Genomic DNA, 72,089 nt, shown 5'->3' with positions numbered 1-72,089 from the left:
TGGTTTATCAAGTTTTCGACATTGGGTTGTAGCGACTCTTAGTTGTGGGTGAGATCAGCTAAGGGAATCAAGTGCGCAGAATCTGGCGTGGTTCTAGAGGCGTAAGGAACGCGACTGTACCTTGATCAGTGTGAGATTGGTTAGGGTTCAACTACATTCCAGTCCGAAGTTAACTTGGAGTAGGCTAGTGTCTGTAGCGGCTTAATACAGTGTGGTGTTCAAATCTGGACTAGGTCCTGAAGTTTTTCTGCATTTGCGGTTTCCTCGTTAACAAAACTTCTGGTGTTTGCGTTATTTCTTTTTCGTATTATATTTGTTTATATAATTGAAATATCACAGGTTGTGCGTAAGTTCAATCAATTGTGAATCCAACCTTTGGTTGTTGATTAAATTGATTGACACTTGGATATTGGTTCTTGATACCGTCCAAGTTGTTTCTTATATTCAATCGGGCTCGCAAATTCCTATTTGTTTGATTGTGAATTGAATTGATAAATAGAGATATAACTCTTTATATACTTTTCTTAAGATTGAGTCTGATTGTTCTACTTAATTCTCTTGAAAGTATATTGGAGTTAGTCCATACAGATTCCTAAGCGAAATATTGGGTGTGGTTGTTAGACCCCCGTTTTTTCAGTAACCGCACCTAAACGTGTATATTGAGTTGGCTCAATAACAGTAACTGAAGTTAGCCATATGAACATTTTTGTCTTAACCATATTCATCTAACACTTTTAGATCAAACATGATGATCAATCAATTATGAAAGATAATCAAATGTCTTTAATTGTGTTTCAAATAGAGTTGTTCAATTGTTCACTATCTCATAGAAATATATATGAACAAACTGAATCGAAATCTGTTTGATTCGTAATCGTACAAAGTACTTATACAAGAATCAATTCATAAACATTAAGCCACGGTTTGCAAAGACTGCATTCCTTAAATCATAAATGTTTTAGTTCATGAGTATGAGAATCATAGATAACCTATTTTAGAACTTCAACACTGTGTTCGCCAACCAGGTACGCGAACAACAGCTCTGGACCTTGGCCTAGTCAAGCAGTTCGCAAACCCGGTTCGCGAACAACCGTTCCTGACCCAACTCAGGTAAACCCGTTCGCATACTAGGTACCCAAATAAGAGTTCCGGACCTTCTCAGGTAAATCCGTTCGCATACTAGGTCGCAAACAAAAGTTCCGGGCCCGAATCATCACAATACAGTTCGCATACTAGGTATGCATACCGTGTTGTATCCAGACATGGGTAATTGTACTAAACTCTCATTTCAATCATTGAAACATCCTTGGAAGACGACAATGGTAATGTCACATATATCATTAGCTTCAAGTAAACTTTAAGTGATCGAATGACCAATACGAAACTTCCCGAGCTGACATCAAATGATTGTCTCACACAAATCATATAAGATGTTCAAGGTAATTTTCACATGATCATCTTTTGACTTAATATTTAGTTTCTAACAAATAAATTGTTTCCAACTAAACTCGTCAAGAATATGATGAACATAGCTAAAGCAAAAATCTTCTAACACAAATTTCGATAAATAGATAAGAGAGATAAACTCGGCTCGAAATATCAAATGTGTAAAATTCTATATATCTATACAACTTATTCTCATTAGAATATAGAATAGAATAGACTTCTGAGTGATAGATAAGTTTTAGTCTCCACATACCTTTTGTTGATGAAGTTCCTCCAAGCTCCTCGGTAGATCTTCGTCTTCAATTGGTGAGCGCCTTGAAGTCTAAAGCTCAACTACACATTCTATCCTAATCCGAGACATAGCTATAAGTAGATTAGAAATCAAGTATATAGTTTTGATCAACTAAATTTGACAAACAAGCTTGAGATAACAATGCTTGCGAGTTCTACCGAGCAGTGCTCTAACAAAGTTTCATACTTGGTAGAACTCTGATTCAATTATTTGGATACAACTAGATTGATCTTGGATATTGATTTTTGAGATCGTCCAAGTACTCTTCTTAAAACTCAGGTTCACGGTCTCTTGAGTCTAGACTTTCTGATTGAGAACAAATAGAGATATAAACTCCACATACATATTCTCAAGGATCATTAAGTTGGTCTACTTGCAATTTATTAAGTGTTCATACAGGTTACCGAACGAAAAAGTTGGTGGTGTAGTTGGTACCTTCTTCTTTTCAATTGGTATCAGAGAAGGAAAATACTTTTAGACATAATAAATATGTGTTTGTCGCGATCTGAATCTATAGAAAAGAGTGTAATCTCTATTAACGTACCACGAGCCTTCGATGGAACAAATTACTTATGGTGGAAAATTGTTATGCGCTCCTTTTTATAACCTCGTAATTTCAAAATGCTCAAATATTTGCATGAGGGCGCAATAATTGTTCCGAAAGACATAACCGAATATAGCAAAGACGAAATCAATAATGCTAAACACAACTCTGATGGATTGAATGATATCGTTCATGCCATAAGCCAAGACCTTCATCATCATGTGTCTACGTGCACTGTGTCGGAGTAAGCTGGGGATATCTTAGAAACCGTATTTTACAGGAACATTGCAGAAAATGAATCAAGGTTTCAAAACCTAACTTCTGACTAGGAAAACCTTCATATGACTGACGAATATTCGTTTGAGAAATTTAACCACAAATAGTAAATGCTTGTCATGCGCTATGAAGGACTATTCCCGAAAGGGATATTGTTATAAAAATTCTGAGATAAATACCAACTCGATATGAAATTAAGAAATATATCATTACTTAAGGAAATAATATTACTACACTTTTTAAAAGCGGTCTCATTGGAAAGTTAAAGATATTTGATCACGAGCAACTTACGGCTAAGGATAAGGCTTCCTCCTTTGAAGCTGTGGCTAAATCAAGATCGTATCCTCCAAAGGTTGGATTAATTTGGGCTGATAAGTGTTGTGAAGATCACGATGAATTACATACACCACCATGTCTATGATCACGTAGCATGTCAGAGATCTACTCAAGAAACGGAGAGAAAGACGATCTGGAAAACGACTCTATAGATCCAACTATCAAGACAGATCTTCTCCACATGAAAATTCTCTTTAGTGCTTTAAATATCGTGGCTTTGGACATATGCAAAGGAATTCCCAAGTAAGGAATACTATCAAGGAAATAATGCTCTCATAGTTTCTCTTGATAATATGCCGGATAAGCATTTTTTCCTGAAGATTGTACAGAAAATTCAACTCTTTCAACAGAAATATTTGTATATCCCAACTCTGATTCAGATGACGAGTCAGGTAAGGAGATTCTCGAATTCTTGAGTAAAAGTGAAGAAATTCATCGGCGACAACTCAGTTACATTTTTTCCAAAGTTTTTCGAGAGAAGCAATCCATCTTCCATTACTTCAGGTGATTCAAATTCAATTTTAATGATTGGTGTTACAAATAATGGTATAGTTAATCATTAGATAGTAGTTATTTCACCTGAAACAACCAAATCTTCATTAGAAAATGGATTTATAATTAGGTCCAAAAATAAAAATTCAAATTCAATTTTTTTGAAGAATTCATCTGATTTTTCGACAATGAACTCGAATTCGAAGGATGATTCATTATCTGTGTTCATTCCTGATGATGTCATAGAAGACTGTTTGAATGAATGGAGATATAGTTTGATTGGAAGATTGGATTTAGTCAAATTAAAAATGGAAACAGTTGAAGCTTCATTGAGAAAACAGTGGATTATCAAAGGTAAGCTCCAATTAATTCCATTAGGCAAAGGTTTCTTTGTCATTAAATTAGATAATGAAGATGATAGAAGCTTTTTATGGAGAGGACTTTGGATGGTTGAATCCCAATCTCTGAAATTAATAGCTTGGGAACCAAATTTTAACCCAGAAAATCAAAAAACTACCTTTGATTTTGTATGGGTTATGTTTCCTGGTTTAAGCATTGAGTACTGGAAGGAGAATATTATACTTCAAATGGGTAACAAAGTGGGCAGAGCAATCAAGGTAGATGATACTACATTGATGAGAGAAAGTGGATATTATGCAAGTGTTTTAGTAGAAGTGGATATGTCAAAATCAATTCCTAGCAAAATCAGTGTTGAATCTAAATATAGGAAGTTTGATCAATCTGTCCAGATTCCTAAATTGCCTAAGTTCTGTAATCATTAATTATCAAGTGATTGGACATTTAGTTGCTGAATGCAGAATTAAGAGACAAACACAGCATCCAGAACCAGCTAAGGAGGTACAGCCTAAAAAAGTTTGGAAACATAAAGTAAAGGAAGTTCAAATTCCTCCTAAAGTGGGCTTTGATATTTGTTTTCCATCCTCAGAGAAAGGTACTGAAACACCAACATCTGTATGCCAGGTAGAGGAAATATTTATTGAGAAAGTATACAATGAGATTATTATTCATCCTACAATTCAAAGTGGAGAAGCTTCTACTTCAGGAAGATTTCAAATACTTCAAGACAAATCTGAAGAAATGCAAGAACTATTATAAGCTCAGGATTCAATTCTACCAGTACAACAAATTCTAGAAGTAAGTTTTAATACTCCTTCTATTAACAGTGAAGTACTGATTTTTTTATCCAGCTAATGAAACTTCAAAGAATGATACCTCTTCTCAAGGTTCAAAAGTGGAAGTTTTGAAAGAAAGCTCTAAAAACAAAGCAAAGGTTACTAAGCCAGTGAGAAATGTGACAACTAGAACTCAGGCAGCTCAGAAAAATAGTAGTTCTAAGAATAGCTCAAAATTTACAGGAATGAGGGGTCCTCTTTCTCCTCAACACTCTTCTAAATGAGAATTATGTACTGGAATATCAGAGGCTTGAGAAGATTTCAAGCCAAAGATAAATTGAGGAGTTTAGTTAACAATTTTTGTCCCACTTTAATTTGGATTTCAGAACCAAAAATAAGAGTTAAAGTAGATTCATGTACAAAGCTTAGACTTCCAGGTATGAATAAAAAGGTAATTCACAATTCTTCAGAATCAAATAAAGGAAACATTTGGCTACTTTTGAGTGCATCAATAAAAGAACCAGTGGTAGTATCTTGTACAAAACAGGCAATAACAATGGATGTTGGAGGGAAAATAATAACTGGAATTCATGCTGATACTTTAACAATAAATAGAAGAAGCTTATGGGAGGAATTAACATTTATTTCATCTTTAAACAAGCCTTGGATGATAATTGGGGACTTCAATACAGTATTATCAATGGAAGAAAAGAAAGGAGGAAGAAATCCATTAACTTCAGCATTGCTAGATTTCAACAACTGCATCCAAAATTGTGAATTGATTCAAGCTCTAAAAACAGGACTAGAGTTTACTTGGTGCAATAATAGAGCATGAAAGAAAAGAATAGTGTGTAATCTGGATAGAGGTTTTTATAATGTACAAAGGCTTGAAGCATATCCAAGTTGGGGGTATAAAGTTGGAACAATAGGTACATCTGATCATAGTCCTCTGTGTGGTGCAAATGTTACTCTTCCAAAACCTGCAAATGTTCCTTTCAGAGATCTAAAGGTGTGGATGTCTCATGAAGGCTTTAAAAAGGTTATTGAAGAAGCATGGAAAATAACAGTGAGTGGTAATCCAGGTTTCATTTTTCTATCAAAGCTTAAACAACTCAAGATAATATTAAAAAAATGGAACTGGAATTTCTTTGGAGATGTGAAGAAAAAAATTCTGCAAGCAGATGAGGAAGTAATGAAGCTCACCCTTATTTCAGATCAATCTCCTAGTAACATTGATTTACTAAATCAACTTGTAACAGCTAGAGGTGTTCAAGAAGTCTTAACTCAACAGAATCAAGAAATAGAAAAACAAAAGGCAAGAGTTAAATGGCTTAAATTTGGTGCTGCCAATACAAAGTTCTTCCATGTTAACATGAAGATTAGGCAAATGCATAATGCCATAGTGGAATTAGAAAATGGAGAGGGTGACTGATTGTGACACAACAGGGGATAGTTGACATTTTAGTATCTCATTTTGAAAAAAAATTCAAACATAAAGAAGTTCAAATATCTGAGGAGATTTTTGGTGTTGTTCCTAAAGTAATCTTTGGTGCAGATAATGAAATTTTGGAGGTTACTCCTACAACAAAAGAATTAAAGAAAGAAGTATTTAATCTTGATCCAGATAGCTCACCTGGATCAGATGGCTTTGGAGGATGGTTCTATAAGATGGCTTGGGATATAATTAGTGAAAACTTTGTTAAAGCTATTCAATATTGTTGGGAAAAGGAATTCATCCCAGTAGGTATGAATGCAAACTTCTTAACGCTTCTTCTAGATTTAAAAATGCAAGAAAAGCAAATCAATTTAGACCAATTGGTCTAATGAATTTCTTTTTCAAGGTTTTTACCAAAATAATAACTTCAAGATTAAGTTCAATAGTTCAAAAGCTAATATCTCCTCAACAAGGAGATTAGATCAAGGGGAGAAATATTCAGGATCAAATAGTGCTAGCATCAGAAATGATCAATGAACTGGACATAAAGATAAGAGGAGGTAATGTGGGATTAAAATTAGATTTCTCTCAGGCTTATGACTCTCTAAGCTGGGAATTTCTTTTTCAAGCTTTAAATAAGTTTGGTTTTTCTGATAAATTCATAAGATGGATTCATATACTTCTAAAATCAGTTAAAATCTCAGTTCTTGTAAATGGAGGACCAGTAGGCTTTTTTAATGTGAGCAGAGGTTTAAGGCAGGGAGACCCATTATCTCCACTGCTATTTGTCATAGTTGAAGATGTATTGAGAAGAAAATTGACTTCTATGGTGCAGAATGGAGAATTACTTCCAATGGTCCACAGGAATGGAGTTCATCCAACTCATATTATGTTTGCAGATGATATCTTTCTTTTTTGCAATGGAGATAGAAGAAACTTGAGAAGATTATTGAAGATTCTAGAAACTTATCAAAAAGCTTCAGGGAAAGAAATAAATCTTTCAAAGAGTAAATGATTTGTGGGAGGTACAAGTAATGCAAGAAAAATCCAACTAGCTGAAGATTTTGGAATGATCTTATCTGCTTTTCCTGATAAATATCTTGGAGTTATGCTTAATCCAGGAATGATTAGAGCTAAACATGTATGGGTGTGTGTGGAAATGTTGCAAGAGAATTTACTAGGTTGGAAGGGTAAATTGTTATCATTCCAAGAAAGATTGATCATAGTGAAATTAGTATTGTGCAGCATTCCAATCTATAACATGTCTGTTTACAAGTGGCCCAAAAAGGTTTTTAAGGAAAGTGAAAAGATCATAAGAAACTTTTTGTGGTCTGGAGATCCATCAGTTAAAAAGACAATAACTTTAAAATGGGAGAAAACTTGTTCTCCTTTAGCTGAAAGAGGTTTGGGCATTAGACAACTAGAAGAAATAAACAAGTCAATGCTAATGAAGCTGTGTTGGAGAATTCAAAATGGAAATGATGAATGGGCTAAATTCTTTCAAGGAAAATTTCAAGACAAAAATGGTAACTGGATTGAATATTACACAAAGTCCTCAATTTGGCCAGTAATCAAGTGGGTGGTTGATGATGTTCTTGAACATACTAGATGGCTAGTAGGAGATGGGGGAAATGTCTCTTTCTGGAAGGATACTTGGTTAAAAGACAGGCCTTTAAAATATATCTTCCCTGAAAATGCTTTGATGTTACAAAATCCTACAATGAAAGTGGCAAGATTGATAAGAGATGGATAATGGCATATCCCAACAAACTTTCTTGATTTCTTTGCAATTTCAGAGTTGCCAGTGCTAGATAACAAAGGAGATAGGAGAATTTGGAGTGCCACAACTTCAGGTAAATTCACTGTAACTTCTTATTTTGATTGCATTAGAAAAACTTATCATTCAGTCAACTGGGCAAACACAGTATGGCACAAGAGTATTCATCCAAATGTGTCCAGTAATGTGTGGAAGATAGTTAGAGGAGTTGTACCTTCATATGAAAAGATGAAGAAGAAAAAATTTCAATTAGCATCAAGATGCTCATTCTGCAAAAAGGAGGAAGAAAATTTGGAGCACATCCTTTGGTTCTGTGATATCAGTGAAACAATTTGAAGATGGCTTGGTGGAATATTTCGGTTAACAAATCCTGCATCAATTGAAGATATTCTCAAGTTTGCAAAGCATAAGAGTCCAGCAATAAAAGAACCATGGAAAGTGGCAGCCCTTGTTACACTAAAAGAGATTTGGTTCTTGAGTAACAAAATGGTTTATGAAGAATAAAAATTAAACACTGATGCTCTAAAGCAAAGAATTCTGCATTTTACAAAAGAAAGTGAAGTGAATAATAACAGGAAATATGTGGAATTCTACTTATGATCTGCAACTATTGAAGTTTTTTGGATTGAATTGTAGAAGAGTGAAGTTAACAAAGATAACATAGATTTATTTCCATTTACCTAACGCTCCAATTATTTTGATATGCTGTGACGGAGCCTCAAGGGGAAATCCTGGTGAAGCAGGATATGGGTTTATTTACAGACAGAGCACTGGTGAATACTTTTTTGCAATGTCTGGAGAATTGGGTCTGGCTACAAACTTTATGGCATAAATATATGCAATATTATGTGCAGGTGAATGGGCTATTAGTAACAACTTCCTTAGAGTTTGTTTCCAAACTGATTCCAAGGCATCAATGACAGCTTTAGAAACAGGGGCAGTACCTTGGTGGGCAATCACAAGATGGAACAAGATCAAAAAATCTCTACAGGAATGGTTTTTCTCTCACAACTTTAGGGAGATTAACTTCTCAGCTGATTTAATGCCAAAACAGGGTGCAAGTCTAGCCAAAGGTGTTAGAAGAAGCTACAACTTAAGACCATCTTTTTCTCATAACAATGGAAATCCCCTGTAAAACATACTACAGATTTAGTTAAAAAACTTATCCTTAAAATGGGCCTGTCCTATCTTTTTGTATTTGTTTAGTTTTCTTACAACGCCCAATTTGTAATGGGTTTGTTTTATTTTGTAAGTTTGTGACAATATTTTTGGTTTAGTAAAATTAGATATTACCAAGCAAAAAAAAAACAACGAAACATCTCTTCGTGTAAAAAGTATAGGGTTAGATAAACTCAATGAGATTTTCACAAAAATATTATCTCAAAAAGGAAATAGATTGATACACTTAAGTGTGATTTACAAAGGCTCTCTAGAAATTCTAATAATATCTCAACTATGTTGTTTGGTCAAAAGTCTTTTGGTAACACTAGTGGTATAAGGTTTAAGAGTAGTATCACTTTCACCAAAAATAATACCTTCATTCTTGAAGGATCTAATAAGGATGATGTGAAAAATTATGGTGAAAACAAAGGATCCGGACCTCAAGGAGACGTTCTCTCTAAATACTGCTCTTTTTGTGGAAGTAATGGACACAATAAAAAAATGTCAAAAATCTAAGAAGAATGACATGCAAAGGATGAGTCAAGCTTTGAAGAACTTCACAAGTTTTTCTGAGCCACATCGAGAGAAAAGAAGAATGAAGGCCCAAAAAGGTAAGAATTTACCTGATCATCCTAAATATACAGATGACCTTGTTGTGTCTACCTGTGATGCAAGTGGTGAGTTTATACTCGCCCCATCTGTTAGAGCATAGCTCGGTTGAACCCACCAAGCGTTGGTATGTCAAGTTTGGTTGTCATATTTAGTGAATCAAAACTCATTTAAAGAGTCGCTTGATTATGTACTAGAGTCAACTTCGTATATGTTAGCTTGAAAGTATTAGGATATGAGACATTACAAGTATTGCGAAGACTTGAAGAAGTGAAGAAGTAAGAAGCTACAACGACAACATCATCCTTCCACTTGAGGTTAGTGATATTTGACTTGAACTGTTTCATTCCCTAACGTATCTTTCAAGTCGTGTATATTGAAAACAAAACTGCGTAACATGAACACTCTGGATATACATAGTATTAAGGAATACAATACGAGGTTTATTGCTTAACCATTAAACTTTGTAGATAAGACATCGACATAATCATTTAAATGCTATTGTGATTATGTATGGGTATGAGGTGAGGATTTCATCCTAGGAAACAATGTTTTACATGTGTTTTAAGGAAGTAAATTCATGAACTTGTTTTGTGAATCGAAAAGGAAATCGCCAGGCGTTATTGGTATTGTTATTCATTGCATATCTTGTGAACAACCAATATGTGTGACTAGTATAACCGCTCATGACTTGTTGTGTTATTGGTAAAACTATTTACAAAGGCCCGACTCTTGTATTGGTATGACTTTTATTAGTAAAACTTGAAAAGCGGCGGTCTAACAACACCACCCAATATTTCGCTTAGCAATCTGTATGGACAAACTCGAATATACTTTTAAGAAAATCCACAAGACTCAATCAATTAAAAGTATATCAACGAGTTTATATCTCTCTCTTGATTTGATTTACTGAAACAGAAACTGCGAGTACTAATCAAATACAAGGAATAACTTGGATGGTACCAAAGACCAATATCCAAGTGTCAATCAATTTCAATCAACAACCGTTAGGTCGGATTCTCCAATTGATTGATCTAACGCACAACCTGTATTATTTCAATTATAAAGATAAAACAATATAATGCGGAAATTGAAATAACACAGACACCAGAAATTTTGTTAACGAGGAAACTGCAAATGCAGAAAAACCCCGGGACCTAGTAAAGATTTAACACACACTGTATTAAGCCGCTACAGACACTAGCCTACTCCAAGCTAACTTCAGACAAGACTGTAGTTAAACCCCAATCAGTCTCCCACTGATCCAAGGTACAGTTGTACTCCCTACGCCTCTGATCCCAGCAGGATACTGCGCACTTGATTCCCTTAGATGATCTCACCAACAACTAAGAGTTGCTACGGCCCAAAATCGCAGGCTTTGACAATAAACAAATTTGTCTCACAAAGACAAGTCTATCAAAGGATCAATCTGTCTCCCACAGAAAAAACCCTAAAGTTTTTGTTCCGTCTTTTGATAATAATCAAGGTGAACAGGAACCAATTGATAATCCGGTCTTATATTCCCGAAGAACAGCCTAGATTAATTAATCACCTCGCAACAATCTTAATCGTATGGTAGCGAAACAAGATGTTTTGGAATCAAAAACAATGAGACGAAGATGTTTGTGATTACTTTTTATATCTTGCCTATCGGAGATATCAAATCTCAAGCCAATCAAACTGATTGTACTCGTACGATAGAAGATGCAAGATCAGATTACACAACTACGATAAAAGTAGTATCGGTCTGGCTTCACAATCCCAATGAAGTCTTTAAGTCGTTAACCTGGTTTTAGAAGAAGAAAACCAAAGGTTAAAGGAGAACCGACTCTAATACGCAAACTAGTATCACACGTAAGGTGTGGGGATTAGTTTTGCACAATACTAGATGTCTCCTTTATATAGTCTTTCAAATCAGGGTTTTGCCTTGGTAACAAAGCAATCAATATTCACAGTTAGATGAAAACCTGATTTAGATTCAAGCTAATATTTCTCAACCGTTAGATCGAAAACTTAGCTTGTTATACACAAATGAACTGCACGCTTCTAGGTTTGTTAACCGTACCCAAACGTGTACATTGTTGGTTCAACAATAGTTAACCAAAAGGTTAGCCATATGAGCATTTCATATCAACCATGTTCTGCTTCACCATAACTAGTTCAAATGACTCAAATGAACTAGTTAGAGAGTTTTTCAGTTGCAAGGAAATCTTATGTAACTACATAAGACACAATTGAAGCAAAGATGATTTGATTCACTTGAATCGGTTCATGAACTTTTATAGCCATGGTTTGCAAACTGCATTCCTTAGTCTTTTTAAAGTTTAAGTTCAGAAATCATCTTCAGATATATAACCTTCTTAAGTTCGCACACTAGGTTCGCGGACTTAAGCAACCGGACAGAGTTTACAAACTCCAGCAGAAATTCTCGGGATGAGAACTTCGCCGTTTCGCGGACTGGGTTCACAAACTTAGCTCACGCAAGTAGTTTGTCAACTCCAGCAGAAATTCTCGGGTTTGAGAACTTCGGCAATTTGCGGACTGAGTTCGCGGACTTGGCACTTGCCATTCTTCCGGTTCTCTTGATCAACAAAGTTCGAAAACTTTGGTTCAAGGAATAGGACTTATACATAAATGTGTTTCCACAACAATGATTATGTCCATTATTTGTTATGTAATCTAAACTCTCATTTCAATCATTGAAACATTCTTAGAGGACGTTATATAGTTGTTACACCATTTCTCGTCAAAACATTTTTCAAGATGATTGAAACATATCATGACTTTCTTCACTAGTTAAAGATAAACTTGGTCGAAGCGAAAAGCTTACCAACACATATTTCGAGATATATATAGGCGAGGTATACTCGGCTCGAAATACCAAATGTGTATAATCTAAGTCTATATATATAACATATGACTTTTTGTCTCAAGAAGTAGGAGATAGAGTAGATAGACTTTTGAGTGATAGATAAGTTCAAGTCTTCACATACCTTTTTGTCGAGAAGTTCCATCGGTTCCTTGAGTAGTTCTTCTACTTGTATGATGAATCTCCATGAAGTCCTTGAGCTCAACTACACTTTCTATCCTAGTCCGATACTTAGCTATAATAGACTAGAAATCAAGACTTATAGTTTTGATCACTAACATTGACAAACATGCTTGAGATAGCAATGCATGCGAGTTCGACCGAGCAATGCTCTAACAAAACAGATCTTAAGTAATCACCTGAGATGGTATGATCGAGTTTGTGATTTTGTGTAAGACCGACTCTGGGTAAAGGGGAACCGATCCTAGTAAGAGGTGAAACACATCACCAAGGGGAATCGATCCTTGTATGAGGTGCAAGATGTTTTAGCAGAAAGGGGAACCGATCCTATGGACATGTGCAACACGTTTTTAGGAAAAGAGGAACCGATCCTATGGACATGTGCAACACATTCAAGTTAGATACCATATATATATGGGGAACCGATCCTAGTACCTAGCCAACCGAATTTTGGAAAGCTAATGTGACTATGCACAATACTTACATGGAGGTAGAACCGAAACTTGTTTTGGTAGAACCGTTAAACCCATGAATGGTGATTGAGTTTTCTTGATCAATCACATAGTTCTTGAAAGTCAGATGAACCAATTCTAAACTTGTTTGGAAGTGTGGAAAATCGGTTTCAAGATTGTAAGTATGAAAGAGGACTTAGAGAGTAAGGATGTCGACATACTCTGAACATGTGCAGTAACGCTAATCTTTAATTGTTCAAAGTTATTCCTTAATAGCTAAAGGAAGAGAATCCCAGTATCGAAACATAAATAAGCTAAAAATCTTTTATTTAAGGTTTTCAATTTTATTTTAGGAAAATGAGAATTAGTAACGTGCATTTACTAGTTGAATATTTTCCAAAGAGATTTTCGGTCATTATTTTGGACAGAGCATTTCCATGAATTATGGAAACCGAATTTGGAATATATTGCATATCTTGAGACTATTTTCGTTTTTGGAAATTCCTTGGTGTCCAAAATTTCTTGTCTATAAATACTTGAAATTTGAATTTCTAGCAAACTAATCCTTCGTGACAGCAAACTTCCTCGGTTGTGTTGTTACTGGTGAAGCCGTCTATTCGGACATGAGAGTAACCTAATTAGGCGAAATCTCTTACGGCCGCTCAGTTTAAGGTCTTCTTTGGGATTGAGAAGCTCTATTAGTTCCGTTGGTGGGAAACTAGATAATTTCGGTTTATCTTGTGTTTTCGATTGATTTGATTGACTAACGGTGGTTGAACTTTGATTGCACCTAGTTTGTTTATGCTTGAGAATCTTCTCTTCTGATATAAGATTCACTCAAACTAGATCGAATTTTCGACATGGATCTTTAGACTGTTTGTAGATCTAAAGACGTCTTATGATAATCCATTGTTAACAGACTCCGTTTTGTGCGTGATTGATCACAAGAGATTCAAGTTGTTGTGTGCAGGCGTTTATTGAAGATCTAAGAAGATTTGAAGACAAAGAAAATATTGAAGATTTCTGATTTGGGGTTCATAATCTTTGGTGGGCACAATACTTGTTTCGGTATAGAGGATCCAACTATAATCGTTTTATCCTTGTGGTAGATTAGATTGATTAGTTGTGTAGATTGGCATCAATACAATTCTTTGTGATTAAAAGTATTGATTGCAAAATCTTAACAATTACCTTTGGTAGTTGAGAATAAGATAGATCTAAGAACCTGACGAAGGAGTTTATTGAGATAAACAGAAGAGCCTTTGTCGAACTCACATCACTTGGTTGAAGAGAGTTGCTTCCAAACAGATTTGTTGTTCCTTTACTGTTTGGAACACGACCCAAAGGAATTGTTCCAAGTACGTGACTTATTCATAAGTTGGAGGCGTGGGAATACACACGGAACTAGGTGAAATATAGGTTTAGTTGCTTGGTATCAACTATACGAAGTTGGTTTGATTTTGTATAGCGTCTTAATCCTAAGAGTATTCAATTCTGGACAAGGTCCCGGGGTTTTTCTGCATTTGCGGTTTCCTTGTTAACAAAATCTTGCCGTGTCATTAACTTTTATTTTCCGCAATTATAATTATTTGTTATTATAATTTAAAGTAAATTACACAAACGTTAATTCCTATTTTACTTGATATTAATTCTATTGTGTTTGGTTAAATCCGAACCTCTTATCAAGTAAACATATTTCTTTGTTGTATTGTCTCGATCTCGTATCCATAGTCGATCACACGAAGTGTGAACCGATTAGTTGTATTGTCTCGACTCAGTCCATAGATAATCACTTTCAGAGAAACTTATAGGTAGGAAAAGTTTTAGCTTGAGGTATATTTGGGTACCCTCGCCTTTTCAATTGGTATCAGAGCAGGTAAACACGAGATCTAACAATTTGTGTTTGGTGCGATCCAACCTATAAGAATTGAATCTATGTCTGATTCAGTTAACATTATGCAAGAGTATGAATACTCAAAAGTTAAAGATGTTACCACTTCGTTGACTCGTGATCCAGGAGTTGCGAAAACATATGTGTCCATCTCTGATGGAAAAGAAGATGTTGATAAAGAGTTCGTAAAACTCCTAAACCCTATAAAGTCTCTGTCTTCTAAAGTGTTGATGTTAAAGACGGAGACAAATCTTCTTAAACAGGAGAACAGAGATAAAGACATTCAACTGAATATTCTAGATATAGATAATATGGATCTTACTATCAAATCAGAAGCTCTTGGTAAAACTCTTTCTCAAGAAAAAGAGACACGTCTGATGACTCTGACTAATGATGTTGTTGTGATTTCTTCTGATGTTGAGGAAACTAAAAGTCCTTGCTCTACTTTTACAGATTGTGATAAAACCGGTTTAGTCACATCTGAAACAGATCAAGATGATGGTAGTTTGCCTAACTACATCAAGTCAGAAGAGGATAAAAAACCATCTTCTATATCTACTGATGATCAAACGAAATCTTGTCCAAAGGAAACTTTGAACTGATTCCGTGAAAGTGATCTTAAGGAATACAATTTTCAGTCACTTGACAGGAAACTTATACTTCTTCAACGTACGGTGGTAAAAATATTGAAGGAAGTTTCTTGTCTTAAAAAACTGAAAGACCATTCCTCAATAGAAAGACAGATCATACCACTAGCCGATAAGATCAACTCAAAAGAATCAGAGGAAAGAGTTGATAATCGCTTCTGGAAAAAGATTCCTCCTCATCCATATCGAAACAATCTTTGTTTTGATGAAGAACGACTCCATAAGAAAGGGAAAGAGAGAATCTCTGCCAAAAGAAACAATCAGGAATCTCCAATAATTGTTTCAGATAATCACACTGATGTGAATCATAAGGAAGTCCTTAGAATGAGAAAATATTATGAAAATCTCAATGAAAGAATTAAGAGAGATTTATCTATCTCTAAAAATTCTCACGTCAGTAAAGTTTCTCCACATGATCATATCTCTAGAATTAGAAAATATCATTGTTTTGGGAGAAAATATTTTGGGCAGAAATTCCCAAAGAGAAACATGAACTATGTTTCTGATATTCACTGTAAGCTAGAAAAAGCTTACTCCGATGCAACTTAGTTGCATCAAAATTGTGCACTCTCATCCTTTTTCGTGCTCTTATTTATTGATGGGAAAGGCACAATAAAACTGGAGCACATTTGTTTGTGTAGTTGTTTATCAGAAAAGTTGTGACACTTTATGGATAGCTGCGAATCCATGGTTGTCTAGAAATGTTCATGTTTATCATGATCTTCCAAAAATAGGTTTTATGTAGAATTTTCAAATTTTAATAAACCTTCCAGCTTGAGAAGTTCAGACAAAGGAAACGAAATATATTCTTTAATATTTTCGGTTTCCCCTGATATCTTTCGATCCGAAAGTTGTCTCTTTTTAAAAGGAAAACTATATCTTGCATGTATTCTGATACCCTGGTCAATCCTTTTATTTATATACAAAACCGATCATGCCTCCAACAACTCACAGTATCTCAAAGGCTAATAAGGAGGAAGCTCAAGAGGTTAAAGATTGTCAAGGAATCAATACAGAGAGGAAGAAGAGAAACATATCATATATCATGTCTGATTATGATTCTGATAGTTCAGTTGGATCACAAGATGAGTCATGTCTGTTGGCTTACAACCTACAAGATCCAACCAAAACCAAGTGGATTCGTTCTGATAGTATGATTGACTATATCCAAGGCTTTGAGGAACTAAGAACCAATCTCATAATAACGGTTCGAAATCAAGATTAGCTCAAAGGTAATATTGAGGAAACAAAAGTTGATATTGCTGATATGAAGGTTCAAGTTGAAAAGATTGAGAAACAAGAAGTGGTTGCTGACAAGTCCCTTGAGGCATGCTTTAAAAGTTTGAACACTGAAGAAACCTTAGTGAACAACAAGAGCACCACTAGAGATTAATTTATATGCTGTAATACTTAATCCAGGAAAATAGACATCAATTTTTGATTTCTTTCAATGATTGTATTAAGTCTATTATGAATAAAATTATTTCATTTATAATTTTTCTTGTGATAGTTTTTGATTTACATAGCTTGTGCTTGAATGCTTTATTATTGCTATGTATGTTTATGGGATGTTTGATTTCTGTTTTATTACCTTGATATTCGATCTCATAATGTTGTGAACCCTTATGGTTTGGGTGACTTTTTGATTTAGCAGTATTAAGTTCTAGCCCATGTTGGTAGGCTTTATCAAAGGATCATGAGGGGTTCTGATAGAAACATTATGTGAAAAAGTCACAATATGTTGAATCGGTTTTGGTTTAGCATAAAAGCATATGTGTTTCAGGGGTTTTCAACTTTTGCTTGCAATAGTTAAAAACCGGTTTTCAACCTTTCTCTGGTAAAGGTTGGTTGTTGTTATTATTTTGTTTTGCATAAGGATGACAACATAATGATATTTCGATATCAATTCTCCCTGGAAGAATATGCAAACATATTGGAGAAAATGATGTGAAATTTGAGGTAACAATCTTGTTAGTTGAGTGTTTTCCTGTTTAAGAAAAGCCTGATGTTATTTCATATATTTATTGCTTTTGCTTAACAAAATTTCGGTACAATTGATGTTTTATTCCATTATGTGTGTATGGTTGTGTGTGTGATTCAATTGCTTCCGGTTAAGAAAAACTATTGTTATCTTTCTTTATTGTGTGGTATCATTTGTTTAGGCTTACAAAATTTTGGTGCAATTGCAATGCTTTAATGTCTATGTTGTTTCAATTGCTTCCGGTTGAGGTGAATAATTATGCAAGTTGATTTATTTTGGTTTGTATGAACTGTTTATGGCTTAACGAAAGAAAAGGTTAACGGGATGAATTGTTTAGTCCAACTCGATTCTGGATAAGAGAAACTAAGTTAATTCTGATCTTAGTTAGACTTATCAAAGTGGAGGTTTCGATTATTCAAGTCTAATCGAATGCCTAAACAAGAAATGCTAGTTAACTAACCTAATACTTGTCTTTTTTAAAACTGAAAGGTCTATGTTATATGGATAATTAGAACCTGATGACAAAAATAGAGTTATCTTTATTTTGGTCTTATCGAACAAGCGATTGTATTTGTACAATCGGTTTAGCAAAGGAACTAAGGTACTTAGTTGATTTTTGGTTTGCTAAACTATTAGGGAAATTGCTTCGGGCAATTGTTTCCTTGATAACATATCAAAACAAAATTACTTTGTAGTTTCGGTTTTGATATTGGTTATAAAAATGGTGTGTGGAACCCTCGTGCTTAACTCTATAAGTTGCAAGTCTAGTTTGAGAATTATAAGATTCTTTTCGGTTTGTCCTTTATTTTTCGTTTCTTTGTCATTTTGTGACAAAAAGAGGGAGAAATATATGGAGTAAACAAGTGATATTGGCATTGATTTTATATTGATTGGTATCACTAAGGGAAAGGACAATTGTGCTTAAACGTTTATTTAAAGAAAGAGTGAAAGCATAGAATAAGGGGGAGTAACATATCATTACAAAGGAATAACAAAGACGTGCGGATTGATAAAATCTACCTATCTTACCATTAGGGGGAATAATATTCCTTGTTATCATGATGTCAACAAGGGCATTTAAGGATTGAATGTATACAGGTTATTGTGTTGTTGAATTCGGGAATCAAGCATATGTGTAATGAATTCTTGTAATTTTTTTATCCATATGATTGTAAGAGTTTTATCACTAAAATTGACAAAGGGGGAGATTGTTAGAGCATAACTCGGTTGAACACACCAAGCGTTGGTATGTCAAGTTTGGATGTCATATTTTAGTGAATCAAAACTCATTTAAAGAGTCGCTTAATTATGTACTAGAGTCAACTTCGTATAGGTTAGCTTGAAAGTATTAGGATATGAGACATTACAAGTATTGCGAAGACTTGAAGAAGTAAGAAACTACAACGACAACATCATCCTTCCACTTGAGGTTAGTGATATTTGACTTGAACCGTTTCATTCCCTAACGTATCTTTCAAGTCGTGTATATTGAAAACAAAACTGTGAAGCATGAACACTCTAGATAGACATAGTATTAAGGAATATAATACGAGGTTTATTGCTTAACCATTAAAATTTGTAGATAAGACATCTACATAATCGTTTAAATGCTATTGTGATTATGTATGGGTATGAGGTGAGGATTTCATCCTATGAAACAATGTTTTACATGTGTTTTAAGGAAGTAAATTCATGAACTTGTTTTGTGAATCGAAAAGGAAATCGCCAGGCGTTATTGGTATTGTTATTCATCGGATATCTTGTGAACAACCAATATGTGTGACTAGTATAACCGCTCATGACTTGTTTGTGTTCTTGGTAAAACTATTCACAAAGGCCTGACTTTTGTATTGGTATGACTTTTATTAGTGAAACCGATCTTAAGTAATCACCTGAGATGGTATGATCGAGTTTGTGACTTTGTGTAAGACCGACTCTGGCTAAAAGAGAAACGATCCTAGTAAGAGGTGCAACACATCACAAAGGGAAATCGATCCTTGTATGAGGTGCAACATGTTTTGGCAGAAAGGGGAACCGATCCTATGGACATGTGCAACACATTCAATTTAGATACCATATATATGTGGGGAACCGATCCTAGTACCTAGTCAACCGAATTTTTGAAAGCTAGTGTGACTATGCACAATACTCACATGGAGGTAGAACCGAAACTTATTTTGGTAGAACCGTTAAACCCATGAATGGTGATTGAGTGTTCTTGATCAATCACATAGTTCTTGAAAGTCAGATGAACCAATTCTAAACTTGTTTGGAAGTGTGGCAAATCGGTTTCAAGATTGTAAGTATGAAAGAGGATTTACAGAGTAAGGATGTCGAGATACTTTGAACATGTGCAGTAACGCAAATCTTTAATTGTTCAAAGTTATTCCGTAATAGCTAAAGGAAGAAAATCCCAGGATCGAAACATAAATAAGTTAAGAATCTTTTATTTAAGGTTTTTAATTTTATTTTAGGAAAATGAGAATTAGTAATGTGCATTTACTAGTTGAAGATTTTCCAAAGAGATTTTCGGTCATTATTTTGGATAGAGCATTTCCAGGAATTATAGACACCGAATTTGGAATATATTGCATATCTTGAGAATATTTTCAGTTTTGGAAATTCCTTGGTATCCAAACTTTCTTGTCTATAAATACTTGAAGTTTGCATTTCTAGCAAACTAATCCTTCGTGACAGCAAAATTCCTCGGTTGTGTTGTTACTGGTGAAGCCGCCTATTTGGAGAGAAGAGTAATGGTGGGCCCGGAAAAGCGTATAAAATTGAAGTGAAATGAAACGGGCCTACAGTAATACCGCAAGTGCACGGTCGTCAGTTGTAGCTCGTGCAAGTACGGGTCGATCCACAGAGACTGGGTGTGTTTGGAGTTCTCTAGCTATTTTGGGCTCTAATTTGTTGTTGGTTAACTATGAAGCCTTTTGGGCTTTGGGCTTAGGGTACCTTTGGATTATAGGCTTGTTTGATAATGAAGTGAACTGAGCTTGGGCTCAGTTGGTCTTGAAGTGCACTAGGCTTGGCCCTTGAAGTGCACTGGGCTTTTAATTGAGTTTAGGTTTTGACCTTATTCCCTAAGAATGAACTGGGCTTTTAGCCTTTCACCTGGGCTTTGGTTAAGTCCACAGTAGACTGGGCTTAGGGTATGGTTTGAACCTGGGCTGTATTGAACTGGGTTTGGAGCAGTAGCAGCAAACAAGGCTGGGCCTGGCAGGAGCACAGCAAGGCTGGAGAAGTGAAGGCAACAGGAGCTGGGAGCAGCAACAGGAGAAGAAGTAGCAGCAACAGTAGCAAGAGGAAGGAAAGCAGCAGCAGCAGCAGGGTTGCAGGGCAGTGGCCAAGGCAGCTGAGTAGCAAGGCAAGGAGAAAAGAAGAGATGGCAGTGAAGTAATGGTGGCACTAAGCCAAGAACAGTGAAAATTGATATAGGAAAAATGGACAGTGGAAAATGAAGAAAAACAGTGGCCAATGGCCAAAGGCAGTGATGGTGTGGCAGTGACAGTGACAAAAGAAAGGCAATGGCCAAGGGCCAAAGGCAAAGGAAGAACAGGGCACAAAACAGTTATGAAAGGCCAAGAGTGAAGAAAGAACAAGATACAAAAAATGAAAGGCAAAGTTGGAAGCCTAGGCATACAACTAGAGTGGGGAGAGAACCAGTTTGCTCACAGTCACTAGTGAGCACTAGTTTCTCCCCACTGCTCAATCAATCCAATGCTTCAAAGGCTTTAGCCTAACATTCACACAAAACAGTAAACATCACAACTAGGTTATGAATCCACCTTGTGACCTAGCCAGATGGTGTAATTCTATGTTAAATCCCTGTCCCTAATGGAGCTAGGTGAAGGTTCAAGCCTGCCTATGTTCCAGGGCATACATAAATGGAATGGAAGGAGAAGAAGCTTGCTAATGAGCACTAAATTCCTCGATTTCTCAATTAGCTCAATTTACAAGAATTATAACCTAACATTCCACCTCTAACAGTGACTTAAGGCATCATCTCAGCCTAGCTATACAAATACACATGAGAGCTCACATAACAGCAACAACAACAAAACAATTACTAAACAGAGCATTGAACTGAACATAAACAAACACAGAAGACATAAAACAAAAACATGAACTGAATTGAAACACAAAAACAGCAACTGAATTGAAACTGAATAAGAGTAATGGAATAAACATAAAGATAGTTGCAAATTAAACACTAACCCTTGAGACACTGGCTATTCCAGTTCTCTTGGGTGACACACTGGCTAATCCAGGCATACCCCTCCATACACACACCTCACTCTCTATTTATACCCACAGACCCAATTTGGGTTTTCCCCCAAATTACAAAATTAGGGTTTGGTGAAAATCAAAATTAAATCAAAATAATCCTACCTAATGTCACTGAATCTACTCAATAACACTCACCCATGCCTCTATTTCTAGTTGTAATCATCAATTCCTAAGAATCCCCAATTTGTAAAATTAGGGTTTCCTGTTGAGAAATAGGAATCGAAATTACTCACCTAACAGCTCTGATTTCTTCCCAATAGTCTCGACCCATGCTTCCTCAACGTCCTCTGCTCCTTCCCATGCTTCAATTACATCCATCTCATCAACTTATTTCACCAACTCCACAGCTAGGGATTAGAGGTGTGAAAATGGGTGAAATTAGTCGCTGAGAGGGATATAGGACGTGATATAGGGGATGGGTTTAGTTGGTAGGAGCCATGATGGCTTTGGTGGTGGATGTGGTGGTGGCAGAAGGAGCAGGTGGTGGTGATGGCGTACGAGTTCTGCAGACGGAGAGGGGAAGAAGATGGATTCGATGGTTTTGGGAGAAGGGTGTGTTTGGCGTTGGGTATAAGTGTTCGATACTTGGGTGTTAGGCGGGTTCAGCGAGGTTTGATGATCTGTGACAAGGAGCGATGGATGGGAAGATGGTAGGTGGATCCAACGGCGATACGGAGGTAAGCGTCGAGCGACCGTCGGATGAAGGGATGTAGCAAAACGGACGACCCAAGATGGAGATGGGAGTTGCTATGTAAAGCGGAGTCTTCGGAGTTTGATGTGCGATGATGGAGCGACCGTAGGATGCTGAAATGCTTCGATCTGACGGCTGAAATCCGAGACGGGCTTGGATAGTGGAAATGTGTTTGAGTAAGGGTTTTGGGCCTTGGGTATGCCAAGCCCATATCTTCTTTAAGAACAATTCTTCCTCTCCAAGCCCACTTCTAGCCTTTTGGTCTTGTGCACGACATTCTTCGCGGCTTCCTTGTGTAATTCCTCCCGACTTTTCATTACTTTTCTTCTCTTTTCGCTCCGCAATTCATCCAAACTTTATTTACAACCTAAAAATGCAAAATTAATTAATAAAAATATTTATTCTTGAAAACAAAGAAAATACAGAATATGGGATAAAATGTAGAATTAATGCACAAAAGATGAGTTAAATGCCAAGAAAAATATATAGAAATATCACTTTTTAGCACTCATCAAATACCCCCAAACCTGAATTTTACTTGTCCTCAAGTAAAACAAAACTAAGGAAATCCTAACTATACCACTGTCGCTGGTCTCTCGAATGCGATTTAGCGTATGCACTAAGCCTTTTAAACCACTAAGTGTCCCTAGTGGACGAGTTGAAGTCTCGTGAAGGTTTGCTTAGAACGTACCTACAAAGTTCTAGGTCAAAATATAAGCTCAGATTCCATCAAATGTGACATGTGCAAGACAGTTTAAGCTCACAGCAAAATGGAGATGTCAATCTAGCTATCCAAGGCACAATCCTAGCACTGATAACAAATAAAGACATGTGATAAGAGTGTAAAGTGTATCTACACATGTGTAAAGAAAGATCGGATGTTATGACTACTAATCACCAAGAGATAGTTTCTCAGGCTAAGAACCAAGGTCGAAATCTAGCTAGCTGTCCGGACTTTACGAGAATTGTGAATGAGTTGGAGGTATTTCACAATTACTCGCGTTGTACATCAATGGCATACACCCTCCTTGCTTATTACAATGAAACAACAAAATGACTATTTACATGACTCTTATTTACATTGACTACTCTCTTTTATTTTTGGAACAAGAGAGGATGGAATTGATAAATACTTGATTGATTTTATTTATTTTTTTCATTCTTCTTTTTTTTTTTTTTTTTAATTTTTTTTTTCATTCTTTTTTTTTTTTTTTTTTTTGATTTTTTTTTTTCTGAAAAGGAGACACTTTTGATACATAAACAAAAGGAAACAAAAGATTACATGACACTTTGCAAGAGGTAGCCCTTTTTGATGCACCCAGTTAAATTCGATGGTTGTTTTTCTTAATGTAACCTCCACCTTCTATCCCAACCAACCAAAGAACAAGCTAGTCAAGTTTCGTTCAGTATTCTAAAGTGATTGGCAATCGTGACTTCCTATCAAACACCTTGAAGATCGAGGCTATACATGTATTAGTAGATCGTGCGCGTGCAAATTTCTTATCACTATGTGAATTGTGCTAGAATCAGGGTGCCTAAATATCTAGACTAAGACTCCTAAAAATTACATATTTGCACAAGAGTCAACATTTCAAGGTAAATGAGCTCCATTTTTATGTTTTTTTTTTTTTTTTTTTTTTAAATTGAAACTGGAACTAAATTGAATTAAAATTAAAATATGAAAACTGAAATTTAACCCTAATTGGTTACTTGGTTAATCCAAGAACAGTTTTCTACAACACCCCAGCTCTCAATTTATAGTTCTATACATTTTCCCCAAATTCCCCCCCCCCCCCCCCCAAAACAGTTGAGGCTAGGGTTAGGGATTACTCACCCAATTTGACACAACCACTCCAGTTTGATGTCGACCCATGCTTCTATTTGTCCTCATCTACCTCTCCATGCCTTCAATTTCTCTCTAGCACACGTTAATCCATCAACCCATAACCTAGGGTTTAGGTTAGGTAATAAGTTGATGGGATAAAGGGCTAGAAGGATGGGGGAAGCTATCAATCGCGTGTAGGATGATAGGGTGGCAGTGTGTGAGCTCGAGGTGGTTGTGGCAGGGCGTTTGGTGGCGCGGCAGGGAGAAGGTGGTGTTGCAGGTCTGGTTTGGTCGGGGGAGAGGAAGAAGAAGGTGGAGGTCGATATGGGTTAGGGTAGGGAGCTGTTTGGCTAGGTCATAGGGTTCGAGTATTAGTGTGTTAGGTGGGTGTATCAAGATGGGTGTACCGCGAGCTGAAGCCGCTGGATATGGAGATGGTAGGTGGATCGGACGGCTAAGAAAGAAGCAGCTTGTAGCGACCGTAGGATGTAAAATACAACGAAGTCTACGGTGCGAGTTTAGGTTAGGTGTTGTAGTGCTGAGCGGAATCATCGGGATTTGATGCACAGGCATAGGAGCGATCGTTGGATTCAACTACAATCTAATCTGAAGGCTTGGAATTTAAGCGCTGTGGTGTTTTGCAGAGACTTCAGATTTTGATGCTCTACGAAGGAGCGACCGTAGGATTTCGATGTAGTCCCATCTAACGGCTGAGAATGGAGGCGGTTATGGATATAGAAAATGGGTTTGGGTAAAGGTTTTGGGCCTTGGGTATGCCAAGCCCATATCTTCTTTAAGAACAATTCTTCCTTCTTGAGCCCATTCCTAGCTTTTTGGACGTGCGCTCCATTCTTTGCGGCTTCCTTGCGTAATTTCTTCCGGCTTTTCACCACTCTTCAGCTCTTCTCCGCTCCGCAAGTCATCCAGACTTTATTTATTACCTAAAAATGCAAAATTAAGTAAGAAAAATATTTATTCTTGAAAACAATGAAAATACAGAATATGGGATAAAATGTAGAATTACTGCACAAAAGATGAGTTAAATGCCAACAAAAAGGGATAAATATATACAATATTTGGCACTCATCAAATACCCCCAAACCTAAACTAAACATTGTCCTCAATGTTTAAAAATATGGAAAGAATTAGAATGCAACATATGGAAAGGGACATGCTGAGTAGAGTAAAAGGAGAGAGAATACCCGATTTCGGCGAAAGCAGAATTAAAACTCCGTTATCCAAGGCAAAACTCCAACATATTCGGAGTCACAATGGATGAGCACAAAATATATACAAAAGGAATTTTAACTAACACATTATCTACAAGAAAATTTGGTTTTTAATGAGATTGGACTTTTTGGGAAAAATTTGGTTTTGTCGGGAGACATTTGGCTTTGATGGGAAAAAGAAAAATTTTGGTTTTTTAGGGAAACATTTGGAAAACTTTGGTTTTTATGGGAGAAATTTTTGGTTTTTGAAATTGGGAGCAAGCCCACTGTTGGTCCTCTAATGGAATGGGAGGAAGACTGCGGCCCACGAAACACTAAGTTCTAATTTTGAAAGTTTAATTTGGCCCAGTTGGTTAAGGCCCGACGTTTGTTTTAAAACTTTGGTTTCGAGGTCCACTCTTGATTGGAAACAAACCCACAATCGGTTACAAGCTCAGCTGGGTTTAAACCCAGAGTCCAAAATACAAGTCCAATGAAAGAATTTAAACAAGCCCACAAATTAAACAAACAAGCCCACAAAAATTAATTACAAACCCAACAGAAAATAAAAAGCCCAAAAATTGGCTTTAATATTACAAGCCCACAATTAAAAATTGGAAGCCCACAATTCGGGTTCTCTTAAATGGGTTACCTTTTTAGCACAGCCCAGCTGCTCTGATATTGTTGCAAAAACCCAGTTGGGATTTGGTTCTTTTCCTTGGTGGCGTCCCAGCAGAGGAAAAACAGGTTCAGAACAGCAGGTCCAACAGCAAATGAAGTGAAGCAGATGCAGATGCAAATGCTATGCAGTGAAATGCAAAAATAGCTAATAAAACTACTAGAGAAAACAAAGCACCAGTCCCCGGCAGCGGCGCCAAAAACTTGGTGGCTCTCTAAAAGAGTCACAGAAATGATACCTGCAAGTGCACGGTCGTCAGTTGTAGCTCGTGCAAGTACGAGTCGATCCACAGAGACTGGGTGTGTTTGGAGTTCTCTAGCTATTTTGGGCTCTAATTTGTTGTTGGTTAACTATGAAGCCTTTTGGGCTTTGGGCTTAGGGTACCTTTGGATTATAGGCTTGTTTGATAATGAAGTGAACTGAGCTTGGGCTCAGTTGGTCTTGAAGTGCACTAGGCTTGGCCCTTGAAGTGCACTGGGCTTTTAATTGAGTTTGGGTTTTGACATTATTCCCTAAGAATGAACTGGGCTTTTAGCCTTTCACCTGGGCTTTGGTTAAGTCCACAGTAGACTGGGCTTAGGGTATGGTTTGAACCTGGGCTGTATTGAACTGGGTTTGGAGCAGTAGCAGCAAACAAGGCTGGGCCTGGCAGGAGCACAGCAAGGCTGGAGAAGTGAAGGCAACAGGAGCTGGGAGCCAACAGGAGAAGTAGCAGCAACAGTAGCAAGAGGAAGGAAAGCAGCAGCAGCAGCAGGGTTGCAGGGCAGTGGCCAAGGCAGCTGAGTAGCAAGGCAAGGAGAAAAAAGAGATGGCAGTGAAGTAATGGTGGCACTAAGCCAAGAACAGTGAAAATTGATATAGGAAAATGGACAGTGGAAAATGAAGAAAAACAGTGGCCAATGGCCAAAGGCAGTGATGGTGTGGCAGTGACAGTGACAAAAGAAAGGCAATGGCCAAGGGCCAAAGGCAAAGGAAGAACAGGGCACAAAACAGTTATGAAAGGCCAAGAGTGAAGAAAGAACAAGATCAAAAAATGAAAGGCAAAGTTGGAAGCCTAGGCATACAACTAGAGTGGGGAGAGAACCAGTTTGCTCACAGTCACTAGTGAGCACTAGTTTCTCCCCACTGCTCAATCAATCCAATGCTTCAAAGGCTTTAGCCTAACATTCACACAAAACAGTAAACATCACAACTAGGTTATGAATCCACCTTGTGACCTAGCCAGATGGTGTAATTCTATGTTAAATCCCTGTCCCTAATGGAGCTAGGTGAAGGTTCAAGCCTGCCTATGTTCCAGGGCATACATAAATGGAATGGAAGGAGAAGAAGCTTGCTAATGAGCACTAAATTCCTCGATTTCTCAATTAGCTCAATTTACAAGAATTATAACCTAACATTCCACCTCTAACAGTGACTTAAGGCATCATCTCAGCCTAGCTATACAAATACACATGAGAGCTCACATAACAGCAACAACAACAAAACAATTACTAAACAGAGCATTGAACTGAACATAAACAAACACAGAAGACATAAAAAAAAACATGAACTGAATTGAAACACAAAAACAGCAACTGAATTGAAACTGAATAAGAGTAATGGAATAAACATAAAGATAGTTGCAAATTAAACACTAACCCTTGAGACACTGGCTATTCCAGTTCTCTTGGGTGACACACTGGCTAATCCAGGCATACCCCTCCATACACACACCTCACTCTCTATTTATACCCAGACCCAATTTGGGTTTTCCCCCAAATTACAAAATTAGGGTTTGGTGAAAATCAAAATTAAATCAAAATAATCCTACCTAATGTCACTGAATCTACTCAATAACACTCACCCATGCCTCTATTTCTAGTTGTAATCATCAATTCCTAAGAATCCCCAATTTGTAAAATTAGGGTTTCCTGTTGAGAAATAGGAATCGAAATTACTCACCTAACAGCTCTGATTTCTTCCCAATAGTCTCGACCCATGCTTCCTCAACGTCCTCTGCTCCTTCCCATGCTTCAATTACATCCATCTCATCAACTTATTTCACCAACTCCACAGCTAGGGATTAGAGGTGTGAAAATGGGTGAAATTAGTCGCTGAGAGGGATATAGGACGTGATATAGGGGATGGGTTTAGTTGGTAGGAGCCATGATGGCTTTGGTGGTGGATGTGGTGGTGGCAGAAGGAGCAGGTGGTGGTGATGGCGTACGAGTTCTGCAGACGGAGAGGGGAAGAAGATGGATTCGATGGTTTTAGGAGAAGGGTGTGTTTGGCGATGGGTATAGGTGTTCGATACTTGGGTGTTAGGCGGGTTCAGCGAGGTTTGATGATCTGTGACAAGGAGCGATGGATGGGAAGATGGTAGGTGGATCCAACGGCGATATGGAGGTAAGCGTGGAGCGACCGTCGGATGAAGGGATGTAGCAAAACGGACGACCCAAGATGGAGATGGGAGTTGCTATGTAAAGCGGGGTCTTCGGAGTTTGATGTGCGATGATGGAGCGACCGTAGGATGCTGAAATGCTTCGATCTGACGGCTGAAATCCGAGACGGGCTTGGATAGTGGAAATGTGTTTGAGTAAGGGTTTTGGGCCTTGGGTATGCCAAGCCCATATCTTCTTTAAGAACAATTCTTCCTCTTCAAGCCCACTTCTAGTCTTTTGGTCTTGTGCACGACATTCTTCGCGGCTTCCTTGTGTAATTCCTCCCGACTTTTCATTACTTTTCTTCTCTTTTCGCTCCGCAATTCATCCAAACTTTATTTACAACCTAAAAATGCAAAATTAATTAATAAAAATATTTATTCTTGAAAACAAAGAAAATACAGAATATGGGATAAAATGTAGAATTAATGCACAAAAGATGAGTTAAATGCCAAGAAAAATATATAGAAATATGCACTTTTTAGCACTCATCAAGTAACCTAATTAGGATAAATCTCTTACGGCCGCTCAGTTTAAGGTCTTCTTTGGGATTGAGAAGCTCTATTAGTACCGTTGGTGGGAAAATAGATAATTGCGGTTTATCTTGTGTTTTTGATTGATTTAATTGACTAACGGTCGTTGAAATTTGATTGCACCTAGTTTGTTTATGCTTGAGAATCTTTTCTTCTGATATAAGATTCACTCAAACTAGATCGAAGTTTCGACAGGGATCTTTAGACTGTTTGTAGATCTAAAGACGTCTTGTGATAATCCATTGTTAACAGACTCCGTTCTATGGGTGATTGACCACAAGAGATTCAAGTTGTTGTGTGCAGACGTTTATTGAAGATCTAAGAAGATTTGAAGAAAAAGAAGACATTGAAGATTTCTGATTTGGGGTTCATAATCTTTGGTGTGCACAACACTTGTTTCAGTATAGAGGATCCAACTATAATCGGTTTATCCTTGTGGTAGATTAGATTGATTAGTTGTGTAGATCGACACTAATACAATTCTTTGCGATTAAAAGTATTGATTGCAAAATCTTAACAATTACCTTTGGTAGTTGAGAATAAGATAGATCTAAGAACCTGACGAAGGAGTTTATTGAGATAAACAGAAGAGCCTTTGTCGAACTCACATCACTTGGTTGAAGAGAGTTGCTACCAAACAGATTTTTTGTTCCTTTACTGTTTGGAACACGAACCAAAGGAGTTGTTCCAAGTATGTGACTTATTCATAAGTTGGAGGCGTGGGATACAGACGGAACTAGGTGAACTATAGGTTTAGTTTCTTGGTTTCAACTATTTGATTTTTTATAGCGGCTTAATCCTGAGAGTATTCAACTCTGGACAAGGTCCCGCGGTTTTTCTGTATTTGCGGTTTCCTCGTTAACAAAATCTTGCTATGTCATTTACTTTTATTTTTCCCAATTATAATTATTTGTTATTATAATTTAAATTAAATTACACAAACGTTAATTCCTATTTTACTTGATAGTAATCCTATTGTGTTTGGATAAGTCCGAACCTCTTATCGTTGTTGTATTGTCTCGATCTCGTATCCATAGACGATCACACAAAGTGTGAACCCATTAGTTGTATTGTCTCGACTCAGTCCATAGACAATCACTTTCGGAGAAAGGACTGATAGGTAGGAAAAGTTTTAGCTTGAGGTATATTTGGGTACCCTCGCCTTTTCACCATCACTACTTCAATATAGTAATGTGTGCAACCTCAAAAATATTAACTCGGGAATATGAGGATTGCACAAAACTTCATCATGAAAACTACGTTTTTTTATAACAAGGTTGCTCAAGTGTTTTTACTGCTTTATTCTTATGTGCAATTTTTTTTTCCTGATTGTTGTATGGAATCTATTTATGAAACTCTCTATATATAAAGGATGGTAGCTAAAGGTTTAGTTCTTTTGTTGAGATATCTCTCCAAGAAATTAAACTACAAGTCTTAACAAACCATGTGCATGATAATTATTTCAACCTTCACTATCCTCTTCGCACCATATATTAGTCTACCTGTCTAGGTGCTATCACATCTCCTAATATATAGTCCAAATGTAATGACTTGATGTGGGTATGAACAACTCTTGTGCTCTTAATTTTGAAATCTCCTTGCCTATCTGACTCCTAAGGAAGAGATGAGAACAAGATATAAGGGAATTGTTAGTTAATTAGCTATGCGCTAAGATCAATCATCTTAACATAACGTTGATATTTATACTCAGTATAAGTTATCTGAGAAAGTTTCTCTTTTTATGGATAGACACATTTAACAATCAGTACGATCCAATATCAAGGTAAGACTGTCAGCATTTGTACTAGTCTTGATGTCAAAGTATCACTAATGGTTTGGTTCTCCAACCCATGTCGTAGTGGTTCACGAACTCCTATATGGAATGTTTACAAAGACCAGTTTTTTTATTTTCATGAAATACTCATCTTGAGGACTCTCCCCTGTATATATATATATATATATATATATATATATCATACAATCTCTTTGTAAGAAGGTTTAGAATTACGGCTCCAATAGAAACTATCAATGGTTTTTTTTGTGAAAGTATCAAGTCATCAAGATCGAGTCAAGAAGGAGAAATCATCAGAAGATGCCTAAGCCCCTACATCTCCATGTTTATTATCAACCTTTCATCGCGACAATGATTTTCGAGCTACAGTGGAGGACTTCGTACCAGGAGGAATTATATGAATATCAATATCAACCACTCTCTAAAGGAGGTAAATTACTATGAACAAAAGCTTAATATGTGGAAAAACACCTTGAGAGATCTTAAGGAAAAACTTAGTGAGTTAACTGACATCTTTGAGGACCTTGAAGAACTGAATGGTCCAATCATCAATGAGTTATTTAATAATGAGAGGTAATTCTCCACTCAATCTCTCGTGAGTGATTTGATGAGTTATTAAGTAACTTCTTGTAAGGATTTATTCTTATTGTTTAAGGAGGATAACTAGAGTCCGAGGTAGCATATTATGTGATTACACTAGCTGTTTCGAACAATATCATCTTGTATAGGTGTAAAGTTTATTTTATTTTATTTTATTTTGGAAGATAACTGGCAATACCTAGGCATGTCAATGGATATGTGTTATCCGTTAGCCGAATCCGATTACCCGGTTTCCGTTAGGTTTAGTTCTGTTATATCCGTTAGCCGTAACCGATAATGTAGCGGTTAATTTTATCCTACCATAACGGTACTGGTTGGGCTATTTCTGTTAGCCTTATTTCCGTTATCCTCTAACGTGTGACTAACACGTGTAAATTCCTATACCTAGGTTAATATCCTTCGAGTTCGAGAGAGAATCACTTCTTCTGTTCTTCAGCTTCAGTCGACACAAACGAGAGAAAACTCAACCGTCGTCTCCTTCAGAGTCCTTCCTTCCAATTCGAGCAAAATCATCATCTTCTCTATACAAATCATCATCTTCTCTATATAAATACTAGGGTTATCTTCTTCAATCCTAAAAACTAAATTTTCAATTTAGGGTTTCTGAAATCAGGGTTTTCACTTTTCAGAACAGATTGAGATTCGTGAAATTAATCATGTCCCAAAGCGAAAGAGGAGCATCCAATTATGTTGGTTCATCAAGCAGAAGCAATCCCTCACTTTCAGTTGCATCTCAATTACCTTCTGTATCAAACCAAGTTCAAGGTTCAGGAATTCATTCAACACCTTCTGTTGTTGCGCCTCAAACAGAAGAAGCAGTAGCAGAAATAGAAGTAGAAGAAGATCCAATTATAGCTGAAGAAAAGAAGAAACTACGTGCAGTAAGGTCTGATGCATGGAATGATTTGAAAGGTTAATTGAAAAGAAGATCGTAAAAGGTAAGGAGATTGGGATACTTATAGCTGAATGCAAACATTGTCATAGGAGATTGACTGCACCCAGTAACCAAGGAACCAACAAATTGCTTTACCATGCTAAAACCTGCAAAGAAAAGCCTGCGAACAAGAAAGGACAAAGAAAGATTACTACAATCAAAACAGGTAATGCACAAACTAAGTTTACTAGGATACTTGTTGTCAAGATGATTGTTAATCATGGTTATCCAATCACTATAGTTGAGCATCCATATTTTGTTGAGTTTGTGAAGTCTTTAAATCTTGCTGCTAAGCTTTACACTAGGAATACAGTTAGGGAAGATATCATGAAACTAAAAACTGAGTTCAAACTGCAATTACAAGAACAATTTGAGACAATTACATCTAAGTGTAGTTTAACAATAGATATGTGGTCATGTAAGCATACAAAGGATGGTTATTGTTGTGTGACAATGCATTACATAGATGATGAGTGGAAACTGATTAAGAAAACACTAGTATATACTTTAGTGCCATCACCACATTCTGGAGAAGTTCTAGCATCTGTAGTGCAATCAGTATGTCTAGATTGGAACATAGACACTAAGCTTTTTGCTGTAGCTGCTGAAAATGCTAGCTCCAACAATGTTATGATGGAAAATCTGAAGAAATGGCTTGATAGCAAAGATTGTTTAGTTCTTAATGGGGATATGTTCCAAATGAGGTGTAGTAATCATGTATTGCACTTGATTGTAGGGTGTGGAATGAGAGTGGCTGCTCCATTTATAGATGCAGTTAGAGAGTGTGTAAAATATGTCAAAGCAAGTCAGGCTAGAAAAGAGAGATTTGAATGTGCTATTGCCCAAGTTAAGCTTCCTGCTTCAAGGTATGTGGGTTTAGATGTGGATACCAGGTGGAAATCCACCTTTAATATGCTAAAGGATGCAATTTTTCTGAGACAAGCTTTTGTTAGGCTAGCTGATTTGGATAATGACTTCAAGATACTACCAACTGCTAAGGAGTGGCAACAACGAGTACACATATGTGAATGTTTGGAATTGTTTGATGTCATTTCATAATCCCAGCAAATTTGTATTATAATGGGGTGCAAGAAGTTAATAGATGCATTAAGATCTGGGAATCAAGTGAGCATGAGTATATCAGAGACATGGCCAAGAATATGAGGATGAAACTTAATGCCTATTGGAAAGAAAGTAACACTTTGATGGGCATTGGGGTTGTTTTAGATCCTAGGTACAAGGCTAAATGGGTGGAGTTTGTTATGAAGAGAGTATATGGTGTGGAAAACTATAAAACTCACTATAACAAATTTGAGCTTGAACTCAATGCTCTTTTCTGTGCTTATGAAACCAACACTACAGCTCCAGATTATTTTGATACTGGAATGCATTTAGCTGGATTTGAGATCTCTGCAGGTACAACAACATCATACGAATTTGGTTACGATGATTTTATTATGGAAAACAATATGTTTGAGATTGAGAAGTCAGAATTAGAGACATACTTAGCAGAACCAGTTCTTCCTAAAGGCACAACCACTGAAGAAATGAGGTCTGATATCTTAAGTTGGTGGAAGAATCATCCTCCTGAGTACCCACCTCTCAAGGATTGCAAGAGATGTATTGGAAGTTCCAGTGACAAGTGTAGCATCAGAATCTATGTTTAGTATTGGTGGCAGGGTTCTCACATCTCACAGGAGTTCATTAGCTTCAGATCTTGTTAAAGCTTTGCTTTGTTTGGGTGATTGGCTGCCAGATCTCACTCTCAATGACAGTGATAGTTGTGTTACTGGTAAGTTTCCTTACATCTTAATCTTTTACTTGCTTTTATATTTATTGGATTATTGCACTGACATTGAAGCTTAAGTTTCTTCACTGTCTAACACTTTTGATTTTCCTTTCAAAATGCAGAAGTTGAGGACTAAGGAGTAAGGAGGAATGCATTTGCAGATGCAGTTGGCAGTGGAGAATCTGGAGATGGAGGAATGCATTTGCAGTTGCTGCAACAAATGGAGATGGAGTTCCTTTAATCCTTTGTCTTTTCTTTTGCAAAAACATGGTTTTTTCTTTTGCTAGAACATCTGAAGATTCTGAACATGTAATTTGGTTTTGAACATGAACATCGTATGTTTTTTTTTTGTGGCATGGATTTAGAACTTGTTTTCTTGGATTTAGAAGTTGTTCTTTATAATTGTTATGTGTTTTAACCTGTTTTGTGTTTATCCTGTGACATATCGGATGGTACCGGAAAATTATTCGTTATCCGATAAGTCCAACGTAACGGTAATGGTTTTGAATTTCATAATTCCGTCGGCACTTAACGGATATCGGTTAACCGCTAATTTTAATGGCAACGGTAGCGGTAGAGCCATTATTTGTTACGTTAAGTGTCGGTTGACATCCCTAGCAATACCTAATATTTATGGATTATATTGCTTATTTTGTAAAAAAAAATTCTTTGTTATCAAATTTCTGGTAATATGTTCTCATAAGTTAATCTCTTAATTCTTTGTGTTCGTCACCGACTAAAAGAGGAGTAAACTATTTTGAGAATTATAGTATTGATCTCTCATGATTACACTTTTTCTTAAGACTGCGTAAGATGGTATCTAGTAATCGGCTTTCCACCTTGATTGCCTAACGACCAGGGCATAAGTTCAAGAATTGACTCTCGACGTTCGTACATGGATACAGAAGATATAAATCTTATGTTGAGTCATATCATATAAATTTCCTCTTTGTTTGTAAGTGACCTAGAGAATAATTTTTGTAGATGATTATTTTCTCATCAAAATATTGTGTCTTAGTGTCTCTAATATTAATATCGTTATTTTCACCTTCTTTGTACGTAAATAGCGAAAAGAGAGAAAATTATTGGCGATTCAAATCTATTTTGTTCGTTTTTTTTGTTTTTTGCTTAACAAATAATTAAATTGATATAAAAAATTGTTACAAAAGTTATTACACAAAGGAACTGAAATGGAAATTACAAAAAGAAATAGTATATATATAAAATATGCCAGAACAGGTTGGCTTTCAGCAAAATCTGTAATAGGATATGTTTGGTAACTCCAGTGTAGTTAGAAATTCAGGTCTTGTCTCAAAGACTCTTCTTTCACCTCTTGATAGATTAGTTCCTTTATTTGCTAGTCCATCTGCAGAAAAGTTAACCTCCCTGTAACTATGAATGAAGCACCAAGATGTAAGGTTAGCACATATCTTCTCCCATCTTTTAGAAGCAAACCAAGGGATTTTGTTGCTTTAAAAATCTAAGATTGCAGCTGATGAATCTGTTCTGAAAAGAACTTCTTTGTGCTTTTTACTAACACCCCATTCTCCTGCATTTAAGAGTGCTAGTATTTCAGCATAAAAATTAGTTGAAATGCCCAAACCACCTGAAACTGCAACTAAAAACTCTCAAGTGCTTGATCTACCAATGAAACCATAACCTGGAATTCCAGGGTTGCCTTTTGAAGCACCATCACAACACAGTAGTATCTTGTTTGCAGGAGGAAGATGGAAAAAAACTTCTTTGACACTCATACTTTTAACTTTTCTGCATTTCAGTCCAAGATTTTTTAGCACTTGCAAGTCATAAGATGCATTCCACATTGGTGCTTTCATCCTAACTTCATATTCCAATGTAAATTTCTTCTTTATAATCTCCAAGGAAATTCTTTCTTCTTCATATATGCATTTATTTCTAGCAATAATTCTCTCATTGTAATGAAAGATGAGACCCTCCAAACTTCCTTGATGGTTGGGCTTCTGTTCTTTGCCATCTTCAGCATATCATCAAATGATCTTGGATTGATGAAATTAAACATATTTCCTAACCATTTCCAGATTATCTCACTGAAATTACAGAACCAAAGGATATGTTCTTTATTTTCTTCATTCTTTTTACAGAAACAACATCTTGAAGCAAGTTGAACCTTTCTTTTTTTGAGGTTTTCATCAGTAACACATATATTTCTGGCTAACTTTCATATATTACTTGAGACATTTGGATGAACAGATGGATGCCATACCTAAGAAGTCCATTGCAGCTTTGGAAATTTCTCCCTTATTTCTTCTACAGCAGATGCTACAGTAAAGACACCTGAGATTGTGTGTGACCAAATTCTTCTGTCTTCATCTCCAGTAATAACAGGCAGTTCACTTATTTCAATCATCCCCAACATCTCACTTGGAACTACCCATTCACCCTCAAGAATAAGATCTGCAACCTTCATGTTTGGATATTGGTGGATAAAAGAATGGTTCTGAAAACTTTCTCCCAATGTTTGATCTTGAATCCACTTATCTTTCCACACAGATATTGTTTCGCCATTTCCAACAAGACATCTAGTACCTTCATGTACTTCTGTTATTACCCCTTTTATTCCTTACCATATAGTTGATTTCTTGAAGTATTTAATCCATTCCCCCTCTTTATTCTGGAATTTAGCTTGAAAAAATTTAGTCATTTCCTCTATTCCATGTTGAATATTCCAAAATAGCTTCATTAAAAGAGCTTTATTGACCACTTCCAATCTTCTAATTCCAAGTCCACCTTCACTCAAGGGTGAGCAAACTTTATCCCATTTTAAAGTAACTTGTTTTCTATGAGAGGGATCACCAGTCCATAAGAAATTCCTAATGATCCTCTCATATTCTTTTATTACTCTTTTTGGCCATCTATAAACAGACATACTGTATATTGGTAAACTGCTGAAGAAAAACTTCACCAGAATTAGCCTTTCCTGAAAAGAAAGTAGTTTCCCCTTCCATCTTGCTAGCCTATCCTGCATCATCTCAACACCATTCCACACATGATGTGATTTAACACTTCCTGAAAATAATTGAACTCCCAAATATTTATCTGGGAACTCTGCCAAAGGGATCCCACAATCTTCTGAAATTTGGTTTTTTCTTATATCACTTGTACCACCAATAAAACACTTACTTTTTTCCATGCTTATCATTTGAACTGAAGTACATTGATAGTCTTTAAGAATTCCCATTAACTTTTTAACATTCCTCGTATCCCCATTACATAACAAAAACACATCATCCGCAAAAAGAATGTGAGATGGTTTAATACCTTTCCTATTTACCATTTCTTTCAGAGCTCCTTCTTGGATTTTCTTTGTGATGTTTCTACTGAGAGCATCTTCAGCCAAAACAAATAGTAGAGGAGATAATGGATCACCCTGTCTCAATCCTCTTTTCACTTGAAAGTATCCTTCTGGCCCACCATTTATCAATACAGATATTCTTGCCGAGTTAAGCATATTTGAAGCCAATGGATGACTGAGTCAGACATACCAAATTTGCTCATAACTTGGAAGAGAAAGTCCCATCTCAGTGAGTCATAAGCTTGAGTAATATCTATCTTTAAACCAAAATTACCTCCTCTTCTTTTAATATCCAACTCATTAACCATTTCAGAAGCTAATGCAATTTGTTCTTGTATTGTTCTGCCTTTTAAGAAAGCTCCTTATTGAGGTGAAATCATCTTATGAATTATACCTCCCAATCTTGTAGACCAAATTTTTGTAAATATTTTGAAGCTAAAGTTCATTAAGCCAATTGGCCTAAATTGTTTTGCTCCCTTAGCATTATTAACTTTAGGTATCAGCTTGAGGAAATTAACATTAAGCCCATCTGGAATGAAACCTCTTCTCCAACAGTATTGTATTGCATTGAATTGCATTTATGAGATCATTTCCAATAATTTCCCAAGCAAACCTACAAAGCCACCCAGCAAAACCATCTGGTCCTGGTGCACTTTCTGGGTTGAGATCAAAAACAGCTTTTTTAATTTCTTCTTCTGATGGAATTTCTTCCAGCATTTTATTATCTTCAACCTCTACCACCTTTGGAATGGCATCCAAAAATTGATGGTTTATATCCACAGCTTGAAATTTAAATTTATCTTCAAAATATTTCACAAGATTAGCAACTATATCTCTTTGAGAAGTAATAATATTTCATTCATCATCTTCTAATTCCACAATCATATTCTGAGCTTGTCTTATTTTCATATTAACATGGAAGAACTTAGTATTAGATGCTCCATCTTTTAGCCACATAACTCTAGATTTTTGCTGAATAATTTCCTTTTGTTGTTTTACTAAAACTTCCAACTTGCCTCTTGCTGTCACAAGCTTGTTTAAGAGAAAAATATTATCTGGTTCTTGATCAGAAGCAATAGAAGTATTCATTACCTCCTTTTCTGCTAAACTTAGCTTTTTATTCACATCCCCAAAAGTTGACCAATTCCATTCTTTTATATCAATTTTAAATCTCTTAACTTTGCACATAAAAATATAGATAGGATTACCTTTTACTGTCTTACTCCAAGATTCTTTAATAAGTGGTAAAAAGCCAGAATGATCTTTCCACACCTTGAGAGCTCTGAATGGTACATTAGTTGGTTTAGGAATGGAAGAATTTCCTCCATACAAGGTACTATGATCAGATACCCCTCTTGCTCCTACTTTGTAATACCAACTAGGATATAAATCAAGCCATTTATCATTATAAACAGCTCTGTCTAAGTTGCATACTATCCTTTTTTTTCCAGCTCTATTGTTGCACCAAGAAAACTCCAAACCAGAATGAGGAGCATGTATTAATCCACAACTATGTAAACAATTACTAAACTCCATCATTGATATTCTCAATGGTCTTAAACCTCTTTTTTTTTCTTCCTCTCTAAGGACAGAATTAAAATCTCCAATTGCAAGCCATGGTTTATTAAAAGAGTTGATATCTTCCATCTCACACCATAATTCTCTTCTATTAGATGTTAATGAATTTGCATGAATTCCAGTAATAAGTGCACCACCAACCTCAACAGTTATTGACTGATCTGTAATGGAAAAAATGGAGGGCCTCTGAATAGAAGAACTCCATAATATCCAAATATTACCCTTTCTTGATTCAGTTGAATTATGGATAGCTTCATAGTGCATTCCATTGAGTCTTAATTTCTTGCAAAAATCCTCAGAATATTGAACTTTTGGTTCAGCTATGATCACTAAAGAAGGAAAAAAATTATTAACTAAACTTCTAAGTTTCTCTTTGGCCTTTGTTCTCCTAAGGCCTCTGAGATTCCAGAAAATAATCTTCATTGATTTGATTGATGTTGAGAAGAATTACTCCCTCTCAGTTTCCCAATTTGCAACTCCTTATTCACTAAACCTGACAATTGATTTCTTGTTTTAATGATGTTGATGTGTTTAGTAGCTTTCTGTTTTATCTTTGGAACTTCAACATGAACAACTTCTTTTTCTACTGATGGAACAATGTGAATCACTTCATTTATTGAAGGTGCCCCTGAAGCTGACTTAAGTGTTTGTTCCACATTTAATACTGGGAAATCAACATGTGAATTGAAAATATCTTCAGTCATATCTTGCAATAACTGAAATTTACCTGAATTTATTGTAGATGTACTTGTAGATGCTTCATTTGATGAAACAGGAGGTATTATTGCATCAACTTCCTCATCACTATCTAATAAGTGTTCATTTATTTGTTCCATCACACTAAACTTTGAAGGAGTACTGAAACAAATATCAAAACCAGATTTAAATGGAGTTTGCTTTTTCTTTGATTCAACCTTCTTCCGAATCTGCTTGGATTTCTTTGGTTCAATAACTTCTACAAATTGCATCTATTCCTTTCTCCTATTTCTACATTCTGCAACATAATGACCTATTGTTTGGCAATGGTTACAAAATTTAGGTAAATTAGGAATTTGGATTGCTTGATAAAACCCACCATATTTAGATTCAAACCAAATTTTACTTGGAATCGCCTTAGTTAGATCAATCTCAACAAAAACACTTGCATAGAAACCCGCTTCCTTCTTCAGTGTTGTTTCATCAACCTTAATTGGTTTACCCATAGCCTTACCCATTTGCATAATTATCTTCTCCTTCCAGTACTCAATACTAAGACCAGGAAAATTTACCCAAACATATGCTGAAGTAGATTTCTGTGCTGCAGGATTAAAATTTGGCTCCCAATTCTTAAAAGAGAGATTTTGTTCTTCTACAATCCAATTTCCAGCCAGAATATACATTTTATCCTCTTCAATATCTAATTTGATGATGAAATATCCTTTACCCAGAGGAATAAGCTGGACATAACCCTTTAATTTCCACTGCCTTTTAAGAGTTGATTCTGCAATCTTAAATTTTAATGTTACAAGATCCAATCTACCAATTAAACTAAATTTCCATTCATCAATCGAATCATCCATTATATCATCAGGAATAAAAAGCGAAGGAGAAGTTCCATGTGTACCACACTCAGGAAGATCATAAAAAATCTTTGGAGATTCACTAAAATTATTTGCAGAAATATTTTCTTTCGAACCAGAACAAGATTTAGATTCCATCATCTTATTCAATTAAAGACTACTAATCATAATTTTCATTATCACCAATCATTGAAAACACCTGAAAATTCATCTGAAAACACCAGAATTTATTAAACTCTTACCAGAACCGATGAAGATTGAGAAATTAATGAACGAGTTGAAAGCCGATTTGAAACCGAGTTGATCGCCTTTAAACAGATTCACAGACTCTCTCTCTCTCATAGCACTTTGTACTACTTTGTTCGTAAATGGCAAGAATTTTTTTAATGTTGTTCTCTCGGGAATGACATCAAATGGTGGAGAGTTCAATTTAAACTTGTGTGTAATTGTTATATCTTTGTGGGGAGTGCGGCTGTGAAATTTTAGGAGATGCTTATACTTATATATCTCCTTGACGAAGACGCTAATTTTACTTGGTGAAATCATCTTAATAAAATCTGATATGTGTTCTATAGTCTTGATAACTCTTTTGCTTAATTCATTATGATCCATGTTTTTCGCTACAACATATGGCTTTTCGGAGCATTATGTAAGAGGGGGTGGATTATGAACTACAGGTTGTACCTATTATGCAAAAGAAGTAAGTATTGACGAAAGGGGAGAACATATCACCGTAGTGTTGCTTCAAAGTTGTAGCGCAATTTATCTTTGAGGAAGGTAACAATACTATGTAGAGTGATTTTTCATTCTAATAAAGCTCTAATTGAGTATTCTCATAATTTGTTATTGCTACGTGATAGGATTTAGGAAAACCTTATATATATAAACCGCAATAGCACAGTGTCTAACTAGTAGACAAATGCAAGTACAGGTCGTTCCCACGAGGAGCGGTGGAAAATACGTAACCAATATCTCTAACCGACTAACCAACAATGATGTTTTTGGGATTTTTATAATTGATAATGAAATAATAAAATAAACTAAACTAAAATGGAAATTATAAGAGAGAGTGTCAGTAACCAGGGTCAATGGATTCCACTACTATTTCTATTTGAGTACCGCAAAGAATTCGAATTCCAAATATGTGTCTATATGTTTGTTCAATTTCAACACCTATTATTAGCATAACTTTCGATAATAAACCCGCATCTCCTAAGTATAACCCATCAAAATCACCCAAGCATGGCCTATCAAATTATAATGGCAAGCAAGTTATCGAGATTATGTATTTATATATTTGCGATTATTATTTGCATCGTCTAAGTATAACCCATCAAATGATTTAACCTAAGCATGGATTATCAAATACTATTACAAATAAGATTACAAAACCCGTTAAATTCAAAATGGATTTCGAAATTCAATCCACATAGCCTAATACCAAAATATCGATTTAAATGGTCTTAATGCTAGAAGTAGTTTTCTCCATAAAACCCGAGTTACAAAAGGATTAGAACATAGCGACGGGTTTCTTAAAACCCATAAAAAAAATTACAAGAAAATTAGAGGAAAGAGTAAACCTTTGTCACCGAATCGTCTCCTTTCCCTTCAATCTCTTGTTCTTCCGTTCTCGCTTCACGACTGCTCCTTTTCTGTTCCCAGTAGCCGCCTCCAAATCTCCAACCGAACCCCCAAAACCGGCCTCCCTTTACTTTCTCTTCGTTTCTCTTCATCAGGTGTTGCTTTCAGTCTAACATAGAATGATTTTTTGGGCACTACTCCATTTTGGAGGGGGACTACTATTTATTTTTTGGGTGGATATTTGGAAGTAAAGTGAAACACCCCTTATACATATATTTATTTTAGTTCCAAAATTGCCCTTTTTAATTAATTTAGTGTGAACTCTCAGACCGGTCCATAATAGTCCAAGCTCATTCCTTAGTAGACAGGCGATTAGTTAACATAAGTCAAGGGAAGTCAACTCAGATCTCCGCTCACCATTAATGAATCTCTGAATCATGCAATAAGTTTTTCTGTTTATTCAATATTTTCTCTGTCACCCAGCATTTAATTTTCACCTTTTTCTTCTGTTTATTGTCTGATCTCGGGTTTAGTTTCTTAAATGTATTAAAGGTTCTTCAGTTTTCAAGATTGCATGTCATTTTCTTAACCTACTTTTGATCTTGCTGTTTCATTTTTACCCTCCTGGTTTTGGTTGAATGGCTTGCAGGTGTTAAGGTTATACCTGGTCTTTGTTGCCTTGTATTGGTACAAAGTTGTCATTGCAAAGGTTGTCCCCCCAAAGGTTGTCTTCTTCAAAGTTCTTGGGCTGTTTTTAAAGTAAATGGCGGAGAATACTAAATCTGAAGCTATTCCTCAATTCAATGGTGAACCTCAGTCCCCTGCATTTTTTTCTTGTTGGAGGACTAGTGTCAAAAAAGCTATGACAAATCGAACACGTCTCAGTTCCAAACCATGCAAACCCCCTTTAAATTGGAAATTCTCAAAGTTGAATTTACTCATCCTAATCATCATTCTCCCAAATCTCCTAAATCCAAAATCAAAACTTCCTTCAAATTTCATTACCATGGACCTAAACTTGGGAGATATGAATTACTTAGAAGAGCAACTCATGTCAACAAACCTCAACAGTTCTGAGTCTGATGAGATTAGACAAACTTTTGTCTATTCTAGTGTTAATCTTGACAGAGGAATTTTGACGTGGGCCACTAGTGTGGTTGGGAAACTTCTTGCTGCTGATCCTATGAAGCCATAAACACTGGAATTTCATCTCAAAAATATTTGGCTGAAAAAAATAAAGAAAATTCAAATTAGAAACCCATCCCCAAACCATTTTATTGTTAGATTCATAAACTGGGATCAAGTCAATTGGGTCCTTGAGAATGCTCCTTGGTCTGTAAGTGGAAACCTCTTTATGGTCAAACCCTACAATTCATTTGTGCAGATTCAAAAAATGGATTTCAGCACTCAAGAATTCTGGGTTGATTTCAAGGATTTACCCCCAGAACTGTTTGATGAGGAAACAATGAAGAAGTTTGCAAAAATAATGGGAGAAATCATAGCTTTGGATCCGGAAGATGGTAACCCTATAGACTCAAATGCTGCCAGTGCTAACATCAAAATCAATGTGAAGACCCCTCTAATTAGAGGCCTTTTAACTGAAAATGGAGTTGGGTACACTCAATGGATCCCTTTCTACTATCAAAAACAACTAGGAAATCTTTGTCCAGCTTGTTTTGTCTTAGATCATAATGAAGATGAGTGTGAAAGGAAGGCTAACTTTGTTAGAGCCCTGGCTAACAAAGCTCTCTTCAAATTTGGACAAACCAACTTATCACTCCAAGATGTTATGACAATGAAACCAAAATATGGAGATGGTTCTCCAATAACCATCAACAGAAAAGTGTCCAAGAAGAAAGCTGCAGCTGCAAACAAAGTGGTTTTTCAAAATCCATCTGATGGGTATCATGTTACTGCTGTCTTCTCTGAAGAAATTGGAAGTCACCATGTAACAGGGGAATGCTCTAGTCAGAGGAAAGGAAAGAGAGTCAGAGAAAATGTTGCAAGGAACCTGAATTTTGACAACCCCATTTTCATGGATGCTGACAGTCAAGCTGAAAACAATGTGTACCAGTATGGACCTGAAATTCAAGATTTGGACCAAGGACAAGGGGGGATTGGGACCAGCATTGCAATGCTATGACACAGTACCACCAAAAAGCAGGGCAAGAAGACCAAGTATTTAATATTGTTAACACTATCCCCCTCTTTTTGCAAGTTCATTTATTTTACAAGTTTTCTGGTTTTTATCAATATAGCATTTACTTTCATATTTACAAGCATATCATTCACTTTCATAGTTTTAGTCTTTTTAAGAGTTCAACTGAAAATCCTAGAAAAATGAAAATTTTGGCTTGGAATTGCCAGGGCATTAGTCAGAAAGATTCTACGGATCATTTGAAACATTGCATTCATAGTAATGACCCTGACATAGTATTCATTTCAGAAACCAAAACCAACCATAAAAAAACCAACTCATTTATTAGACATTTTGGTTTTCCCAATTATTGGTCTCAATCTTCTTTTGGCCTCTCTGGAGGAATTGCTCTTCTTTGGAAGGATGGTATGAGCATACAAATAACAAACGAACAAAGAAACCTAATAGAAGTCATGGTCATGGCTGGTCCTAGAAATTTACAATGGCTTCTAACCTGTCTTTATGGAAGTACAAAGTACAAAGAAAAGAAGGAACACTGGGAAGATATCACCACTAGAAGTCAGAACATACAAATTTCATGGATGATAATTGAAGACCTAAACATCACCATCAGCAGTCAAGAGAAGATCTCCAAGGCAGAAAAATCACAATCCAGCATCAACAAATGCATAAAGGAATGGCTTCTTCAAATTGACCTAGTGGAAGTCAAATTCTCAGGCTACCCCTACACATGGAGCAATCACAAAAAAATGACCAACTAGTGGAGTTAAAAATAGACAGGGCCATAGCAAACACACAATGGCATGACAACTTTAAAGCAACAACAACATACAGCCTCACAGCTTTTGGTTCAGAACACTCACCAATATTACTACATACAAATCCAGCTGAGAAAGATAACAAGAAGCCATTCAGACTTTATGAGAACTGGATACAGCAAGACTCTTGCAAAGAAGTAATTGTCAAAGCTTGGAAATAACACCAACAAAAATCTGCATCTTTTCAAACTGTATCAAGACTAAAACAAACAAAAAATAAATTCAGAAATGGAACTATGAAGTCTTTGGTAATGTGAATCAACACATCAAGGAAGTGGAGAAAAAGATACAAGATGCTCAAGCAAATCAGAGACACAACAATGGAAATGAATTAAGTAATCTTCATCAAGAACTGAGATTCTGGTACAAAATGGACTCTGGTATGAAATATCAAAACTCTAGAGAGAACATTTTGAAGAAGGAGAGCATAAATACCAAATTTTTCCATTCAAAAGCCAACTTCAGAAGAAGAAGAAATCACATTGATTCTCTCAAGGATGATCTAGGAATATGACACTCAGAAAGAAAGGATATTGAACTACTTCTCAACAAGCACTTCAGTTCCATCACCACTACTTCAAATCCACAGAAAAATGAGGAAATCTTAAGTCTGATCAGTCCTTGCATAACAGCAGAAGACAATGCTAGTTTAACAAGAGTACCTGACTCAGAAGAAATCAAAGACACAGTTTTTCAAATAAAACCTTGGGCAGCACTAGGACCAGATGGTTTTAAAGCAGGCTTCTACCAACAATGCTGGGGAATTGTCAGTGAAGACATCACTCAAATGGTTCAACAATTCTTCAGAAATGGATTCCTTCTAAAGGAGCTTAACTACACTTTTCAAACCCCGATCCCAAAAATTGAGTGTCCTCAAAACCCATCAGATTACAGACCTATAAGCCTGTGAAACATAAACTACAAAATCATCTCCAAGATCCTTGCCAACAGATTAAAACCAATATTACAAAAAATAGTGTCACCCTTTCAAGCAGATTATGTCCCAAACAGAATATCTCAGATAATACTATAATAGCTCATGAAATTGTTGATCACATGAAAAGAAGTATAAGTAAATTTGGTGAGGTGGGTATCAAGCTAGACATGTCAAAAGATTTTGACATGATTGAGTGGAAGTTCTTAGTGGATATTATGAAACATCTTGGCTTCTGCAACAAATGGTGCCAAATGATCAGTTAATGCATTGGAACTACCTCAACTTTTGTTCTTCTTAATGGTTCTTCTTGTCAACCTTTCAATCCCACAAGAGGCTTAAGGCAAGGTGATCCAATATCACCATACTTATTCATTCTTTGCATGGAAGGATTCTCAAGAATGATGTGCAGGGCTGAGAGTTTAAGGAAATACAAGGAATAAAACCAAGTCAACATAGTCCCAGCATCAATCACTTGATGTTTGCTGATGACTGTCTCCTTTTAAGGAAAAGAGCAAGACATTAAGAATCTCCTAGACATCATCATTAAATTCAGTAATGCTTCTGGACAAGTAGTGAACTTCAACAAATCCAGTGTGTTCTTCAACAAGCATATGCAACCACATAGATGCAATCACATCACTAGTATTCTTCAAATGAAGACTATGGGTTTAATGAAAAGTACCTTGGTCTACCCCTGTTCTTAGGCAAGAATAAGAGATAAAGCTTTAAACCAATAGAAGAAAAGGTTCAAAACAGGCTAAGCACTTGGCAAGGAAAAATAGTTGATCAGGCTGGCAGATCTACTCAAGTTCAATCAGTTCTAAGTACAATGGAAAATTATCAAATGGGATGCTTCAAAATGCCAAAGTATGTCACTGATCCAATTGATAGAGTCCAAAGAAGATACTGGTGGAGGAAAGAAAATAAAGAAGGAATGAACCAAATTTCTTGGGGTGCAGTTTGTGAACCCAAAAGAATGGGTGGAATGGGATTCAAAAACACCAAAAAATTCAATGATGCTCTGCTAGCAAAATTGGCCTGGAAAATGATTACAGACCAGAACTCTCTTTGTGCAAGAATTTTGAGAGCCAAGTACTTCTACAACAAAGATCCTTTAAGTGATAATATTACTTCTAATGGCTCCTGGATATGGAAAAACATATATAGAGGATTACAGATTGTAAAGAAGTATTACATTTGGAATATGGGGGATGGTTCTAGAGTCAAAATATGGAGACACAATTGGATTGTAGATGTTCATCACTCTCAGCTCTCAAATGCAACACAATTCTCTGACAGTAATGATACAGTTCAGAGCCTTATCCAGCAAGAGACTCTACAATGGAATCGGCAAAAACTGGATCAAGTTTTCAGCAACACAGAGAAGAAGAAAATTGAAGAAATCAGAATCTCAGGAAATGCCAGAGATACTATCAACTGGAGTCTTACAAGAAATGGAACTTTCACAGTTCAGTCCACCTACAAAGCACTAATTCAAGAAGCAAATGGAGACTGCATCAACAAAGAAGAACAAAAATTTTGGCTGAAAATCTGGCACTTAAAGCTTCCTTACAAGCTTAAATTATTCCTCTGGAGATGTTTAAAAGACATTCTGCAAACAAGAACCAAATTGGGAAGATACATTCAAGTGGAGGACTATAGCTGCCCTTTCTGCAAACAACACCTAGAGACTGACATGCACATTCTTATGCAGTGTGATCTGGCAAAAGCCATTTGGTTTACGCTACTACCAGAATCAATGCACTCCCAGCAACACTTCAACTCTTTGCAAGACTGGATAAAATCCTGGAACCAAGCTCAGAGCATCATCTCATTCAAAAATGAGAAAAGTATCCTTTTAGCCACAGTCATAATGTGGCAAATTTGGAAATCCAGATGCATAACAGTATTTGAAGAAAAAGTCTCACATCCTAATAGCATCATTATAAGCATTAAGCAATTCTGCATGAAATATAACATATTAGGTAGTGAGACTAACTCTATAAGCATAAATAATAGAAGCAGGTCTAAGGAAAAATGGAAGAAACCACCTGAAAATTGGTGGAAATTAAATTTTGATGCTGCTTTTGATAAGGATACAAATACTTGTGGTATTGGACTAATTTTAAGAGACTGTGCAGGGAGATTCGTGGAGGCTATGGTGAAAGCTACAAAAACTAGAGATGCAGAGCAGGGAGAAGGCTTAGCTCTGCTAGAAGCTGTAGAATGGGTCAAAAGCAGAAATTGGAGGAATATTATCATTGAAGGAGATTGTAAGACTGTTATTGAAGCTGTGACTTCAAATTTTGGCAATTCCTCTTGGCAGGATCATAATCTTCTTTCGGATATTAGTAGGTTGATAGAATCTAGTAGCAATATTAGTTGTACTTTCTTTCCTAGAACTGGTAATGAAGCGGCAGATGGATTAGCCAAATATGCCAAAAGATATGAATGTAACCAAGTGTGGTCTGAAAACCCCCCAAGATGTATCCACTCAATTCTTGAGTTGGACAACTCTATGTAACTGTTTCCTTTAAGTAATGAATTTGCTTTTAAGATTAAAAGAAAATTAAGTTAGTGTAATGATTAATGAGTTAATTAATGATTAGTGAGATTAAATTAGTAAGTTGATTTTTTTCAAAAGAAGAATTATTGAGAGGGAGAAGAAGAAGATGAAGATGAGGGTTTTGGAAGAAAAAGTTAGATCTTTTTCTTTGAGCCACAACAAGAGTATGATGTTTTGGGTACTCACGGATACTTCAAATTTAGTTACTGGTGCTTGAATTGGCCAAAACATTCCTAAAAATGAACAATTTACAAATTGATTTCGGTTTGGTTAAAAAAGTTCGGCTATGGCATCTGAAGAACAGGTAGCCGAACTCATCTGCAAGTGTAGTTCGGCTAATGTTTCTGAAAACACAAGTAGTTGAACTCAGATTTAATGGAGTTTTTTCTTTCAGAGAAAAAGTTCGGTTAGGAGAAAAAAATTGCGACGTAACCGAACTCAATATATAGGTTTTTCAGAGAAAAGTTCGGTTAGGAGAAAAAAATTGCAACGTAACCGAACTTTTTGTGACGTAACCGAATTTTTTACGACGTAACCGAACCTTTTGTGACGTAACCGAAGTTGTTGTGACGGAACCGAATTTTTTACGACGTATCCGAACTTTTTGTGACGTAACCGAACTAAAAGTTCGGCTGAGACATTTTTTTTACGACGTAAACGAACTTTTCTCTGAAAAATAAAAAAACCTCCATTAAAGTTGAGTTCGGCTAGTTCGACAAAAATTTTCACATAATTCCTAGTCGAACTTCTCTCTGCAACTTCCATTTTCAGCTCATTTTGATGATTACTTCTCATTTTTTCAACCAAAAACGAATGACAAGTAATGGATTTGTGAGAATATTTTTGTTAATGATTTAAAGTAAGCTATATATAGAGGTGGTGGTGGTGGTGGTGGTGGTTGGTGGTGGTGGTTGGCGGAGGTGGTAGGTGATGGTCGATGGTGGTGGGTGGCGGTGGTCGGAGGAGGTGGTGGTGGTTATATATATATATATATATGTATATAGGTGGTTATTAGGTTGGTTTTAAATTAAATTAGGTTCAGAGTAGGTTAATCATTTCCACACTTTAGGACACCCCTTATAATTATAGGGTAAATATTCTTATCACATAATAGCCCCCACCAAAATGGAGTAGTGCCCAAAAAATCGTTCCTAACATGGCTAGTAACATTTGCCAAGGCCCAGTCCAGCAGCAGTTCTAACCTCGAGATTCAAACCCAAGTCAGCCAACGTACTTCTATGTTCTGTCCAGCCGGCTATAGTCAGGCAGCAACGTCTCAGCTAACACAGAACCAACTCCCCGGGGGCTAACTTCTAAATCCAACTTCTTTATGTTGCTGTGCCAATCTCCGTCACCAACAAACCTAATTTCCATCCACAGCACCTTCCTCCATTCCCTGAACTTCTTACTCGAGTCTCCTTGTCTAACTCAAACTCACACTCCATGTACTAGGTGCTGCGCCCATGCATTGCACGGGCTCAAATTTATTGTCTCAGATGGCATGAGAATTGCAATCATAACCAAAATCCAACTTGCCAAATGAAAGTAGTATGATTTTAAAAAATGTAAGTCAGAAGTTACCATTCATAACAAATCTGAAGTCTAACACTAAAATAAGGGAGAAGCAGATAGTGTCATTATCACTTTCAAAAGGGCCAATTGAGATGCAACACTATATGAGAAGAATAACATAATACAAAAGCTATAATAAACCGGAAAGAAAGAACCACAATATTGTCCAAATCAGTAAGGTTCTCGGGCTATATTTTTTCAATTTCTTCTACACTGGTATTCCAAATTTGCTCTTGATTGCAGCTGAGGACATCATAAGGGAACTTTTCATTTGCATAACTTGTCGGGATTCTCATTGGTGTCATCATTCAAGATTTCTACAGTATAAGCCACATTTATTGGAACGTTCATTTGTCTTCTTTGATCCAGGCAGTGAGTTAAAATCTATGGGAGTCCATGTGCCAAGAGAGAATTTGACATCAAATCAACAATTAACATGAATAAAAAAAAATTATTATCCTATATGCCAGGATATAGATTAAAAAGTAATTATTGAGCTGTTTTTTGTTTTGGAACTCACAATTTCTATTGGAGTTGTGTGTCTCTTGGGACAAAGATCCGTATAAATGTTTGAAAATATTTATTCCGTTGCTGCCCTTATCTCCATAGTCAAATAGCTCTTATCCAACCCCACACGTGTGGTCAGTGACAAACTTTTCTCTCCTACTTTTTAATGTTTACTTGTTTGTTATATAGACGCGTGGGGAGTGGGAGCAGATGAATCCCATTAGAACTCATGAAACTGATTACAGTTTTAATCCCACCACTAATCCCACAAAAAAACTTAAAGAAATTCAATCCATGCCTAATTACTTTTTCAATCTCACCATTAGAACTATCATCTCTCAACCTGATGTTTGCATAAAAAAAATCTCTCTACTTGATCACAACCGATCAAAGAAAACAAAAATCTAATCTTCATGATTTTCTTTCGGCATAAGAATGTAATATTTCCATGATAAATTGATTAAATCGTAGAAGTCTATTGACAGCACCCAGATTCGAATTTCTAACATTTGATTTATAAAAAAGTTTGCAGAACTTTTTTTTTTTTTTTTTTTTAATTTTAAGCCTTCCTTGATAAAAAAATTTACATCCGCCAAATTATAAACCAGCAAAAACTCGAAAACTGATTACCCATGTTTGGGTTCATATGAACTTTTGCATCAGAAAAATAGAGATTGTGGTAATGAATTTCTATTGAACGAACTAAGAAAATAATTTTAATTTTAATAAGATAAGATAAGATGAAGAAGAAATTGCATTAAGATTTGCAGAGAGAAAGTAACATTTACACATATAGTCGAATACTTAATTTAAGGTTTTACAGTAGAATGAATTTGGAGAAGAAGAAATAAAAAGGAAAGAGGAAGATGAAAAGGGAAAGAAGAATCTCAAGAAGGAGAGTTTCGTGGTTGTGGGCAAGGTTCGAAAAACGGGTCACGGCCCAGGTCACAGGTACTAGGCGTGACCGTTATAACGTGTTTTGACGGGTGTGAGCACGTTTTGGGTCAAAAACGCGTTATATAGGAATAAAACGCGTTTTTTGACGTTTTTTTGAAATAACGGGTGTGATAACGGTTAAATAAGAAAAATAAATAATTTGTGATCTGAATTTCCTATGTAACGGTAATTACAGCTGTGAAAACGGTTACAACGGGTCTAAATAACGTTGTTACTACGTTTTTTCATTTTTTTTGGTTTAATTTATTTATTTGATTTTTTATTTATTTGTTTATGGGTTTTTAACATACAAATTTATGGATATCTAGTAAAATTCACAACCCTAAGTCTATGACTTATAACAATGCATTGTAGTTATCGTCTACCGACAATATTTATACACGCATACTATCACTATCCACTTGATATGTTCAAGTTGTCACTCGAATAGTTCAATGCATTCCCCAATATTTCAATAATGCATATTCAGATTCAAAAGCAGTCAAAACTTTGTTGTCAAATAATACTTCTAGGCTCTTAGCTACTTGCTACAAGACTAACCAACAAGGAATGCAACAGGAAGAGAGTCAGAGACTAGCTAGAGAAAAAAAGAGTGAGAGAGGGAAGTCAGGGAGTCGATTTATCTTTTTCTTTTGCATTTGGAGGTGTGTACAGTATATGCTACATGTGGTCTGTACTTTAGAGTTCAGACTCAAAAGTTAAAGAAATAAAACAAAAAAAAAAAAGTAAAAAGAGTAGTTGGTTTCATGATCAAAGACATAGCTAGCCTGTGCTTATATATCATGCAACGAGATTCCAAATGTTTCAAGAATATTTTGATTTGCTAGCTATTATGTCTTCTTGCCCAAAGGAATGCTTTAAAAGGACAAGAAGAGAATTGAAATGAAATCAATACCTCTGGTTCTCTGGTTCTCTGCTTCTTGTTCAAAGGAATGCTTTACATTTTGAATTTCTCAAATACAAGTTTAAGAGGTAATATTAATTATTTTTTGTAGATTTTTCATTCAATTAGAGATATAATTTATTAATACGTTACTAATTTATTTATTATCGTTTTTTTTTCATGATGTTAGAGTAGTGAATATAGATGTTTGAGAAATATCGATGTTTTTTTCTTTCATGATGTTTGAGAAATATTTAAGAAATGTTAAGTGAAGAAATGTTTCATTCTATTAACGTATATTTACTTAATAAATGTTTCATTTTTATCTAAGAAATGTTTTAAGAAATATAGATTTTTTGTTCATTTTATTATCATTTATTTAAGAAATGTTTTAATAAATGTTAATATTCATAATTAAATAGTCCATCAACTTGAATCAGTTGGCACGTAAAAAATCATTGTTTCTTTATAAAAATCAGTTGGCAAGTAAATAGTCCATCAACTTGAGAGGCTACACGATCCTTAATTTCAACTTTTAATATTCAAGTTGAGTAAATGACTAATGCAACTTGTGATTTCTAATTATAATGCTACTCTAACCATTTTTATATTGATGGAATATGTCCACTTAACTTGTATTTATATATGTCACTTATTGCTATGTGAAATTTCCTACTTACAGAATATAATGGAAGGATCAACATCTGCAAAACGAGATGTTTTTCATGCATATTGTACTGTAATGAGTGATGGTAAAAAGTTGAAGTGTAATTTTTGTGAAAAAGAAGTGTCTGCGGGAATTTCGCGTTTCAAAATGCATTTGGCACAACAAAGAGGTACAATTACTCCCTGCATGCATGTGCCACCTGAGATTAAAAATTTAGCAAAAGTATGGGTGCAAGACAGAAACAAAGCAAAACGGCAACGAGTACCAGAAACTGAATATGAAGATACAGAAATTCAAGATATGTATGAAAATGAACCGTGGAACCCTGTGCATGATATAGATGAAGAAGAACAAGCGCCGGTAACACAAAAGAAAATGGGCGGGTTATCGAAGTTGAAGAACCTTTTTGGACGAAAAAGTAAGAATACTAATGCCGGAGAAGGTACATCACAGCGTCCACAGGCCTCTATGGACATACCTAGTTCTTCAATGCGTACACCACACCAAGCACCTAGGATGTCTGTAGATATGGGAGGACAATATAATACTAATAGGGATTCTCAACCTAGCATGGCGAATTTTGGGAGAAGTAAAACATGCCGGGAAAAAGTTGATTCTTCTGTTGGACGTTTTTTCTATGCTAATGATATTCCCTTCAATGTGGCCAACTCAACTCAGTACCACGAGGCATTCAATGCAGTTGCAAATTTCGGAAAATCATACAGAGCTCCGTCTTCCTATAAGTTGTCGAACCCATTATTAAGGCAGGAAAAACAAAGGATTCAGAAGGATGTGGTGTCGGTCCAACGAAATTATTGGAGAGAGTATGGGTGTACACTCATGTCAGATGGTTGGAAAAACAAAAATAACCATACGATTGTAAACTTCTTAGTTTACAGTGGCCATGGGACAACATTTTTGAAAAGCGTTGACATCGAGCATAATCGGTTGACAAGAGTATTTGATGAGTTTGTTCAGACCGGTTATAGAAGATATTGGTCCGACAAATATTGTTCAAATAGTAACTGATCAAGGATCCCAATTCAAAGCCGCAGGTAACTATTACAACTTAATTTAATTACAGTTGTTTATTTTTATATTATTAATTCATTTCTCATTTTGTTTTAATAGGTATGAGATTGGCCATAGAGTATGGTACATTTTTTTGGGTACCTTGTGCAGCTCATGTGTTGGATTTAATGTTGGAAGATACTGAAAAGTTCCCCTTTGTTAAAGGTGTGATTTCAGAAGCTAGAAAAATCAGTAAATTTATTTATAATCATGGTTGGGTTCTTGCTAGATTCAGACAACATTCTGGGGGACGCAATCTATTGCGCCCTGGCTTAACAAGGTTTGCGACAAATTTTATCGCAATCAAAAGTATCATTGATCAACGTAATGCAATCGAGAGTCTTTTTGTAGACCAAGAATTTGTGAACTCGCCAGAAGGAAAAACTCGTACGGCTAAAGATGTGAAAAACATTATTTTGAATGAGATGTTTTGGCACACATGCCAAAATGCATGCATGATGGTTGGTCCTTTATTGAAAATGATCCGTTTCTTGGATTCAGATAAACCTACCATGGGTTATTTGTTTCATGCACTTGCTACATGTGTGGAAACTATAAAAAGGGGTTTGGGTAAAACTCGAAATAATTCTATTGTAGGTGTGATTAACCGACGATGGAAAGATCAGTTGAGTTCTCCTATTCATGCTGCAGCGCATTTTCTGAATCCATATTATATCTACAACCCAGCAGCCAATCTCATCAACAATGAAATTTCTCATCCCCAAATTTGTCTCAGTGAAGTTATATCAAAAATGATTAGTAGCCCTCAAGAACAAGCGACATGCATGCTAGAGGTGTGAATTTTTATTAACAATTAATTTCGTAATTATATGAATTTCTATTCACAGTTTTTGATATTTTTAGGCGGGAAGAATGCAAATGATGCAAGGCCAATTTGCATCACCATCAGCAAGATTGGCTGCTCTGCAAGGTGATCCTGTAAGCTGGTGGTTGTCATACGGTGCTCAGTTTCCATCACTCCATAGGATCGCGATAAAGATACTAAGCCAGACAAACACATCGTCTGGATCCGAGAGGAATTGGAGTGTGTTTGAAAGAATTCACACCAAACTACGCAACCGTTTAGTTTCGTCAAGAATAAACGATTTGGTATATGTTCAGTACAATTTAAGATTGGAGCAGCAAAGAGTTCAAGGTAAATCAAAGCGACATAACATTGATGTCCACGATGTTCATAGCCTGCTGACAGATGAAAATATGCTTGATTGGATAGCAGGGGATGATGAAACACCAGTTTTACCTCAGGAAGAACATTGGTTAAATGAATTGGAAGAGGAAGCAACTAATAATCCAGAGCCTCTCCCTCCACCATACGAATGGCATGATCCAGAAGTTGAAATCTCATATCAAAGGTTGCCAGTGAGTAACTTTGTTTATGACTTTGGTAACCTAACATTTGGAGACAATACACAAGGTCATGAAAATGAAAATCCCATATACAATTCTCATTACACTGAAGATCGTCCAGAAGAAGATACCCGAGGAATTAATGAAGAGTATAATTCCAATATTAATATCAATAATGAAGTAGATAATCGTAATGACAATGAGGAAGAAGACTATGGTTATGAAGATGACGATACTGTTAACTATGACAGCCAAATGCATTACGCGAACCAATATGAGGCGGAGGAAGAGGAGGAGGAATCAACTGAGAATCGTCGAGAAAACAGAAAATACTTGAATAAGTCGAAAAAAATGACGGTACAAGTTGGTTTGTCTAAGTTTAAAATTTCAAGCACTACTGTCACTAGGTTACTTATTGTAAATTTATAAAATTTGAAGTGTTTAATGATTATTTATGAAATTTTAGTTGTAAGTTTGAAATTAAAAATTGTATAAGAATTTCTCCAACTCAAATTTTTTTCCCTTAAAAACGGGTTTAACCGGTATGAAAACGGAAAATACGGTGTAAAAAACGTGTGTTAAAATGTTATTTAGAAGAAAAAAAATGAAATATTAATTTTAGAAAAACGGTAATCACAGGTGTGAAAACGGTTATAACGGGTCTAAATAACGCCATTTTTTCCTATTTATCGGTGTTATTTAGGTAAGCGTGTTGGTGAGCCTCACGGGCACAATATATGGGCGTGAGCGTTATAACGGACGTTTTTTCGGAAAAAACGGCCGTTTTTCAAACCTTGGTTATGGGTGCTTGATTACCTTTAGTGTCGTGCGCACGACAGCGCGGGGACGATTTATAAGCTAGCATGTAGACAGTCGTTGGATGTGAAATGGACGTACATAATATCACTATTTTAATATACTTTAATAAATTACAGCTGGTGCCAGCTGTTAAAGATTGAAAAATTTCTAAAAGGTCCTCCGGCTTAAACGATATCAGGTAAACCCTTCTTCTACACGAGTTTTCATAAGCAGCTGCAACTGCAACCCGCTACATTAATTGGTTAACCGAAGCACTGCAATTTATCACATTTGGAGGAGAACCCATCTCACATATTTTCTTAAAAATCCGGAAACCTGTACCTGTTAATCCTTCTTGCAAGGTAAATCTACCAATACATGTAATACAATCCAATACAAACCCCTTCTCCATCATCCCAATTTACCAATCTGATAAAAATTTGCGATCATATATCTTAACACTTTTTGGGCATTATATATGGAATTACCAGATTGGATAGATGAAGCAGCAGTAGTGATATAAAAATGCATAAAGTGGCAGTACTAAAGAATTCTAATTTGCCCGGTATAGGAAAAGTATTGGATTGTGTAAAAGAAAAGTATCATTTTGAGTTTGAGTTTAAATTACAGATCCTCCATATTCATCTTTACCTCCACTTACAACACCATCACCATCGCCACCTGCATTACCCCTTTTCCGACAGCACCACCATCACAAAACCCAATTCTTTTTTGAAAAACAAGATTCGGCTACGATCAATTAAAATTTATTCATCTACCATCAACATCAATATTAATTTTAATCAAATCTATCAAGTGTCAACACTATTGGAATTATTGAATAGGGTTTGAAGTGTTCATATATAAATACCATCAACTTAATCGTTTGCAGTTAACATGCGCGAGTTTAAATTTCCGATTTTCACATACACCGTGTCTCCATTAATTTGGTTTTGAGTTTAGCCTCACGCAACTTTATTCAGTTAAAAGGGGAGGAAGAGGTCTTTACAAACGAAGTATAAAAAACTTTAAGGTTGTTTTAGTATTATCAAGTTAAAACAAGGGGCTTTTTTGCAATTATTTCTACTGACAGGCATACACTCATCATCAATGGCTAGAATTTTATACACTTTATCATCTAACGGTTTTTAAGCCGCTAGCTTATAACTATTCCATGCACTGTCGTGCGGGACAACATCACTCTTACCTTTATTATTATTAATTAACGAAATTTGAAGGGTATCAAAGGAAAATAATGGCAATTGTAGATAACTATAAATCTCTTTTCCCTACTTAGCCCGATTTATATTTCCCATGTAATTTAAAAGTCCAAAATACCCCTGTTAACTTGTATACAGGTATATAAGTTAACAGGACCCTTAATTTAATTTACATTTTTCAGCTGAACGGGCCTCTAGCTCAGCTGGTCATTTCCGTTTTCTAAAGTTTAATGCAATATTGGAGGAATTAACATGGAATGTAGTGTTAGTTTGCCCCCTTGTGACACAATCTCAACCCCTCCTCCCGCCGTTTCGGCTCCATTAGCTGGGTTATTCATGAGGCTCGCTGGTAGGTTAACACAACAACCTGTTCAATTAATATAATAGTATATCGTTGGAGCCTAGCTTGTTAGGCTTCAAATTAGTTTCATGTAATAATATCTATCTAATAATATAATAAAAATTGTAGAAAAAAAAAAAAAAAACAATTTCAACCTTTAAGTTGGGTCCCTGTGAAGAATAAGAACACGCTCTTCGCGATTGCGTGGGTCCCACTCCCACTTGTTGCCTTCCTTTTTTTTTACTTCCCGGGGAAATAGTGAAGGAAAAATAGTATCATTAATTTTCGCCGACACTTATTATTAGAGTTTGTTAATGAAACATGAACCGTTAGATATAAAAAACCCATTTAACAGAATCTCACATTACTCGTCTTCTTCATCGTAATAATCATCATAACAGAAAATTGTTTGCAAACTTCTTAGATCTGCATTCACACACACACTCTCTCTCTCTCTCCATGACTTAATCACTCTCGCCATATGGTCCTGGCATTCTTTTCAACAGGATATACTTCTTTAGTTAAAAATCTATTGATAAGAATTGCGTTGCACTGAATATCTGTGATTGAAGAGTGAATCAAGTTGAGATCTGAATTCCAATATCTCTTTCTACCAGTAAGTTTAGTTAAGTTCTATTCTGTTTTTCTGGATGCGCGGTAGAATGAATAATTGCTTATTTATATTAGTGTACGAGTAATTTTGTTATGGATCTGAAGTTTGCTGAATTTTGTGTACGTAGATCTGATTGTTTCTACAATATGAGAGAGCTATTATTATTATCATTCGGATCCAATATTTGATGTGATTTCACTGCCGACATACATTCCTTAACATTTGGTTTTGTGTCTCGTTAATTATGTATTGAACTTTTTTTTGTATTTCTGACAAAATGTACATGATCCAGGACAATGCTAACTTTCTGGTCTTTATATTTTTTAGAGTACTGAGCTAATCTGCATATCTGGTAGTTTTTCCACCTTATATTTTTATTTGTGGTTTGTGGTGTTGATTTCACTTATTTTGCATCTTTCTTTATTTCTTGAATTGGGTAGAATTTGTCTCCTTGTTGTGTCTAATTGTTGGCTGTTCTTGGTGTCTCTGCGCTTTTAGACTTTTACTGGGAATTTTTTGGATTTTTAGTTCAATTAAACAGTTATTTTTCTCATGCTTAGTAAACAGTAACTAGTAGGTAAGGGTAAGCGGTGAAGGCCGAGGTTAAGCTACTCATTCACACTTGCATTTTGGACCTGGCTGTTCTTATTATGTCCACAATATACTAGCGCAGCCCTTTGATTAGTGATGAGAATATTGTATACACACTAATTCCTTGGAACCACTGATGCTATGCTATCTTCTTGTGAATGTTGCTTCTAACTTTTGCTTGTTTCTTAGATTGTTGGGTTTGACTGATATTTGTTGTGTTTTTACAGATTGCGACTGTAACGTGTTATGAGGAAAGGGCATATGTGTTAGACGAACCTTGCTTGCCTATGCAAATCTGACAATAGGAGTGCTCTCCATTCCTGATGCTTATTTGAAGCAATTCTTTTAAGTAGTTTGTGATTCGTTTTACATAAACCGGGAGAAGTACATGGTATTCACTTTGTGATATTCTTATTTCTATAGAAAGTAGAAAAATAAATAAAAAGAGCTTGGCACTGGAAAGATGAGAGGAAGAACAGATGAAGTTCAAAAGAGGAGGTTGATCACATCCTTGTGCCTTGTGGGAATTGTGGTCTGTTTTGTATTTGTATACTATGGATCCTTTTTTGGTTCTCGAGTTCAACGTGGCACGTCAACTTTAAGACGTCTTGGATCACCCTACTTGGGTGGCAATGAAGATGCCGACAGTAAGCAAAATGAATCTTCCACTGCATTGGTCCAAGAAGATGGAGATATTGATATCGCACTGAAGAGCTTTCCTGTTAGTTATTCTTAAACAAGCTTGATTTTTTTTTTCTTCATGGCATATGTTAATTGTAAATTTCATGTACTTGCATTAGATTTATCTTTATCTGATTTGTATTAGTAATAATGTTATGTGCCTTTACATCCTCCTTCAAAGGTATGCGATGACCGACATTCGGAGTTGATTCCGTGCTTAGACAGGCATCTTATATACCAGTTGAGGTTAAAGTTGGATTTGTCTTTGATGGAACATTATGAGAGACATTGTCCCCCGGCAGAGAGGCGCTACAACTGCTTGATTCCTCCACCACCTGGCTACAAGGTTCATACTTCTCTGATTAATATTGTATCATGCTTACTTTATATGCTGGCAAAGTGAGAATTCAGTTCAGGATTCTCAGTGTTTCTGTCTAGTCACTTCAGTTTAGGTTAGCTTAACTGTTTGGTTGTGTTATGTCACAGGTCCCAATAAAGTGGCCAAGAAGCAGAGATGAGGTATGGAAAGCAAATATACCACATACTCACCTTGCCTCGGAGAAATCTGACCAGAACTGGATGGTTGTCAGAGGTGAAAAAATTGTATTTCCTGGAGGAGGCACTCATTTCCATTATGGAGCAGATAAATATATTGCCTCATTAGCGAACGTAAGAGTTTTTCCCTTTTAACAATATGCTAAGCTGAACTACATAAAGTTCTTTTTATGGTACAAACTGTCGCCATTTCATGAGTTACTTCACAGATTCTGATTGTATTAGGGACTAAAAATATTGTCATGCACTTTTTTTCTCTATAGCTATCGGATATCTCCCATTTTATGTTAAGATTCTTTTTTAGGAGACCTTCCTTGAACTACTCGAGTAACACAGTATTTTCTTCTTCGCTTGGCTGTACAGATGCTCAACTTTTCAAACAATAATATAAACAATGAGGGAAGGATTCGAACAGTCCTTGATGTGGGCTGTGGAGTTGCAAGTTTTGGAGCATATCTTCTTTCATCTGACGTCATAGCAATGTCTTTGGCGCCCAATGACGTACACCAAAACCAAATTCAATTTGCCCTTGAGAGAGGGATCCCAGCATATCTTGGTGTTTTGGGAACAAAGAGGCTCCCGTACCCAAGCAGGTCGTTTGAACTAGCCCACTGTTCACGTTGTAGAATTGATTGGCTTCAAAGAGATGGACTACTTCTTCTTGAGTTGGATAGGCTTCTTAGACCAGGAGGTTATTTTGCCTATTCATCTCCCGAAGCATATGCACAGGATGAAGAAGATCTAAGAATTTGGAAAGAAATGAGTGCCCTTGTAGAACGTATGTGTTGGAAAATTGCTGCCAAACAAAATCAAACTGTTATTTGGGTCAAACCTTTAACAAATGACTGTTACATGGAAAGAGAGCCTGGCACTCAACCTCCTCTCTGCAGATCTGATGATGATCCAGATGCAGTTTGGGGTGTTCCGATGGAAGCTTGCATCACACCTTATTCTGAACGTGAGTAACCTAATTTGGTGCATCCTAGCGCACTCTCCCTTTTAAATTTTTGATATTTATGTTACTATCTATTTTTTGGGATTATGCCATAGGATTAAAGATTTTAAGTCTAACCGTTAGTTTATAGAAATATACAGCCAGAAATACAATCAGGTATAATAGTACTCAAATTCTGTGTCTTTTTTAGGATAGGAATATGAACCTTTTCCTTTGCACCCAAAAGACTCTTCTTGGTGATATATTTCCAAGTTCCAACTACCTAGCAAATTAACGCCTGAAGATTGGTGGGTGGTAGAGAAATAAATAAACTGCATACATGTAACTAGCCTCCACCATTTGTTTTGACTTCCAGCTGAATTATTGTGCAAAATCATGATAACTTGTGGGACTATGTTAAAACTGAAGTTTTGTTTCATTTTACCAGAGAGCCACATATCCAGAGGGAGCGGGTTAGCTCCTTGGCCAGCTAGATTAACAGCTCCTCCTCCACGTCTTGCTGACTTTGGTTATTCTAGTGAGGCTTTTGAAAAAGACACGGTAAGATAAAGCAACTATTCTTCTATATATGTATATACGATTCAATCATGTGTGCATGCTAAAACACGAGTGAATGATATCAATTATGTGCTGCAGGACGTTTGGAGCCGAAGGGTAGAGACTTATTGGAATCTCTTGAGTCAAAAAATGAAGCCAGATTCTTTGAGAAACTTGATGGATATGAAAACAAACATGGGTTCATTTGCAGCTGCTCTGAAGGAGAAGGATGTCTGGGTTATGAATGTTGTGCCAGAGGATGGTGCAAACACACTAAAATTAATATATGACAGAGGCCTGATTGGAACTGTGCATAGCTGGTATGTAAACAAATTAAAGAATTTGACGTTGGAGTAGTAGAGATGTAACTGAAAAGCTTACCATGTTGCTGAATTTTTATGTGTTGCTTAACAGGTGTGAAGCCTTCTCAACCTACCCTAGAACCTATGATCTCCTTCATGCTTGGACTGTACTATCTGACATTGATACGAAGGGATGCAGTGTCGAAGATCTACTGCTGGAGATGGATAGACTGCTCAGGCCCACTGGTTTCATTATAATCAGGGACAAGCGACCACTGGTGGAGTCAATTAAGAAGTATTTACCGGCATTGCGTTGGGAAGCTGTTGCAACAGCTGATGGTGAGTCAGATTCAGACCAAGATGAAGATGAGGTCGTGTTTGTGATTCAAAAGACATTGTGGTTAACAAACGATAACCCCAGGGATTCAGAATAGGAGGACATTGTTTCCACAATTTTCAGTAGTCTCTATATGTATTCCTCCTATTATTTTATAATAACCTTCCCTATGCAGGCCTCCTATGGCCGAGTAGTTATAGGTTATTATCAATTCTTTTGCGCTTTTATGGTCCTGTTGTAATCTCTAATTTTTGCATAATCCCAATATATCAGTTAGAAGTAGTGTCAATTGATGCTTGTGTTCCTCTTACATTTATTTTACTAGATCGGAGGATGGGAAAGTCACTTCGGCAGGACGAGGAGTGCCTGAAAAGGATATCTTACAATATTTAGATATGATGTTGCATAACGAAGGCGAGATTGAAGAGGATGTTAGCTATAGGATTCAACTGGGATGGGTAAAATGGCGACAGGCATCTGGCATCCTATGTGATAAAAAAAGTTATGCAAAAACAAAAAATAAAGTTTATAGGACCGCGACCAGGCCCGCTATGCTGTATGGTGCGGAATGTTTGGCTACCAAAAGGCAACACGTTTAAAAGATAAGTGCAACAGAAATGCATATCCTGCGGTGAAGTTGTGGCAACACGATACATGACCGAATTAGGAACGATGATATACATGACCGAATTAGGAAGATCAGTGCAACAGAAATGCATATCCTGCCGTGAAGTTGTGGCAACACGATACATGACCGAATTAGGAACGATGATATACATGACCGAATTAGGAACGATGATATACGTATTAGACTTGGAGTAGTCCCCATCAAGAAAAAGCTTGTTCAGTGTCGCTTGAGAGGGTTTGGACATCTCCAACAGTGGCACCAGTGCGATTGGAGTTACAACTCTGCGTCGTAGACACAAAGAAAGGTAGAGGTCAGCCAAGACTGACATGGGAGGAGGCAACAAAAAGAGACTTGGAAGAGTGGAGGATATCGAAAGAGACGGTCTTAGACAAGAGTGCATGGAAATATGCGATCCACATACCAGAACCATAGATGGTTTGTGATTTGGGTTTCATTTCTAGCCTACCGCAACATGTTTGAGACCAAAAGCTTAGTTTGTTGTTATCGTGCACTCATACACAAGATACAAGTCCACTGGAGAATGTAAACAACAATAAATAATATGAGAGATAATGTTAATTTTGCATCTATATAGAGAGAAATCCAAAGAATCCACATGATAACGTTTTGTTATCTTGTGCACTCATGCACAAGATAAGAGCCAATCATTGACATTCGAGAATGTAAATAACAATAAATAATATGAGACAATATTAACTTCGCATTTATAGGGAGAGACATTCAAAGTATCCACAAGATAAGTTTTTTTTTTAATCTTTTTCACTCATCCACAAGATAAGAGCCAATCATTAGCATTAGAGGATGTAAACAACAATAAACAATGTAAGAGATAATGTTAATTTGCATTAGAGAATGCACTAACTCAATCAACATACTTATCTATTTATCGTTAGAATCATATATCACTAACGGTAAAGTAACTACAGACTCTGGTAACCTCAAATTTCTTCATCTACAAAATCTTGTTGTGTGCTTTTACTTTAGTTTCTGCATTATAATTTGCTTAAGTTATAATTAAAGTAATTGCACTTGTACGTTAATCCCAAGCACTTTGGTTGATCCCTATAGTTTTAGGTTCGGTGTCGAACTAGTAAAAGCACACAACAATAAATAAAGTAAAAAAAAAAAGTCGAACTAGTAACTATATACCAAGTGTATACCTTGTGGTCGTTATCTTCTTGATAGTCTCTGTCTACATTAGATCACGCAGAGTATATGACTTATAAGTTGATCTCGAAAAGATTATGGTGTACTTGGTACCCTCGTCATTTCAATTTGTATCAAAGCAGGAAAACACAAAAACATCTAACAATTTGTGTTTGGTGCGATCCAACTTATAAGACATGGGTCAAAATAAAATTAAAGGAAAGCAAAGCAAAGCAAAGCAAAGCAAATAAAATACACAATTAACGTATCAGAAGAGGTTGCTAAAACACTCTCCGAGTCATAGCTTGTAAGCAGTGATAATGGTTCTTCCTCATCTCAATCAAGATCGAAATGTTCTTATGATATTATCTTGAATGAGTCTGATGGATCTCATCATGTGTCAGAGAGAAGAATGTCGTTAAACAAATCTCTCAGAGAAGATGAATTTCTTGATTCTTGTTTTTCTTTACAGACACAGGAAAGAGAAACAGATATTTAAAGCTACTGACAAACCGAATCATTGCAGCTGTAACTAGTAACCAACCAATAACAAACTAACACCTGTCAGTGCACTAACACCTGTAACACCTGACAGTGCACTCAAGTGATTCACATGCTGGAAGACATATTCTCTAACTCCCGCAAGTGCAGTGTTTAAGAAGAAGCAGAGACACTGAGCTTGGAACGCAGAGTAGAGAACCGAGTGACAGCTAAACATTTGGTGAAAATATCTGCAATGTGATCCTGTGTAGAGATAAAACAAACCTCTAAGGATTTGGAGGCAACCAGTTCTCGAACATAGTGGAAAGCAATCTCGATGTGTTTCATAGGATTGTGAAAAATGGGATTTGCAGTCAGGTAAGTTGCATCCATATTGTCACACCAAAGAACAAGAGGTCTTGGTGAAGAAAAATGAAGCTCCGACATGAGAGATTGTATCCAAATGATCTCTGAAGTAGCATCATCCAGAGCGCGATACTCAGCCTCAGTGCTTGATCGGGAAACTGTTTTCTACTTTCTAGAACACCAAGAAATAAGCTTAGGACCCATAAATATGGACATGCCACTTGTAGAACGTCTGTCAGTAATATCTTCATCCCAGTCTGCATCAGAAAATGCTTGAAGTTACATAGAACTAAATTGTTTAAACTGCAATCCATAGCCTAGTGTGCCCTGCAAGTACCTGAGAATGCGCTTAACTGCAGTCCAATGAACTTCAGTGGGAGACTGCATAAACTGGAAAGCCCTGTTAACTGCAAATGCTATATATTGTCCGGTGATTGTGGCATACTGTAAAGATCCAACTACACTTCCATACACAGATGGATCACTAAATGGTGCAGCAGTGGCGGTAGAATGAGTGGTAGCAATAAAAGTAGATGAAGGATGAGCAAAGGACATTTTGGTCTTGAGTAATATATTGGATATATACTGCTCTTGAGAAAGTAAAATACCTTCACTGTTTCTTGTATCTTGAGTTCCAAGGAAAAAATGTAATTCTCCCAAATCTTTGATTGCAAATTCTCTACCAAGATCAGCAAGTAATTTATCAATTGCAGCAGGGGAACTTCCCGTGACAAGGATATCATCAACATAAACAAGTACATATATTGCTGCAGAAGATGTGACTCTGAAGAACAAAGAAGTATCTGTCTTTGAATGATGAAATCCACATTGTAATAGAAACTGACTAAGCCTGGCAAACCAAGCTCTTGGAGCTTGCTTCAATCCATATAATGATTTTTTGTAGTTTACAAACATGATTTGGAAAAAGCTTATCAGTGTACCCTGGAGGCTGAACCATAAACACATCTTCTGACAAATGACCATGCATAAATGCATTTTTAACATCAAGTTGCCTGATTTTCCAACCCTTGTAGAGAGAAATAGAAAGTATCATTCTGACTGTTGTTGGCTTGACAACAGGACGAAATGTATCTTGATAATCTATTCCTTCAACCCGATTAAATCCTTTGGCTACTAATCTAGCCTTATATCTCTCAATGGTACCATCAGCATTTCTTTTGATTCTAAAAATCCATTTACAACCAATGACATTGTCATATGAACCAGCTAACACCAATTTCCAAGTCCCATTTTGCAGTAATGCATTAATCTCTTCATCCATAGCATCTCTCCACTTTGGATCTTTGCAAGCTTCAGAGTAACAGGTAGGAACTGTAATGTCTTCACAAACAGTTTGGACTTCTGAGGCAAACACTTTTGGTTTGAAAATTCCTTTCTTTCCTCTAGTGGTCATAGAATGATCATTAATAATGGGAGCAGGTGAAGATGCAGGCACTGGAAAACAAGCAGTAGGTGTAGTTGACAGGACAACATCTACCTCATTAGAAATAGCAGCATAAGTAACTGCAGATGGTAGACTCTCCATAGTTGAAGCAGAAGCAGTGTTAGCTGAAATAGCTTGAAGTAGTTGATTGTAGGGAAACTCTGATTCAGCAAATTTAACATCCCTAGAAATAATGATTTTGTTGATGAAAGGATTGAGGCATCTATATCCTTTATGCATTTTACTGTAATCAAGATGAAAAAGTGGGGGTCTAACAACCACACCAAATATTTTGCTTAGCAATCTGTATGGACAAACTCTAATATACTTTCTAGAGAATCAACTAGACAATCAGACTCAATCTAGATAAAAATATATCAAAGAGTTTATACCTCAATCTCTCGATTTGATTTTTACTCAAGCAAATAGAAATATGCGAGTGTTTATCAAAGAGAGATAACTTGGATGGTACCAAAGACAAATATCCAAGTGTAAATCAATTTAAATCAACAACCAAAAAGGTTGGATATTCTAATTGATTGAACAACGCACAACCTGTGATATTTCAATTATATAAACAAATATAATTCGGAATAGAAATAACACAGACACCAGAATTTTGGTTAACGAGGAAACCGCAAATGCAGAAAAAACCCCGGGACCTAGTCCAGATTGAACACACACTGTATTAAGCCGTTACAGACACTATCATACTCCAAATTAACTTCGGTCTGGACTGTAGTTGAACCCCAATCAATCTCACACTGATCCAATCTACAGTTATGCTCCTACGCCTCTGATCCCAGCAGGATACTGCGCACTTTATTCCCTTAGCTGATCTCACCCACAACTAAGAGTTGCTACGACCCAAAGTCGAAGACTTTAATAAACAAATATGTATCACACAGAAAAGTCCACGGTGATATATAAATCCGTCTCCCACGAATATACCTATGAGTTTTGTTCCGTCTTTTGATAAATCAAGGTGACCAGGAACCAATCAATAATACCAGACTTATATTCCCGAAGAACATCTTAGTATTATCAATCACCTCACAGTAATCTTAATCGACGCAGCGAAAAAAGATATTGTTGAATCACAAATGATGAGACGAAGTTTGTTTGTGATTACTTTTCTATCTTGCCTATCGGAGATATAAAATCTCAAGCCAATTATTTCAATTGTACTCGTACGATAGAAGATGCAAGATCAGATCACACAACTACAAGAAAAGTAATATCGGTCTGTCTTCACAATCCCAATGAAGTCTTTAAGTCGTTAACCTGGTTTAGAAGAAGAAACCAAAGGTTAAAGGAGAATCGACTCTAGCTTAGCACAACTAGTATCACACAGAATGTCTAGGGATTAGGTTTCCCAGTTGCTAGAGTTCTCCCTTATATAGTTTTCAAATCAGGGTTTGCAATCAATGTTAGCTTGGTAACAAAGCATTCAATATTCACCGTTAGATGAAAACCTGATTAGATTCAAGCTAATATTTCTGAACCGTTGGATCGAAAACTTAGCTTGTCATACACAAATGAAATGTCCAATTTTGGTTTTATGAACCGTACCCAAACATTAACATTTGTTGGTTCAACAAGTCAACCAAATGGTTAGCCATATGATTACTCTCATATCAACCTTATTCTTCTTCACCATAACAAGTTCAAATGACTCAAACGAACTAGTTAGAGAGTTGTTCAATTGCTTAGATCTTATGTAACTACACAAGACACAATTGAAGCAAAAACAGTTTGATTCACTCGAATCGGTTCATGAACTTTATAGCCATGGTTTGCAAAAGCATCCCTTGGTTTAAATAAACATGAGTTCAAGAACAACCGGTTTTAGATATAACCTGCTCAAGTTCGCGGACTTAATCTCATGGAAAGAGTACACAAACTCCAGCAGAAAATCTCGGGGCGAGAAGTTCCGCAAGTTCGCGGACTGAGTTCGTGGACTTAGTTCGCGGACTTGGCTCACGCCACTTCCAACTTCTCTTGATCAACAAAGTTCGCAAACTTTGGTTCAAGGAATAAGGACTTATACATATATGTGTTTTCCATAACAATGCTTATATCCTACCAATGGTTATGTAATCTAAACTCTCATTTCAATCATTGAAACATTCTCAGAGGACGGATATAGCCGTTATTCACAGACCATTTTTCGTCAGAGCAATTTTCAAAGTGATTGAAACATAACATGACTTTCGTCACTAGGTAAAGATGAATTCGGCTAAAGCGAAAGCTTACCAACACATATTTCGAGAAATAGATAGGCGAGATAAACTTGGCATGGAATAGCAAATGTGCATAATGAAAGTCTATACATCAAAATGACTTTTGTCTCAAGAGTAGGAGATAGAATAGATAGACTTTTGAGTGACAGATGAGTTCAAGTCTCCACATATCTTTTAGTCGATCCACCAGTTCCTTGAGTAGTCCTTCGTCTTGTATGATGATTTTCATGGATTTCTTGAGCTCAACTACATTTTCTATCCTAGTCCAAGACCTTTATCTATGTAGGCTAGAAATCAAGACTTATAATTTTGATCACTAACATTGACAAACATGCTTGAGATAGCAGCGCCTGCGAGTTCGACCGAGCAATGCTCTAACACAAGAATATACATTTAACTGATCTTGGTTCCAATTTATGAGTATTGAAGGGTCTGAGACAAGGAAAACATGCACAGCCAAAGGTATGCAGTAATTGATAATCAGGTTTGATATGAAAAAGGAACTCAAGTGGTGAAATTTGTTGTAGTGTAGTTGTTGGGAGTCTATTGATTAAGTAATTGGCAGTCTCAAAAGCATAACTCCAATAAGAAATGAAAAGAGAAGCATGAGACAATAGAGGAAGTCAAGTTTCTACTATGTGTCTATGTTTTCTCTCAGCAGTTCCATTTTGAGCATGATCATGAGGACAGGAAACTCTATGTCCTATGCCACAATTATCCAAATATGTAGACATATTTCTGTACTCTCCTCCCCAGTCAGATTGTACAAACTTTATCTTTCTGCTTAGTAGATTTTCAACATGATCGAGATTTGAATTTGATGAATGTGTCATGAACCTCTGACTTATATGCTAAAGGATAAATCCATGTAAATCTGCTATAAGAGTCAATAAAGGAGACATAGTACTTATATCCCTTAATAGAGCAAATGGGAGAAATCCATACATCTGAGTAAATAAGGTCTAAAGATACACTTTATTTGTACTAGTAGGATATGGTAAAGCATGAATTTTAGCAATTTGACATGCAGAACAAACTTGAGAAGATAAATTTGTATTAATGACTTCATCTACAGAAGATAAAACATGCTTCAAAGTGTTATAGGCAGGATGACCTAGCTTATTGTGCCAGCTTGATGATCTTGTAGTAGAAAGAACTTGCTTGAGTTGAGCTGCAGAGAATTCCAAATGATATAATCCATCTTTAACAGGGCCACTGAGAAGAACCTTGTAAGTAACCAAATCCTTCACAAAGACTGAATCAGGATGAAATTTAAAGAAGCATTGATTCGCCTTTGTAAACTGATGCACAAAAATAAGATTCTTTGTAATTGCAGGTACATGAAGGACATTAGACAGAGTAAATTGAACATTGTCATGCTGAAAAATAGAAGTACCAACATGAGTAATATGAAAACCCGAGCCATTGCCAACTTTCACTTGATCATGACCTTGATATTCTGAGTGGAGATTCATGTTAAAAAGATCATGAGTAATGTGATGTGTAGCCCCTGAGTCTGGTACCCAAGCAGAACTAAAAGAAGTTGTGGAACTTGAGTTATCATAAACAACAAATGCTTCTGGTTCTAGACACCAAAACTCATAAGAATCTTCTCCATAGTAACCATAACTGGTGTTATAAGCCTGAGCATTGGACTTATCACTATATCTATATTTGCAATTGGGTGCCAAATGACCATCTTTCTTGCAGATTTGACAAGGAGGAGAATAGTTGTTATATGGAGCTTGAGATTGTGGTGGGAAGAAATTATTGCGATTAGATCGACCACCATGCTCAAACATTCCAAATCTACCACAAAAATCTGATCGACCACCAGGAAAACCACCTCTATAACCTCCATCAGCTCTATTACCTCTATTTCCATTAAATCGATTAAATGAACCTCTATGAGAAAATTTTGAAGGTGCATATTGTGGAGGACCAGAGTAATGTTGATAATAAGTTGTAGGTGATTGCGAGTAACCATGGTATTGAGAATCAAAGGCTGAATAAGAATGCGTATTTGAGAAATTTGATTGTTGTGTGGTTACATTTTCAGAAACTGATGTTAGATCAGATTTAGACTCAGAATTCACACGCACTTCTTCAGAAAGTAATAATCCTAGTAACTCAGAAGAGGTGATGAGATTATCATTCTGTAATTGTTGAGTGGTTACAGAGGTTTTGAAAGCATTGAATTTAGGTAGTAGGCCTTATATGATATGAAATACAAGATCCTCATCAGAAATTGCTCTACCAATCTGTGCTAACTGATATGATAAAGATCTAGCCTTATTGAAGTAGACAATCATTGATTCACTACTTTTCTTGAGATTCACCAAATCAGATTTAAGTTGCATCAATCTTGATTTAGTAGAAGCATTAAAATTATGTTCTAATATAGTCTAGATCTCATGAGAGAAGGTACAATCTATTACATGTGAATGAGTTTCTTCGGTGCAGGCAATAAACAACCAAGATAGAATAGCTTGATCTTAATTAATACAGTAATTGTAGAGCGGATTGCGAACAAAATCATTGTCTGGATCAGGATCTGGCAAAGATGTAGCTGCAAGAACTGCTTCACCAGCAGGAGTAGATTTTCGAAAGAACTTAAACGGACATTGAAACGATCCATCGAAAAATTTGAAAAGATTATAGCTTCGCAATAAAGGTACAATTTGAAAGTATAATTGGTTGATGACAGTTTTGATGGTGGTTTCAAGGTAAGTGGGATATGTTTTTCAGTTTCAACCATTGTTGATGTTGTTGTTGTTGATGAAGTAATGGTTTGATTTGAAGAAACTTAGGGTTTGAAACAGGTATCTGATACCATGTCAGAGAGAAGATGAATTTATGATTCATGAATTTCTTGATTCTTGTTTTTCATCACAGACATAGGAAAGAGAAACAGATATTTAAAGCTACTGACAAACCGACTCATTACAGCTGTAACTAGTAACCAACCAATAACAAACTAACACTTGTCAGTGC

The 72,089-nt window shown here is 36.2% G+C and overlaps 2 protein-coding genes across 3 annotated transcripts; one reads left to right on the top strand and one right to left on the bottom strand.

Moving 5' to 3' along the window:
* Positions 1 to 40,162: 40,162 nt before the first annotated feature.
* On the bottom strand, positions 40,163 to 40,891 carry LOC113315553. The gene has a single exon (XM_026563818.1). The coding sequence runs from the start codon at positions 40,889 to 40,891 to the stop codon at positions 40,163 to 40,165; it is 729 nt and encodes a 242-aa protein (XP_026419603.1).
* A 17,611-nt stretch (positions 40,892 to 58,502) lies between these two features.
* On the top strand, positions 58,503 to 63,056 carry LOC113318046 (probable methyltransferase PMT3). 2 transcript variants are annotated; one of them, XM_026566168.1, is made up of 8 exons: positions 58,503 to 58,812; positions 59,628 to 60,121; positions 60,263 to 60,427; positions 60,568 to 60,750; positions 61,000 to 61,594; positions 62,019 to 62,131; positions 62,228 to 62,448; positions 62,543 to 63,056. In XM_026566168.1, exons 2-8 carry the CDS (start codon positions 59,864 to 59,866, stop codon positions 62,862 to 62,864), a joined length of 1,857 nt encoding a protein of 618 aa, XP_026421953.1. In that variant the 5' UTR covers positions 58,503 to 58,812; positions 59,628 to 59,863; the 3' UTR covers positions 62,865 to 63,056. The 2 variants fall into 2 exon arrangements, with proteins under 2 accessions (XP_026421953.1, XP_026421954.1); XM_026566169.1 differs by having other exon boundaries at positions 58,503 to 58,822.
* Positions 63,057 to 72,089: the final 9,033 nt, after the last annotated feature.

Source organism: Papaver somniferum, chromosome 10, assembly GCF_003573695.1.
Source record: "Papaver somniferum cultivar HN1 chromosome 10, ASM357369v1, whole genome shotgun sequence".
In the NCBI taxonomy this organism is placed as follows: Eukaryota; Viridiplantae; Streptophyta; class Magnoliopsida; order Ranunculales; family Papaveraceae; genus Papaver; species Papaver somniferum.
Note: the sequence above shows the minus strand (reverse complement) of the source record. Positions and strands in the feature narration are given on the sequence as shown.

Bases quoted from the DNA above. Each gene is read 5' to 3' on its own strand.
- LOC113315553 (XM_026563818.1), bottom strand. From the start codon at position 40,891: ATGGAATCTAAATCTTGTTCTGGTTCGAAAGAAAATATTTCTGCAAAT.
- LOC113318046 (XM_026566168.1), top strand. From the start codon at position 59,864: ATGAGAGGAAGAACAGATGAAGTTCAAAAGAGGAGGTTGATCACATCC. The intron at 60,122-60,262 runs GTTAGTTATTCT...CCTCCTTCAAAG, and splicing joins TCGCACTGAAGAGCTTTCCT to GTATGCGATGACCGACATTC. The intron at 60,751-60,999 runs GTAAGAGTTTTT...TTGGCTGTACAG, and splicing joins ATATTGCCTCATTAGCGAAC to ATGCTCAACTTTTCAAACAA.